The sequence below is a fragment of the Malania oleifera genome, chromosome 2 (genome assembly GCF_029873635.1).
Source record: "Malania oleifera isolate guangnan ecotype guangnan chromosome 2, ASM2987363v1, whole genome shotgun sequence".
Lineage (NCBI taxonomy): Eukaryota > Viridiplantae > Streptophyta > Magnoliopsida > Santalales > Ximeniaceae > Malania > Malania oleifera.
In genome coordinates this window covers 112,509,735-112,581,823 of record NC_080418.1, presented here as the reverse complement: position 1 = coordinate 112,581,823, position 72,089 = coordinate 112,509,735, and the positions used below count along the sequence as shown (strand labels likewise).

Below are 72,089 nucleotides of genomic sequence, written 5' to 3'. Positions count from 1 at the left end.
TAGACATCAAATAGAAAATATTGGAAGGACACTAACTCAGAAGCACCAAAGCACATCCCAGAGTTTTTATTGTGTATAAATTAATTGTAACAAGGGTTGTGTGAGTGAGTGCGTATTATAACTCTTGCGGTGTGTGTCTTGCATGATGTCTGAGTAAGAGTTGAGCCATTGCATAAGCATACTAGGACACATGAGCATATAGGATCTACACAAAAGTAACAAACTCACAATTCATAGTTTTCAAAGTAAAAACAAAGAGGTTGTCAAAATAATCCTATACTCAATTAAGTTTTCAAAATGGGACAAGTGTTAAGTAATATATGAGTTATAAACATTTTCAAAACTTAGTCCCAACTTTACAAAACTAGCTCTACGTCCTAAAGTCCTAAAAGTCAAGCATATTTTCAATAAAGGACATACTAAGCATATAAGATATCGAAATGAGTTTTCAAATATGTTTTCATAAAACAAGATATCTTATATTATGGGGAAACTCACTTGGACAAGTTTTAATCTTCATTGGACTCAATATATTTCATATACTTTTGTCCAAGAATGTTTTAAGTCATTAAAACGCTTTTTTACAAGGAAAAACAAAGCAATCGTCACCATCGTAGTGCAACCTTGAGTCTTGAACACCCTTCGGTATTTTGGGCATCACTTTTGATAGGAAGGTCCAAATGGGACGATCTTGGTGTCTTTAGAAAGCTAAGACAAAATGACACAACTTTCATGTTGGTTACTTTTTCTTATTCAAGGACCTCATCAATGAACACGGGGGATTCGTCGATGAGGCGCAGTGTATGGTTAGTCGACAAGTGGAGGGCCTAGTCGACGAATTCAAAGGGCAGAACCGCTCCAACGGGTGGGAAACGGCTAGTTTACTAAACAAAATAGTTTTTCTTCCCCCTGACGGCTAATTAACGGCTCCGTTAGCTCTTGGGCTATAAATACAAGTTATTAGACTTGTATTAACATGGTTTTGAAGGTCTTTGATAATTATTAGTAAAAAACATCATTTTATACAAAACCTAGCACATTGCATATTAGTTTTTCATTACATGTGCTCATTCTCTCTTGCTCACTTATTATATTTGATTCAATTCTTGAGAGAATAGTGTGAGGTTTGAGTTGTAAATCATATTTGCTCATTGTAAGGAGCATTCTTTGTAATCTTCCGTCTTCTTGTGAAAGGTTCTTTGTGAACCAAGTTGTAAGGTTCTTTGTTAACCGAATCGGTAAAGACTCTTTGTGAGCTGTAGGGATTTGTTCCTGAGTTTGTAAGGCCTGCTCCGCTGTGAAAGGAGCGATTATAGTGGATTGTAGAATCCTTGGATTGGTGTCAAGGCGTGGATGTAGGCTTGGTACCGAACCACGTAAAAATACCGGTGTTATTCTTTTTCTCCCTTACACTCTTTATTTTATATCTTGTGCATGATTTATATTTATATTGCGATATAATTTCTTGTATCTTGACAAGATTTTTTATTTTGTAGAAAAATACGTATTCCACGAAAAGAGTCTATTCACCCCCCCCTCTAGACTATATACTCCGGGCTGGGACTCCCAACAAGTGGTATCAGAGCGAGGCACTTGTATTTTTGGAGTAAAATCCAGAGTATAAAAGATCAAATGGAGTATTCGATGAGCACCTCTTCATATGGACGATCCATTTATCAACCACCAATGTTCAACGGTTCAAACTAGCACGTGTGGAAAAATCAAATGTCCGTATTCATTCAAGCATATGACTTGGATTTGTGGGAGATCATCTCCAAAGGAGACTTCTCAATCAAAAAGAAAAATGAGGATATTCCAAAGACTTTATTCGAACAATCACCAAGTGAAAAAAGGTTAGTTAAGCTAAATTTTAAAGCAAATCATATTATTTTTTGTGGTTTAAATGATGATGTACATAGTCTTATTTGTGAATGTCAAACCGCAAAAGAAATGTGGGATGTACTTGAAAACATCTATGGGAACACATCACAAAATGAACAATCAAAAATATGCATGCTAGTTAGAGAATATGAAATATTTAAATTAAATGATGATGAAGAAATTTCTTCCATGCTCACTTGGTTCACATGCCTTATAAATAACTTGAAAGCATTTGGTAGAATTTATTCATTAGAAGATTATATTCAAAAAAATCTCTAATCTTTACCAAAGTCATCTATGACCATTGAAGAAGTAAGAAATCTAGAAAAACCTAAGATAGAAAATGGTTTTGTCTTAGAATCATCTTGTACTAATCAACAAGAAATAATTGAAGATAATGATATTGCATTCTTCAAAAAAGAAGTTAAGAAACTTTTAAGTAAAAGAATGCAACAAAAAGAAAAAGAAGAGTCATGCATTATATGTTGCAATTGTATTAACTCTAGGCATGACATGATAAATTGCCCCCTAAATCAAAATGAAGAAAATTTTCTAAATGGGGATCATAATGCCATAAATAGTGCTACTTGGGATCAAATCGATGGATTAGCCACCGATGATGAAAATGAGAAAGAAGCATCCTTGCTTCATGACTAATGAATAAGAAGATGAAGTAAGTTCGGATGAGGAGGATTATGCACCTTCATATGATGAAATTGTGAATAGTTGTGTTAAATTGTTTGATGAATTACTTTTAGTAAAATGGAAGAATAAAAATATTGAGAAAGAGCTTGCTTTGTCGAAACAAATAGAATTTTTTTTTAAAAGAAAAAAATGAATCCCTTAAACGGAAAAATGAAGAATTTGTTTTAAATTCTCAAAAAGAGCATGAAATTTTGAAAGAAAAGATAGAAAATTTGGAAGGAAAATTTTCAAAATCCAAAGGCAAGAAACCTTGTCTTTGTTCTATCTTGAAAGAAGAAAATTTCTCTTTAAAAAGGAAAAATGAGGAGCATATGGAAAAAGCTAAAAAAGACCACGAAATTCTTCAAGGGGAAGTAGGAATTTTTAAAAATAAAATTGAAAATATTTTGAAAGAAAATACTCTCTTGAAAAACAAAGTTGAAAATCATGGTAAAATTATAAGAGGAAAAGAAAACATAAATAAATCTTTGGAAGTTAAGAAAAATAATGTTTCTACAAAGAATTCAAAATTCTCTTATAAATCACAAGGTTATGCCTCAACAAGCAAAAATAATGCAAATAAATCAAGACCCTCACATGAAAACAAGATTTGTCTATATTGTGAAAGAAATGGTCATGTTAGATATTTTTGCCCATTTAGAGGAGTTAGAGGTAAAGAGAGAAAAATGAAATGGGTTGTAAAGAAAAATCCATTGGGACCCAAGGAGGAATGAGTACCAAAAGGAAACACATAAGCTCTTTGAATTGTTTCCTTAGGACCTAGGATTAGGAATTAGGTTTAGGTAGATTTAAACCCCACCTAGGTAAAAGTATTTAATGAGCGAAAAATCCCAAATTTTGAATTGTTTAAATTTTTTTATTTTTTTTATTTTATTTTTATTTTTAAAGAAGGGCGGCACCTCCATTTATTTATTGATAACCCCTCACTTTTGGCGGAAGAATACCGTGATTACAAGACAATCAATGGGAGATAACAAAAGACAACATGTTAAAAATCTCCCAAAGAATAACATCAACATCCAGCCAAAAATCGGGATACAAGACCAAACAAAACAAAACAAAACAGGACCTACAAAACAAACCCCACGCAACAAAACAAAATAAAAGATAAACAACATAGAGCATAAGCTAAAACCAAAAGGAAAACAGTTAAACATACATCATATAAGTCGTACCCATCTTCTCCAATTTATACAAACCATTGCTAACTCTAAGAGTTGACTACTATTTGTAAACAAGCTATTCCTCCCCATAGCACCTTGTCGAGCCAAGGCATCTGCCACTTTGTTCCCTTCTCTATACCAATGATTTATCAAAAAATCTACTGCCTCCAATAAACCAATAAGCTACTCCCAAAAATCCCACAAATACCACAAGGAGCACTTCCTGGCTTTTATCCAATCAACTACAATATTCGAATCATATTCAATATCGATACAGGTATGTCCCAAATTTTTGCAAATCTTTATTCCCTCCAACGCAGCTCTCAATTCAGCTTCATTATTTGAACAAGTACCAAAATATTTTGAAAAACTAATCACAAAAGAACCTGTATGGTCTCTAAGGATGCCACCACCACCCGCCGGCCCTGGGTTCCCCAGGCTACTCCCATCCAAATTTAGTTTCAACCTCCCTTGCCTCCGTTTTAGCTATCTCACACTTTGCATAGTTTTAATTCTTTTATTCACAATTTGCACTTCCAAATTTTGTAATATCTGAAAATCCGCATCCTTTAACTTAACAATTTCTGTCATGTTTCTACTCAAAACCCCCACCCAATACTTAATGGAGAGCCACACATCACTACTACTCTCTAATTTTCCTCCCATTCTAGCCACACATCTCCTTCTCCACAGCCTCCAAACTACTAAACAATGAATCAAACCAATCAAAGAACCCAGTTGAGAGAACCTGGAAGCCCTATTAAACCACATTTGGACTCTTTCTTTGCAACTTTATTGCCAAAGGAAAGGAACATCTACCTCCACCGAAACCTTCCTCCAAACCTCAGAAGCAAGGTCTCCCTTATTTAACACATGCTCCAAATCTTCTGATTGCCTCATCTCACAACAATTACACACCAAAACAAGTAAAACCCTCACCCTTCTCACCTTTTCATCAACACTTAGGCACTCAAAAACAGCCTTCCACATACAAATAGAAATTTTCTTCGGTAACCATTTGTTCCAAACCCACTTAACCCAATCAAATTTTGGAGTTCTAACTTTGATAACATCCCATGTGGATTTTGTATTAAAACAACCATCCTTTTCCGGGAGCCATAACAGAATGTCCGAAGAATTTCTAAGATTTCCCACATTTTCCATCACTTCATTCGCTTTACTAAACCCCAGAATCCTCTGTAAATTTTTCATATCCCACGCATTATTAATAACCAAATCTTTTAATTTGATATGAGATTGTGCACCATTTGGACAATCTGCAAACAAAGGTCCCGAATGTAGAAACTTATCATACTACAATTTTACATCTCCTTCTCTAACCTTCCACTTAGATTTACTTAACAGATCAGGCATTCCCTGCAAAACTTTCCTCCAAAAGGAAGAATCTGATCCATGCGATCTACAAAGAGCAATATGTCCTCCTTTCACATATTTAGCTTTAAAAAATCTAACTCATAAAGAATTTTGCGTTAATAAATGCCAACCAAACTTCATGAACAAAGACCGTTACACTTCCAAAATGTTCCTTACTCCTATTCCCCCCTCCTCCACAAGAACAAACAATTTCTTATAAGCCCTCCATTTCATTTTTTTCTTTTCCATCCTTAAATCCCCAAAAAAAAAAGAAGCAAGCATACCTTGAATCTTTTTAATCACCAGTTTCGGTACATTTAGAACAGCTAATAGATGCAATGACATACTTGAAAGCACATGTCTCAACAAAACAAGACGACCTCCTTGAGACAACAGGCTACTTTTCCACCCCTCAACTCTCTTACTGATTTTTTGGATTAAAGGGTCAAAATGACAGCCTTTCAATTTACCATCCACTATTGGCACACCCAAATACGTAAAAGGAAATTTACCCTCAATAAAACCAGTCTCTTGAATAATTTCTCCTTTCCTCTGAACACCCAACTTATTTGAGAAAAAAATAACTGATTTATCTTTATTCACCCTTTGGCTAGTCCAGTTTTCATACTCTTTAATCACCTCCACTAACTGACTAACAAAATTTTTTCCAGCATTAGCAAAAATAACAACATCATCCACGTACATTAAATGTGATATAATAGGTGCACCACACGGGTGTGCAAAAGGTAAAATCCGCTTCTCAAACAACTTTTTTTGAATTAATTTAGAAAGAATTTATTCCATGATGATGAAAATATACGGCGATAACGGATCCCCTTGCTTCAAGCCCCTTTTAGACTTGAAGAAACCTCTATAAGTGCCACGCATCATGACAAAAAACCATGGAGTGGAAATACAATTCTGAATCAACTTACAAAACCAATCTGGAAAACCAAGAGCCTGAAAAATTTGATCTACCACCTGCCACTCCACTCGATCATACGCTTCGCTCATATCAAGCTTTAGCATTATATTACCTCCTCTCACCCGCCTATGTAATAATTTTGTCATCTCTTGAGTATGCTTTATATTTTCAAAAATACTCCTCCTTTTCACAAAAGTACTTTGTTCTAAAAATATTAAATCACCCATCACCAATGAAAGCTTACCAACAAGGATTTTGGAGAAAATTTTATAGATTATGTTACAAAGGCTTATCGGCCGAAATTTATCAAAAGACTGAGGATCCTTTACCTTAGGGATAAGCACTATGTAAGATGAACAAAAATACCGAGGCAACATATCACCTTTGAAGAATTCTCTTACAGCATCCATCACATCATTTTTAATAATCTTCCAACAGGTAATATAAAAAGAAGACCCAAACCCATCCGGTCCTAGGCTACTATTCACAGAAATAGACGAAACAGCTTCATAAACCTCCTCCTCAGTCGGTTCTTCCCTCAGCTGACCTATAGACTCTTTAGAAACTACCAAATAGATGATATCTTCCAGGTTTGATCTTTGCACTGAACTATTTTGCCTCAAGAATTGCTCAAAATACTTCACAGCCTCAAACTTTTGAAAAACATGCCAATATTGATGAGTTCAAATTATAAAACCAATGTAATGCTTTAATTGTATATGTCATTATCAAATGGTTCCTTTTTGAAAATGTTGGCTATTATTTATGAGATAAATAGCATGTGCTCTAAGTTTATTAAATGGAAATACCTTATTTTTCTCATATAAGTTTCTAAGGTTTTGAATTTAAGTTCATAGACATGCTATGATAGGTAAATCCATCTCTTATGGAAAAGAGATGTATTTCTTAGTCACATAATTCGTTTTGATGATATATGCTCTTGTTTGAATACATAGTAGAATATCTAAACATAACATTTATGAATTGAGTTTTAGTAAAAATAATCAAAACAACAAGTGGCATTCTAAAATGAAGCATTTATTTGTGATATCATATGTTTGAGGAATACCTTCCCATTAGTGGCAAATTAGGAGAACATGTCTCCTATTTTCTAAGAGCATTGTCAAATAAAACCAAGTTAATTGAAAAGGTATATTTTCCTCCTTCTACTTTATCTCATGCCATGATTCATGATTTACATCTTGTGTTAAATTTATTAACAAATCATGGGTTATATTTGCATGATATCTTATGAGATATCTTAAAAGAAATTTTTTTACTCATAAGATTCTTGTTAGGTTATGAGGGGTAATAATATTTTAAAAGCTTAAATAGTGTTTTGTGCTTAAAATTTTAAATTTTAGTATACATTATTATTATACTAAGAACCTTAGGAAAATCAAGCCAATATGAGAACTTTAGTGAAACATCCAATCTATTTCGCTTAATATATATATATCATTATGATTGGTTATTATATGATAGTATTGGTTATTGCATACTTAAGTAAACCCCCTAAATAGACAAAGGATCTTAACTAGTTAAATAATTTTTTAAATGCTATATACATATGTTTTTGTATGAATATCTTAAAATATAGTATATTTTGTCCATCATACAAAATTGAGCTTTTGCGAATTAATTATAGACTTTGCACATATAACCCTAAACTCATCTTGAAGCTTAAATGATTAATATATTAAAAAAGATCACAAAATTTTTGTGCTTGGGTTGTATAATTGAAGGGAAGTAGCAAATTTAAAGTTCATCCAATAAATACTTCAGTGTATTGTGCTTATTTTGGAAATATCTTTTTTTTTAATATATTGGATGCTTCATGTGAACTGAACGCTTACTATCTATTACTTTCTAAATGTTATATTATTTAATAGTTTATATTGATTGAATATACTGAACTGCATGCTTGATTTGAACATAATCTACTTAGTCGATGTAGATTTGTGCATTGCATGCTGGTAGTTAACTAGGGTCTGGCATGTTGAATTCATTGATCTATTTTAAACATACATGCTAGTTAGTCAACTGAAATTATGACTTCATAAGACTTATTTTTTAAATTATAAATACTTTTGAAAGTCTTATGCAGTATTAGTATGGTGACCAAGTTGAACTTAGTGTTTTAACCTTAAGTGGTCACTTAGACTGGTTCATGTACATTGTCATTAATGAATATTTATAAACGATGCATGATAAAAGGATTATTTGCATGAAGATTTATTGCTAATTATAAGTCTTTGCATGTTAAATGATCATGACTTGAAATTCATTGCATGTGGGTTGAACTTTATGAATTTTTTGTAATGCATGCTGAATAATTGAATAGGTAGTGGTACATGTTGAATCCTAAACATTGTATGCTATATTGAAAAACATGCAAATTTTTCAATAATCCTTTGAATTTTCCTTGAATGCTCTAAATTATACACATGCTCTTTACCAAGTTGTTTGGACACATTTACCATGCTTAAATTATAAGCATGAATATTTTGTGCTTATTTTGAAAATGTCCATTCTTGAATGATCATTGAATGATTGATCAACACATTTAATTGTTTTGTTTTGATGATAACAACCCATTAGTGGTTCTAAATAAGATTATCTTTACACAATAAGCCATAGTAATAATAAACACAAATGCAAAGATTAAGTAGATTCTTAATAGGCATCAAAAAGGGGGAGAATGTTAGCCCTGTCAGTTACACTATCTTGGTTTATATGTTTTGATGATATTAACCTATTTGTTGTTTTTAGTATTTTCCATCCTTGCAGATTTTATCTAGTATAGGTACAAAGTGTCAGATACACAGAGGTACCAAAGTAGAAGCAAATATCGAACCTAGTAGACATCAAATAGAAAAGATCAGAAGGACATTGACTTAGAAGTACCAAAGCACATCCCGGAGTTTTTATTGTGTATAAATTAATTGTAATAAGGGTTGTGTGAGTGAGTGCGTATTATAACTCTTGCGGTGTGTGTCTTGCATGATGTCTGAGTAAGAGTTAAGCCATTGCATAAGCATACTAAGACACATGAGCATATATGATCTGCACAAAAGTAACAAACTCACAATTCATAGTTTTCAAAGTAAAAACAAAGAGGTTGTCAAAATAATCCTATACTCAATTAAGTTTTCAAAGTGGGACAAGTGTTAAGTAATATACATGAGTTATAAACATTGTCAAAACTTGGTCCCGATTTTACAAAACTAGCTCTACGTTCTAAAGTCCTAAAAGTCAAGCATATTTTCAATAAAGGACATACTAAGCATATAAGATATTGAAACAAGTTTTCAAATATGTTTTCATAAAACAAGATATCTTATATTTATGGGGAAACCCACTTGGACAAGTTTTAATCTTCATTAGACTCAATATATTTCATATACTTTTATCCAAGAATGTTTTAAGTCATTAAAACGCTTTTTGACAAGGAAAAACAAAGCAATCGTCACTACTGTAGTGCAACCTTGAGTCCTGAACACTCTTTGGTATTTTGGGCATCACTTTTGATAGAAAAGTCCAAATGGGACGATCTTGGTGTCCTTGGAAAGCTAAGACAAAATGTCACAACTTTTATGTTGGTTACTTTTTCTGATTCAGGGACTTCGTTGACGAACACAGGGGATTCGTTAACGAGACGTAGTGTGTGGTTAGTCGACGAGTGCAGGGCCTAGTCGACGAATTCAAAGGATAAAACCGCTCCAACAGGCGGAAAATGGCTAGTTTACCAACTAAAATAGTTTTCTTCCCCCCAAAGGCTAGTTAACGGCTCCTTTGGCTCTTGGGCTATAAATACAAGCTATTAGACTTGTATTAACATGGTTTTGAAGGTCTTTGATCATTGTTAGTAAAAAACATCATTTTATACAAAACCTAACACATTGCATATTAGTTCTTCATTACATGTGCTCATTCTCTCTTGCTCACTTATTGTGTTTAATTCAATTCTTAAGAGAATAGTGTGAGGTTTGAGTTGTAAATCATATTTGCTCATTGTAAGGAGCATTCTTTGTAATCTTCCATCTTCTTGTGAAAGGTTCTTTGTGAACCAAGTTGTAAGGTTCTTTGTGAACCGAATCGGTAAATACTTTTTGTGAGAGGTAGGGATTTATTTCTAAGTTTGTAAGGCTTGCTCCGCTGCGGAAGGAGCTATTATAGTGGATTGTAGAATCCTTGGCCTGGTGCTAAGGCATGGACGTAGGCTTGGTGCCGAACCACGTAAAAATACCGGTGTTATTTTTTTTCTCCCTTACACTCTATATTTTATACCTTCTGCATGATTTATATTTATATTGCGATATAATTTCTTGTATCTTAACAAGATTTTTTATTTTGTAGAAAAATACGTATTCCACGAAAAGAGTCTATTCACCCCCCCCTCTAAACTATATACTCCGGGCTAGGACTCCCAATAGTTTAGATTTGGTATGTAATAATGTATTCATGCATGATGGGATTAAAAGCTCAAACATAAGACCATAGACTGACCTTAGGTCCCAAAACCTTTTATGAAAAACCCTTTAACTAAAGTGTCATACTCATACACATAGGGTTGAAAATTTTAAGGTCAATTTCAAGGCAAAACCTTAGGTCTTCACTAAGCTCAGTCGACTGAACCCTTCACGCTTTAACTAACTCAGTTGAACGACCATGTCTCGATGGCAAAATTGTAATTTTGTTCAAACTCAGTTGACCGACCAATATACGTTGTGAATGCCTTAGTTGACCGACCATAGCCCCTTGGCCAAAATACACTAGCTCGATCAACTAGCCAATTTGTCTCTTAAAATGCCTCAGTCGACCGAACCTACAAAGGTTTGGAAATTGCCTTTAGCACAGCCGATCAACCCCTTAGTCAGCCCCTTAGAAATTGCCTCCTCATAGCTTGTGATTCTTTGTGCATATTCATTGAAAGACTCAAAAGCTCGTTTTGTGCTTATTGCAGAAATATTTCTTGCCAGTTAATATCCAACATCTCCTTCACTTTATTTTTGACAAATATATTTGGAGATATTTGAAATACCCTTAGTGAATATTACATGTTTGAATCAAAGATCATTTACATTATCATCTCTCACATTATTTCATATATAGTATTTTTGAGAGAAAAATCATAAATACTCTATTGAGCTTAAACTCCCACCATACTAGAGTGCATTACTTTTATTGTTGTACATATCTGCTTATTGAAAAAGCACTATGTTTGTACAAATATAATTTTATATCTTTATATTCCTTGCTTGTGTTATCGTTGGAAGAGGAATACACCGTCCTGTAAGGTATACCAGTTTGGCTTTACTTCAGTTAGGTGAGCTGAGGAGACTCTGCCTCGTAAGGAGAAACCAGTTTGGCTCAGCCTGGTGAATTGAGTTGAGGAGATTCCGCCTCGTGAGGAGAAACGTTTTGGTTTCGCACGTAAGTGAGCTTAGGAGACTTCGCCTCGTAAGGAGTATTATAAACGACATCGCTCCGCCCGGTTAAGCGAGTATTTAGTAGAATCCTCTAGTCGGTTGGCTTGAGGCGGGACGTAGGCAGTATTGACTGAATCTCGATCAAAATAATTGTGTCATTCTCTTTCCCTCTACTCTTTACTTTATGCACCTGTATGCTTATGCTTAAATTGTTGTGAATGTTTTATTTGTTTTACATATCTGCATACATTAATATTTGTAGGAATTGATATTGTTTAGAAATACCTTAGGTTGCGTTATACTGATTGTAGATCTTAAAATAACGCACACCTGACCTAGGAATATTTTTTAAATGCTCAATTCATCCCCTTTTTGGGAATACACCATTCCTGTTAGTGATGTTTTTCTAACGCCTCATCTAGATAATTCTCTACTTAGTCACTAGAGTGATTAGACAATACATGATTTGTCTTACTTAGGCAAATGCCTTATGTCTTTACCTAGGTGATCTCTATTTATAATTTCTTTAGTTACTATCTTGAATGAACGATTATTATCACATTCATGTGGTGCACAAAGATGACACAATACTATTTAATAAAAGAAATCTCCATGTTTTAATTTGAAGATGAAATATCTGTATTTTTACATTGATATGCATAAGTTAGTATGGTTTTATTTTATTTTGAAGTGATTATCATTCTAATAAAATTGTTGCTTTGATCATGTGTATTTTTCTTAATAGATATGCCCATAAAATAAAATCTTCCCAATTTATTCTACTTCAATTTCATTATACTACATTGCTAATCTTCCATTTTGCAAATAATCTAAACTTGGTATTTTTTCTAAAAAATAATGACTCACTCTCCCATTTGAGCTCAAACAAGTGGATTAATGATTTTTTCTTAATTCTCCTCTTACACATGTAATTTTCTATACTCCGTATTTATCCCAAAATAATGATTCACTCATGCAATTGCATTCGAACTTGGATTTAGCTTTAATTAATTAAGTCGAGTTAACTCAAATCAACTTTTAAAAATATTTGATCAAGCCAAGTTTAAATGTAAATAGTATAGGGTAGATGGAGTTGGAAGTCAAGTTTAGCATCTCAGTTTCCCCATGCGTTCAAATTTTGTTGGTGGCTGCTAACTCAAGTTCCCTTGCTTTACGCCTATATAAGGTACTTAAAATTAACGAAGAAATTATAAATACTTTACAAATTTAAAAACATTTCAAAATTAAAATTAAAGCCTCTCCCATTTTCAGCTGCGCCGAAGCCCTCTGTGCAGGTGAGGATCTACAAGAAGAAAGTGCCTCGGAGGATTGAGCAGTCTCTGTCGATTGTGTTCTTGAAGAGTTGGGGCTTGAGGGTTTCAGCAGTGATCCAAGTGAATGGAAGATATACAGAGGAAACTAGCAGCCCTCAACTACCCAAGAGCCAATGCTCCTTCTCAGTCTCTGCTCTTCGCCGGCATGGAGCGTTACGCTCTCCTCGAGTGGCTTTTTTTCAAGTCTCTCTCTCTCTCTCTCTCTCTCTCTCTCTCTCTCTCTCTCTCTCTAAATCTGTATTTGATTTTTGCAAGCGGGAAAATTGATTTGATTTTATGCTTTATAACTAAGACAATTATTTCCAAAATTTTGACTGGGTAATTGATTTGGTTGCAGACTATTGGGGGACAAGTCGCCCTTCTCGCAGCAGAGTCTACAAGGGGACAATGCCATGAATCACGACGAGGAGACTGCTCGCATTCAATGTGAGTTTTTTAGACTCTTTTATTTTTATTTTAAAATTTTTTAGCCGCTTGTTGAAAATACATGAACAGTGAGAAAATGCTTTTGCTAGCCGCCATAATTCATGATTCCATTGATTTCATTCTAGGATGAAAATCTGATTTATATGCATTTGCTATTTATTCAAGCATGATTCATTTTTCAATGAACACGGGAAGACAATGACTTGTAACAAAGCATTGGTCCGAATAATTGGTTTTTTAACACAGGGTGATATGAGGACTCTGTCTGATGTATAATTAGTGTCTTTTTCATCTGGTTCTACTCTCTTGGAACCAACCAAGTTTCGTTCAGCTGTCAGCTTTAGATATTTGGACGAACCAAATTGAACCAGTTCACTGAACACATCAGAGCATGTTCAGCGCTGTTAGGATTAAAAGAAAGAAAAAAAATCTCTGGATCTGCTCTATTGATTAATCACAATCTCTAGTTTGTGGAATGCATTATGTGGATCTGAAAGCCCAATTTGTCTATTGGATGCCTTTGCTCAATAATTTAATAAACATTTAGAAATATGTTTTTCTTAGACCATGCGTTGTCTTCAGAATCTTGGGTAGTCGCAGACAGTACAATTCATAGCTTTTCTTATCCTAGCTTGTGCTATTATGAGATTCTGAATAATTTGAAACAGTGATAACTTCATTATTTGAAATTCTTTACATCTGTTCTCTCTTAGATGCTGCTACAGTTTCTCTGATTCTTTCTCCACTTTTTGGCAAATTTTCTCAGTACCAATATATGTGCCTTCCATTGTCAAGTGGTTAGATTGATCTTGTTGAATTGATCACTTCTTAGTCATTTTCTTAGTGCTATATCAAATTAATCTGTTATTTATTTAGCATTTCACAGATTTGGCAGAGATTGCGAAGTTTCTGGGGATTACGACTGCTGAAGATACACAAGCTATTCAAGTGAGTTGTTCAATTCCTATTATGCTTAACCATGTATTAATTCCCGTGACTACTTGATGCTAAATGATGTGTCCAATGTCCACTTCCTTGCACATATTCCATATGTTTTTCCTGTACTTATGTTTGAACACTCCTTGCTGGCTTGTAATTATGCCCTTTTCCATCAAAAGAAATAATTGAGTTACAAAAGCAGCAGTCATTGATGCACATTGTTAGATTACCAATTTCCATATCAAGCTTTAACACTCCTCTGCACTTGCAGCCTGATTGCGCATGTAGACATAAAGGAATAATAAATAATGCTCATTACAGGGAAAAAATTAATTTTTAGCAACCACGTATTCATGGGCAACAAGACTAGAACCTAGGACCTCCTGGCAACTATTGGATAACCACTTGACCTAAAATTTTAAGCTATTAGGTTGTGGGCTAGTAATGTGTATCAAGCTTTAACACACATAAATTCTTTACAATAGTTGCAGTCATTGGTTTGATACTAGATTTTCTTTTTTTCATTCTTGATTTTTGGATAGGTGTGTGATGCACATTTAGATGGTATAATCTGTTAGCCAAAAATATTCCAATTGAGCAATTCTAACAATTTAAACCATTGCTTTCCTTCAAGACGAAAAATATATTTAGAAAATATCTTTGAGAAGTGAAATTTATTTATTGAATATGAGATAAATAAATCAAAATATTACATGCACATCTTTAGATGCACTCCCTCAATTTGTGGGCATGATAATTTTTTGGGCTTTTCCATATAAACATGCTGATGTAAAATTTTAGCAACAAGTTCTGTTGGTTTAATATGTATAGGGAAGTGTAAATCATTTTTTTTTTAGAAAGTGGGCCAATGTTTTAGAACGATGAAGCTTGCTCAAAGCGACACATGTCTAAAATGCTTAGAGTCCCAATCTAAAATACCAAATCACAAGAAAGCCAATGCATTATGAATTGAGGTGTACACAATTGTACAAAAAGCACAGAGTTAGGCAGTTTGGTTTGTGCAAATCTCTGGTTACATTTGGCTACAAAATTTTGAGTACATGTTTATATGAAAGGAATGTTGTAGTATGAGTTGATTTCTAAAACTCTTGAAACTCAATCTTTCCAAAATAATTGAGAGTAGGATCTTATATCTTGAAAATAATTTGAATTTTGTAATTTTATAGTTATTGCTTGGCATGCTTACTTATTGAATTTGAAATAATATTTTTTCGAATGGCAAACAAGTAGTTTACAAATTATATTTAATTTTCTGTACACATTTTATTTGTAATTTTTTTTTTTTAAAATATATATAAGTAATTATCTACATACTTTTATTAAAAAGTAAAATTCTCAAAAGGCTTACACCTCATAAGGGTTAAAACACCTTATGCCTTTGCATTTGAAGACATTGAAGTGGACTAAGTAGAACCCTTTGAAGTTTGATCTCTTGGGGATGCACCTAGAGCACAACTAACAGTTAATGAATACTTAGCCTTTTAAATTTCAATTTAATTAATACATGAAAGAATAGTATGAGTTTCAATAGTCTGTGTAGCTAAAATTATATCCAGCAACAGTAATTAAGCTAGGATATAAGATTGTGTACAAAATAAGGACTTGGTTATTTTTCTGATGTGATTGAATTGAATTGATTTTAGGGAAAAGCTCAAGAGTTTGTGGTCATTGCATGCTACTAAATGTGGACATGGAAATCACTTTCATTAGTGCTTCTTCTGTCATTTCAAATCATTTCAAATCTCTTGAATTATGACATGCTTAAGATTCCTGGACAGCTAATGATTTTAGCATTCAAGTGTAGTACAGTACCATTGAATAATTTTGAGTTACAGTATTTATTTTTTAAATTTTTATTTATTGATATATTTTTGTGAATCAAAATTTCAAGAATATGTGATCTCCCACTATGTTTACACCCGGTAGATCATTTCTTCCAATTGACTGGCACTTTCCAATTGCCTTTTGGTTCTTAGATTATTAAGATATAGTTTTAGTTTGTTCATTTGAAATGTATTTTATTGAGACTTAAAGTATTTGGTAACCATAAACCAAATTATTGAAGATAATCTTAATAGTTTGGTATTTTGCCATATTTTATGGAGAGCAAATGGAATCTAGGTGGTTGATTTCCTCAATATTTTTTAATTAGTATGGATTAAATGGGTGGGATACTAATTTGAGATTTAGATGTTCTTCGGAGAGTCCATGGAAAGCTATCTGAGAGTCATTACCTCTTCATTCCCCATATTAAATTCTTGGTGGGTAAAGGTAGTAATATCCGGTTTTGGAAAGATCCTTGGTTGGGAAATGTAGTTTTGTCTACATCTTTTCCACCCTTTTTTAGCCTAAGCTCAGGGCAGAATGAGTCAATTTCTTCTTTTATTGTTGACTTTGGTGGTCCTTTGCCTTCTTGGGATTTCCACTTCTGCAGATCGTTAAATGATAAGGAGCTGGGAGAGTTATTCTCTTTGCTAATCTTGTTGAATAACTGTCATTTTTCTTTAGAGGAGGATAAACAGTCTTGGTCTCTGGGTCCTTTGGACGGTTTATTCATGTAAATCCTTTTGTGATTTTTTGAAAAGGTCGAATTTTTATTTTTCACTCTATAGTTCCACTTGGAAGGCCAAAGTCCCCCTTTAAAATTAAGGCTTTTATCTGGTTGGCTGTGCTTGATAGAATTAATACCAATAACTTGCTGCAGGTTAGGAGACCTTTGAAGGCTATATCTCTAGAGATATGTGTTCTCTACTTTCATGGTTCAGAATCATCATTGCGTCTGTTTATTCATTGTGACTATGCTTGGAGTGTTTGGAATAAGCTATTTGGTATTTTAGGCAAATGTTGGGTGAGTTCTAAGACAGTGGAGGATTTTTTGCAGTGACTTTTGCTGGATTGGGTAGGGAAAAGGAAAGGGCAGTGCTTTGGAAATGTGCTTTTTGTTCTTTAGCCTGTAGGTTGTTCCTTTATGTATTTTTTTTCCTGGATTTTCCAGACGTTTTTAAGGAGATATCTTATTCTCCTAGATGTATATTCTTATTCTGTTAATGAATTCTTATTTTATGATAAAAAAAAATTCTTGATTATAATAACTCTATATTTTTTACTGTTCTTAATTTGCATTATTGTGAAAGTCTGATAACTCTGTGGATGATTGATTGTTAGGGTCTGAGGGTGTTGGTCAACCTGAATTGTACAGGCAACCTTAATGTATAAAATGTCATCAATCATGAGGGTTTGAGGGGTTGCCAAAAATCTAAATTAAGACTGATGGGCACTGTTTAAGAGCCAGGGATGAGATCCCACTAGGTCAAGCTCAAAGCCTTGCTAGCCTTTTTTTTTTTTTTCTTAAAATAGTTTTTATCTTTTTGTAGGAAAGAAAATTTACTAAGACAAAGAGATGCAAAGAGGAGGAAAAGGCATCCTCCTAAAATGCCAAAAGGAAAAAATGAAGATAAGAAGAAAAAGGAAAGATAAACAAAAAGAACAAACCAGAACAAGAGAAATCAAACCAACAAATCCTGTTGAAAGTTTGTACAACAAATTCCTTTGAAACAAATCCAAGAAAAGGCCCAAAGAGATGCAAGAGAACTTTTGATATCCCACAACAATCTCATAGATTGAAAATGACCATTACAAATGCAAAGACTGCACAATTGCATAACATCCTAGCTTTCTTACCCCTTCGAAAACTTCTAACTAACAATTTGGTTTGGGGAATCTTTAAGGATTTTGGAGAATGTGATATTGGGAATGCCATATGGCGATATGTGGTTTTTCTTGAGAATCCTCTGTCCCTAGAATCCAATATCCTCAAAGAGTTGGAGAGAGTTGGGTTTGGTCAGGAAACAGCAGTGGATTTGTTTGCAGTTTCCTTTACAGGTTTTTCTAGAGGTACAAATGCCTTCGCCTTATGGGTGTAGTGTTTTATTGCTGTCTTGTGGAGTATTTGGGTGGAATTGGATCCTTCTATCTTTATGGGAAAGAAGATGATGTGTTCAGTGTTCTATGCTCTAGGACAGGATTCATTATTTGACTTTACCCTGGGCTGTTGGAGCTGTTTGTAAAGGGGTGTATTTTTCAGATATACGGCAGGACTGGTTGGCAGTTTTATTTGATGGTAATCTTTTCTTTTTTTTTCCTATTTTCTTCAAAGGAGGATTATTTATACTCCTTGTATATTCTTTCTCATTATATGAAAGCTCTTCTTTTTCAATTAAAAAAAAAAACTCAAAAAGCACGGGAATATGTAATGTCTCTTTATTTTTTTTGGTAATCTTGGATCTTCGTGGGTGTGGCGTCCTATTCCTTTGCATAGGATTCTAAGACATAAGATTCCTTGGCTCTGAACCAATTCCTTGGTAAATGATGCATGCAATTGCAAGAAAGTCTTAAGGAGCTGAAGACACTTTTTTGTTTTGATAGCAAAATAAGTTCTTTAATAGATTAAGAATATTCAGCAAACCTGGGATTGCTAAGAAGATTGATAACCTCATGAGGGATTTCTTGTGGTTCGGGGTCTAGGGTTTAAGGGATCATTTAGTAAGATGGGATGAGGTTTGTAGGTCTAAATTGGAGGGAGGGTTGGGTCTTGGAAATTTGGTGTCTAAAACATCTCCCTTTTAGCTAAGTGATATGGCGTTTTCCCTCAGAAGATCACTCCCTTTGGTGTAGTGTAGTCAGAAGCAAGCATGGGGTGGGTGAGAATGGGTGGGGTACCAATATTAGTTTGAGATGTTCACCGGGGAGACCTTGGAGATCTATTTCTCAAATTTATCCCTTGTTTACGCCTCACATTAAGTTTGTAGTGGGGATGGGTTCTTGAATTTGATTTTAGAAAAATCCGTGGTTGAGGAGTGATATTCTAGTTACATCTTTTCCACATCCCTTTTGTTTGAGCTCATAGTATGACTTCTTTCTTTGTGGTTGATTCGGGTAGCCCTTTGGTTTCTTGGAATTTCCATTTCAGAAGACCTTTTAATGATAGAGAATTGTTGGAACTTTCATCATTGTTATTGTTGTTGAACAACTGTTATCTTTCTTTAGCTAGGGATGCTTGGTCTTGGATTTTGGATCATTCGGGGGTATATTCTTGTATATCATTTTTTGAGTTTTTGATTAAGGGTTTATTTGGTATTGTTGTTATTTTTTGTTTTGTGTTTGCATTTCAGTACAATGACGAAACAAATATTTATGGATTTGTTTGTGTTGCTAGTTTTTTGTTTTTGTTGACGGTTTTCATTTGTTTGTGAAAAAAATTGAAAATCAAAATTTATGGTTTTCAATTGTTTTGACGACATGTTGCCAAAAATTTTAATATCCAAAAATATTTTTTTTTATAAAATGATTCATTTAGTACACACTTTTTAACTAAAATTAAAATAAAATGATTATATGAATTTAAATATAGTTAAAATGATCACATTAATTTAAATATAGTTAAAATAAAAATATGCATACTTTTAAAAAAAAAAAAATATTAAAATCCAATTACCGAATATTTCCTCTATTTTTCAATTGTCAAGTGTAAGGTGAATTTCAAGAATATAACGATTAAGTAAAATAATTATAATAATTGATAATTATAGTATTTTTAATTTGTATTATTTTGCACTTGTTTTATTTCAATAATATGTTTATAATTTATTTGGTTTAAAGATGAGAATGAGAATTTTTAGTTTATTTTTCAATTTATTTTAGCTTTACAATTATTAAGCAAACAGGTTGCTGGTTTCTGATTTTTAGTTTTCATTTCTGTTTTTTTTTTTCTCTTAATTTTTGATAGTGATACCAAATGCCCCCCAAGGCTTTCACATGGCTGATTGAGCTTAATAGAATCAAGACTAATAACCAGTTTCAGGTCAAGAGACCTTTGAAGGCCTTATCTCTAGACATATGCGTGTTATGCTATTTGAATTCTGAAATGACACCTCATTCATTTTTACACTGACTATGCTTGGAGAATTTGGAATAATTTATTTGGTGTGCTATGAGAATCTTGGGTCTGTCCAGCGTCCATGGAGGAATTGTTTTCCATTTATTTTTAGGGGTTTGGTAGAAGGAAGGAGAGGACGACACTAAAGTAGTGTGGTAACTTTGCAGTGTTGTGGGGATTATGGTTGGAGCCAAGGTCTTAAATTTCGATTTCGACTCAAATTTCGAAGCTCCAAAAGAACGGAAATTTCGACGGAAATTTCGATTTCGATGTCAATTTCAATTTCGATTTGAAAAAATAACGGAAACTAGTAGTAAAGCATGGAATTCTTTGTGAAACTTTAGAAATGGTTAACAAATATAATAATATAAGTTTTAAGACTAATATATTACAAATTAAATACATCTATGTTTTGTATAGGGTGGAAAAGTTGTAAAATAGTGTGTGTATCAAACATGTTAGTAAGATAATGTACATTAAATAGATTTAGTTAATGCAAATGAAATTCATAATTCATTTAAATATTATTTATTATACAAATATTGATAATTTAGACATGAATGGTTAAATAAAATATTACTATAAGTTTATTTTTTCATATAATTTCAAAAGCACTTGTGGTAACCTTTTGTTTCAATAAAATAAATTAAAAGAGAAATTTCACTTCACTCTTGAATCTCTTGTTTGAATTTCGACAAACTTTCATTGTATAGTTAAAATTTCGACAAATTTCGCTAAAATTTTGAGGTTTCGATAAATTTTGGATGATTTGTTGAGATTTCAACAGAAATTATGCAAGACAGAAATCGACTGCCATTTCGATTTCGAGGGTGATGGAAATCGGAAATTTAAGCGGAAATTTCGACAATTTCATGGAAATTTAAGACCATGGTTGGAGCATAGTGCACTTATTTTATCAGGGAGAAAATTGAGTTGGCAGCTGGTTTTGGAGAAGATTCATTGCCTCGCTTCTTTATGGTGTGTTGGGTTTGGTTGTTTTAAGGGAGTTAGTTTTCCTGATATTCAGTGAGATTGGAGGAATCTTTTTTTCTGAAATTTATGGCATGTGTTTTTTTTTTTTTGTTTTCTTGTTTTATTAGTTTATTTTTTCTGGATATTTCCAGAATTTTGACAAGAGAAGCCTTTTTCTCCTTTTTGTAAATTCTCCTTTTATCAATGAAACCTTCTTTTGTTATATACAAGAAAAAAGAATATTCAGCAAAGAGAATAAGACATCTCCTTAACAAAATCTGGGACATGTCAGATAGAAAATACAAAAAAAAAGAACAAGAAAGAAAAGTAAAACAAACAGAAAACTTCCAGTGCACAATATCAAACCAACAAATATTGCCAATCATGCTGAATATCTGAAAAGGTCACTCTTTAAAATTTCCAGCCAACAAAACAAAGTGATGCCATGTAATGAATCTTCTCCCCTGTATCCAAAAAGGTCACTCCTTTAGAATTCTTATAGCCAACACAACAAAGTGATGCCATGTAATGAATCTTGACCCAAAACCAGCAAAAAAGTCAACTTCTTCCCTGAAAAATGTGCGCATTATGTTCCAACCATAGCCCCACTCTACAGACCAATGCAAAGATCAAACAGCTTGTTCCACAAACTCCAGGCTACAGAGTACAGACCAATGTAAAAAGATCAGATAATACAATTATGCAACTCATTGCTATCAAAGCATATCAAACAAACATTGGGGGATTAACTTCATGTGGCTTTCAAATCTGCAGCAATTGTTGCTGTTATTTGTATTGAGAACTCTCAATCCGAAAAAAATACCTTAACTCAGAAGGAAACTTTAGCTTTCAAAGCTTCGATTAACTAGATAAAAACGAGTAAAAGAATGAGTTAAAGGTGAATAAATTGATGGTGAGATAGAGAGATCATCATGGAGAAGTGGGTGTACCTCAAAGCCCTATGCTTCTTTTAAGAAACGACTGAGATTCTGATTTTTTGATTTATTTGATTTAGTATTTTCCATTAGTAATTTAGGCAAGTGTGTTTCTTTTGAATTTAGGAAACTACTTCATCCTAATATATTCATTATAAACCCATTTAGAAGATGGTGTTGATTTTTTATTGAGCAAATAGAATTGTTTGATTTTGAATTAGGGCTGTATACGACGTGTGAGGGGTGTGTGTGCATCCTAGCATCAATTTGTATCTGGGTGCAGTGTATTGCTGCGACCACCCCATTTATTTCCACAATTGCTGAGCCTCAAACTCCACCATCACCTTTGTTTGTTATGTTACCACTAGTGCACCACCTTGTCAGCCAGTTGCGAAGACCCATTTGAGACAACCTCAATTGTGTGACTCCCAATTCCCAAGGTGTGACAACTTCGAGGTTTGTCCGAATTCCCTCATTATCATCAGCGTCATCGGATTTGCCTTCTTCCATCCATCCATCATCCTTCATCTACAAGAGGGAACCTCTGAACCTCTCCCACATAGATGGCATGGACCCACCTTCAACAGCCTTCCACAACCAGCTCCAAGCAGAGAATTTCCCTGTCATATCCATTGTCCACCATCCCTCCATTGCGAATGCTGGAGACCCCCCACGGTGTGTTGTTATTCCCTATTTACTTTGTAGAAACCAGCCTTTTGGGAATACATCAGAACACATACAAAGTAACTTTAAGTGAAGTGTGCACAGAATTGGACCTGGCCTCAACTATCTGTGTTACTTGAACTGGTTTGTGAGAATCAAACCAGTTCAGTGGGACTTTTTTTTGGAAAAAAAAAGAAAAGAGAAAGAGCCAAAATCCATGGTGACAAACAACTATCTTGAGCTAGTTTAATGAATTGTTTCAATATGAAAGATTGGAGAGATTGTGTTGAAGGCCGTGTAGTGCAGACCACGCAACTGCTCTATGCAGTTACTCAACAGTGCAATAGGACATCACGTACCTTTAGGGGAGTGTGGCAAACATCTGTTGTGATGTTGAAGAGCTCAATAGTGGACTATCAGTTCTGTTGTCCTGCCTTGATACATTGGCAAATGGGAAGGGAGTGGTAGATGCAAGTGGTGGCTCAAGCTTGACAACCTAGGAGCATGATTGTTAAACTCCCAATCTGGATTGTAGGGTCATATGATCCTACGATCCAAAAATTGGATTTTGATCCAGATGGTGAGGAGAATCGGGATCACTCAGGATCGCAGTAGGATTGTGTAGAATCGTGGACACGTAGTGGAATCATAGGAGTCGATTTTATGAGCTGAAATTGGGTTTTTAAGGGCTTGAGCTTCATAAATAAGGCCCAGTATTAATTTCTAAAGCAGCTGAATGGGTTTTTCTCCACTCTCTTGGCCCATTTGGCCCAAAGCTTTCACATTTAGGGCAAAAATTAGGGATTGTTTTGGGCAACATGCCAACAACAATCATGAGTCTCCTTCAGGTCCTTTAACACTCAGCAGTAGCCTTTCGCAGCAGCACCTGTTGCAGAGGGTAGAGCAAGAGCAGGAGTCTTTGGCAGCAGCACCTTTCCTTCGACAGCAGCAGGAGAGCCTTTGGAAGCTGCTTTGGGCTTCGACAGAGGCAGCAGCTGGAGTACCTGCTTTGACAGCAGGGGGGGTATCTCTTCTGCAAATAGGTCTGTTGCTTCTCTCTGCCTTTCTTCTTGTTTCGGAAGCAGCAGGGTACCATTTTGAAACTATTGCATTTTCTTCATGATACTTGAAATCTTCTGAAACTCTTATTTCTTCCTGTTGATAATTTTTTTTGTAAATAACATGAAAAGATATCATTAATAGAAAGAGATTTTTCAAGAGGGAGAATGAGAAATCTCCCGAGACAACCTCAGACACTCCAAGGCTAAACAAAAAACATAAAAAATACCCAAGGAAAAAATCATCCAGTCAACATTTTTCCCCAATCTCTTTGCAGCTCCTTAAAGCTTGCATTTTAAAAAAATCCATACCCAACACACCACAAAGGTGCCAAATACTTTATTTTTTTCCCAAGCCAACATCTGATTTAACTTTTTCCCAGAAAATATCCGAGTATTACGCTCCATCCATAAAGCCCATAATATTGAGAAAAGGCCACACTTCCATGAAGTTGCCCTATCCTTTCTTCTACCAAAGCCTGTGAAGGATAGTTCTAAAAATTCTTCCACCGAGAGCGGACAAACCCAGCTTTATCCCATAATGCCAAAAAGCTTATTCCAAATACTCCATGAAAATTCACATTGTAAAAGAAGGTAAGAAATTGTCTCAGAGTTCTTGTAATAGAGCACACATACATCAGGAGAGAGAGCCTTCCTACGTCTCCTAATTTGCAACAAGTTATTGGTTTTTATCTTATTAAGCAGAACCAACCAAGTGAAAGCCTTTATTTTAGGGGGAACCTTAGCCTTCCAAATAGTATAGTGAGAAAGAAGAGTTGGAATGAATCAAAAATAAAAAAAAAAATATTGCAAGAAAGTACACCTGACTGGTCCAAAGACCAAGAACGAATGCCCCTCCCCAAAGAAGGATTACTCTCACTCAATAAAGATAACAAAGATGACAATTCCACTGTCTCCCTATCGCTCAAAGGTCTCCTAAAATGAAGATTCCAGGAAACCAAAGGATTACTCAATTCACCAACAAAAAATGGTTTTATTTTGTAAATAGACGAGAAGAAGTAGAAAATGGTTCATTCCCAGCCAGGGGTCTTTCCAAAGACAAATATGAGAACCCCTCCCCGCCTCAAATATAGTGTGAGGGATGAAAAAAGGATAAATCTGAGAAATGGATCTCCACGGACTCCCTGAAGAACATCTTAAATTAGCATTGGTATCCCGCCTTTTCTTGTCCATCCCAAACTTACTTCTTATTACTTTATATCAGAGGGACGATTCTATGAGAGGGAAGCTCCATAACCATTTAGCTAGAAGAGCAATGTTTTTAGACACCAACTTGCCAAGACCCAAACCCCCCTCCTTTTTAGATCTACAAACCTCATTCCTACTCACTAAATGGTGCCTATGACTCCCCTTGTTGGATCACAAAAATTCTCTCATGATCCTCTCAAGCATGCTAGCAATCCTGATCGGAATCTTAAAGATACATCGGAAATATAATAGGATGCTAGCAAGACAAGCCTGAACCAAAGTAATTCTATCTTCTTGTTGAGAGTTGAAACTTCACATCGTCTTCTTCCTTTTGTTCTTGAGGTCTGAAACAATGAAAAAAAATTCTGAAATTCTGATTTTTTTTTTCTTTTTGATAATATGAAGATTGGAGATTGATGATTGGCCCTAAAATCTTCTAAAACTCTGATTTCAGTTTCAAATTTTCACCATGACTTTTGAGTTCTGAATTTTTGAATTCTGGTATTCTTTTGGCCTTGACAAAGCTATCTCTTATGTGAATAGGCCTCATGTAGTCACTGCAGTGCAATTCTTCACTTCTTAAGCATGTCTAGTGGTGTTGACGGATCACGGAAGAGCAAAAATAATAATTCAGAAGGTAATAGAACTGATGTTGTTTGTGAACATGATATAGAAGTGGATAATAATCCTAAGTAAGTGAAATGCCGATATTGTGGAGTAGTTCGACTTGGTGGTATATATAGGCTAAACCATCATCTTGCTGGAACTAGACAAAATGTTTAGCCTTGTAGTAGTGTTACAGAGGTTGTGAGAAAGCAATTTATTGGCATTTTGCAAGCCCAATCAGTAGAAGCTAGAAAGAAAAGAAAATCAATTCATAATCTAGATGATGAATCATGTGAAGAGGTGCAACCACTAAGAAGAAACTCAAGAAAGGGTAAATTGGATGTTTTTTCCTCCAAACCAAGAAATCAAACAACATCGAATCAAATTTTTAGAAAAGGAGATCAAGATAAAGTTTGTCAACAAATGCTAGATTTTTCTACACTAGTGCTATTTCATTCAATTTCTGCAAATGCTTGATATGGTTGGGAAATATGATCCTGGACTTAAATCACCTTCTTATCATGAAGTTAGGGTGAAGTTTCTCAAAAATAAAGTGACAAGGGTTATGGATTTGATTAAAGAGTGTGAGTTAGAAACTAGAAGAGAATAGTTTGCATTATTATGTTTGATGGATGAACTGATAAGAAAAGGTGACTTTTTAGCGAATAGCTTTGAATGGAATGGTCTTCTTGTTATCTACTGATACTTCTGAAATTTCAAATATTGCAGAAAAGTTTTTTGAAGTGTTAGATGAGGTTGTGGAAAGGTTGGAGAAGAGAATGTTGTTCAAATAGTGACAAATAATGCTTCAAACGACAAATTATCGAGAGACTTTGATGGAGAAAAGGAAAATAAAAAATGTTTTGGACACCTTGTGCAGCACATTGCATTGATTTGATGTTGTAAGACTTTGAGAAGAAGCTTCAAGTACATCACGCAACTATTGCATAGGGTAGAAGAATTACGACATTTATATACTCTAGGACCATGTTGATACTTGGTTGAAGGAGTTTACCGAAGGGAGGGATCTCATTAGACCAGCTGTAACACGCTTTGCCATTGCATCATTGCCTTAATGAGCATAAAAGAGCCTTGATTGCTATGTTATTCCTCAACAAATGGACTTTAGTTAGTTTGCAACCTCATAAAAGAAAAGAAGATTAAAAAAAATTGTGTTGGACGCTCGAGGTTTACGGCCACATATCACTCCTTGTCCACAAGATGCATTTCCACTAATCAAGGTATTGAGGATGGTAGATTCAAATGCAACACCGGCAATGGGGTTTAATTTACAAGCAAATGGATTGGGCAAAAGAAAAATACAATTGAACTTCAACAATGTTCAAAGGATTAACTCAAGTATCTTTTGGTTTGTTTTAAAATTGCTTTAATATACAGCTAGACTACTTTTAAAATATTAAGTCCTTTTATTTAGTTGTTCTTGTGTTATCTTTTGTTGTAGTTATCTACCAATTTGAGACATCATTGATGAGAGACGGGAGCTTAAACTCAATAGGCTCTTATATGCTGTTTTTTGAATCCCCACTATCATTATAGCCTAGATTTTAAGGTAGTTGTGGAAGTTATGATAGGCCTATACGATTGCCTCCAAAGAATGTTGTGTGATCCTGAAGAATGAGTCAAAACAAAATTTCTGAGTGCTGGTGGACTCTTGGCATTGAATCGACAATAATGACAAGAAACAAAAAATCTCCGAGTGATTGGTGGGAATCTTCTAGTGATGAGTGTCTGAGTTGAAAAGGTTTGCAATCCAAATATTATGCTTGACATGTAATTTGTTTGGAAGCCAAAGAAATTGGAGTTCATTGGACATGGTAAGAAAGACTAAATTTCTGAGTCTCTTTGCATTAAAGTTTATTATATTTAAGATTATAAAAAAATTTTGAATTATAAACTTGTGACTTATAATAGTATTGCGTGTTTGTATAGGTACACACATAGAGAAGAAATCATTTACACCAAGTGAGGATGAATGATTTGGTTTTTGTTATGTACAATTTGAAGCTAAAAGAAAGATAGGCAAGGAGGGATGCTGATTCTAAAGTTTCGAATTTATGTTTTGATAATATGCCATATGATGATAAATGGATAATAGAAATAGAAAGTCCTACTCTTTCACCCAATGGAAGGTGGTTGAATGTTCTTGATATGGCAGCCCATAAGCAAGCGTTGAATGGTGATGAAAGTGAGGAATCTTAGGATGATGGTGAATTCAGTATAGGGAATTTACATGAAGCATGTGAGTTTAGAAAACTTTACGTATATATGCATATGTATATATTAAATCTAAGGAAGTGCTCAGTGTCATGGGCCCTTGATGACATGGGCCCATGTGGTGGGTAGCAGTGTGGGACCCACAGTGCTGTACTAGTGAGACCCTGCCATTTGGGCCTGTGTCATCACGGTCTCATGACACATACCATGACTCTAAAGCTAAAGGTAAGGGTGGGAAATAGGTTGATGGGTCGGGTTTGGGTGGGTCACAAATGGGTGGAGGTTAAACGGGTTCGAGTTGGCCCGTTTATTAACGGGTGAATATTCTATAAACCCAAACCCACCCATTTAATAAACGGGTTCCTTTTAAGGACCCGTTTAAAACTATAATTTATTTATTTTAAATTTTTTTCTTTAACATTTCATCAAAATTGACTTAATTTTTTTATTTAAAAAAAAACATTTTTTTTTTTTTTTAAAATTTAAAACAGCCTCAAAGAGGACAGCCCAAAGGGCAAGGGGCCCAAAAGCCAAAAAAAAAAATATAAAAATAATAATAATAAAAATTGTAAACGTGTCACTCGACGGGTACTTGACCCAAATCGTCCAACCCGTTTATTAAACAGGTTGGGTTCAATTTGATCCGTTTATAAAAGGGTTGCCTCCTCCCAAACCCAAATCCGGTCTAAATGGGTGGGTGTCGAGTCGCATGTTGGGTTTTGACCTATTTTGCAACCCCTAGCTAAAGGTCATTAGATGTCAAAAAAAAATTATGAACTCATAAATTTGTTTTCCTTTGTTCATTGTCTTGAATAGTTGGTTCAAATATTGATGTTGGAATTGAAAGGGAAAATGAAATGCAAATTCGTGAAGTAGATGATGATGACAGTGAAGTTGATGAACCCCTGGTTGATTCTAGAAATGAAGCATTCAATACAATGGATGGTGATGAGGTCCACGATGATGATATTGATGATGAGCTAGCTGAAGACATTAATGATGACTCTCGACGCATATGACTTAGATTGTGATACCAATGTTGAGGATTTAGCTTGATATTTTTAGTTTTGTTTGTTGATTCTTGGTTGTTACTTGTTACTAAAACCTTTTAAGTTTGTATGATTATGACTCTTATTAGTCTTATGAATTGGATGGCTTGAGTAAGTTTTAACTTTTAATTGTGTTGTTTGGGAATTGGGAATTTCGTTTTATGGCAATGAATTGGTTGGTTTAAGTATTAGTTTGTTATGTGGTTATGAATTGACATGTGATCTTTAGCTTAGAATACTTGTATTATCTTTTTTTATAATAAATTGGTTTAATTGAGCTACATACCCAAATATAATAGGAATGCAAGGATTTGAACATTGATCTCCCGTTGTATGAGGGCTCTACCACTTGAACTACATTCCTAAAGTATGTTTTAAACTTGTTTTACTTAGCTTATTGTCTTAAAAATTGCCATAAACTTCCAAATATATTTATTTTTAAAAACGATATGATCCTAAGGACGCCCCTAACGATCCTATGTAGGATCCCAGACCTGACAACCTTGCTTAGGAGACACAGCCAAGTAATTTCTGTTATGATGTATGAAAGTGCTTGACTTTACTGGGGAATATATAACTTGTATGATTGATTTAACCAATAATAAAATCTCTATCTTTGAGGGGCTGGGAATGAGGATGAGGTAAATCTATGCATCACATGTCTTAAAGGTTATGCTAGCACTTGATGGGGAAATATTGAGTCACAGTGCAGGAATCACTTGGATGGACTCCTAACTGGATGGAACCAAATGAAAGAGATTATGATCCAGAAATTTTTGCTGGTCTTCTGCACTAAAGAGGTTTACTCTAGACTTTTTGTTCTCTCATCCTGCATGGCAAGGACATTGACATGTGTGCCAGAGAATTTCATAAATTCGCTGTGAGATGTTTTGATGGGGATTAGCAGGCCTTACCCCTTTCCTTCGCCGACATGGTCACACATGGACGGCCTCTAGATGTACTGTTTTGCAGGAATCCATGAATTGATGTGCAAATTTCTCTATCAAAACCTTCCCATCTTCAAATGGGTTGAACACAAAAGTTGTGGGAAATTTTGTTAGCTTTCTTTTGATACCAAGATCGCCTTATTTGGAGTTTTCTAGTAGAAGTTATGCCCCAAATACTGGATGGTGTTCGTGGCTGAAATTATCCATCAGCAGTTCATAGATTTTCTTGAGAGTCGCGACCAGGGCGCGACCAGGACACCATGAGGTGCGACCAGGTTGTCTGCACTCCGAAAAAATTCCCGAGAACTTCGATCAGGAGTGTGACCAGGAGCCTCGGGGGTGCAACCTAGTCGAAAATACTGTCACTTGAACAGCAAAACAGGCGAGCTCGAGTCCCAGATGGCCCCACACGGATTAAGCTTCTTTTTTACTTTATTTAACGTGTAATATTGCAACCAAGCTTGCAAGTATATGTGTAAGAGTCTAGTAAGTTGTGTGAGTTAATGTGTTTGTAGGTTGTGAGCGTTTAAGTCTTGTGTCTCCCATGCTTGTATGGGAAGTGCAAGTGAGTTTAGTGTCTTGTCTCTTTATACTAAGTTTATATATCTCCATTGTAAGAGCTGGAACAGCAGCTAAGAACTTGATATTGAATGTAGAAAAGGAATTTCCTTTGCTGAAGCTACTAAGCTTTGTCCCAATCCTTGAGATTGAGTGGAGAGAGGCTGCGATGTTCTCCTCGGAGATCAGGTGGTGTGAGGCCACTAGTTATCCAGCACTTCTTCACCATCTCTTACCTTCTCACGCCATTTCATACACATGCAGCAGCAACACTTCCATTATTCAAAGTTATTGCAAGGATTTCTCTGTTATGATTTGGATTCGTGGTGAACAATGGTAAGTTATCTAGTGATTTTCCCACAGTAAGATTGTTCTTAACCAACCCTTAAATTGCTTGAGAACCTTGCTTAAAGTTCCCTAAATCTTGGTTGATAAGTTTCTTTGAATCCCAGAATATTTCTTCAAACCCATAAAAGAACAGGCAACTGACCTTTAATACCAATCGACTAAAGTCACCCAGAACTTTAAATTTTCAGCATTTATACACTTATTTGCTTGTCAATTGTGGGAATATTGTTGTGATAACATAGACCTATATTTTTGAATGATTGAATAGCATCTTCATAGCATATTACTTGTTTCCTTGTGAAAGAACCTTTGAGATTGGATTACGAATTAAATTATATACCTTTTCAAAATCCTTGGACACGTGAATTATAGAATGATTTATTTTGTTTAAGTTTGGTTGGTTCAATTCTTTGTTTAAAGTGTTTCTTATGTATGTGTTGATTGAGGGTTGAAATCATAGGACTAGGCCACCTTATCCCGTCCTACATCATGTTTGTTTGGTGAGGGTGAGCAGCAGCCACAGGTTATCCAATACCTGGGTGAACTGTGTTATGGCATTTGGTTATGATGAAGTGCTCTATCGACCATGTTGTGTCCTACACAAGATCTATAAAATGATCTTGCTTAGATGAAGGACTGTTTGAAGAAGTGAGCAGATCGTATGGAGCTGATGGCTGCAGTTAGTCCCTTCTTGCCAAAACTGATGGAGTCTGGGGGACTGAATAGACCCTAGTTCTGGTTGGAATGTTATGTGTGGTGAGAAGGGCCATATATCTCTTCAATGGCCCAAAAAAAAGCCTTCACATGTGGTGGAAGAGAAGATGGAACAGAAGGAGACTGGTTAAGTGTATGAACCGTTGGAAGCTGCTAACAGTGAAAAGGAGGTTTCAGATAGTGAGCTGTCATCGCCAGTGCAAGTCTACACTATTTTTCACTAGGGAGCAAGGAAGCCTGTCTGAGACCATCATTGAAATCCGAACAAGCTCTTTTGGCATGTTGGAGTGGTTATCCATGATGGAGTTGAGCAGATTGTGCATGCCCTTGTAGACACTCAGTCCAAATTCAATTTTATATCGGCTTGGGTTGTTCGACAATTGGACTTAGAAACATTATGGGGTCTGCATGATCATATATCTGGGTATCGGGTATGGTTCATGGATAGCATGTCTTCTTGTGTGGATGTGGAGTTGGGACTATGTGATTTGCATGCTTTTGACATGTTATTCTGGAGAGACTACTTCAGTTTGAATATCACATGATCTATGATGGCTAGTGGAATGTTATGAGCATCAAGGTTAGCTCAGTGTTGGATATGATTTATGTTCTCAACCACTTTTCTATATGCCAACGTTGCTTGAGGGAATTAGGTTATCATGGACCTGTTTCGGTTCCTTGAACTGACTGTGGGTTAATTGGCTTTCAAGGTCTAACTTTCAGAGGCAGGAGAGAATGATATCAAGAGAAAGAGAGTGCTCATTGTGGAGAAGTGGGCCTGCTTGAAAGCCATATGCTTTATTTAGGAAACAATAGATTAATACTTGTAAGCTTTTTTAACACTGGCATTGATTTTTTTGGAAAGAATAGAACTATTTGGCTTGGGAATTAAGGCTATTTTGCTTTGTGTATCTGTGAGTGGTGCATGTGTGCTTCCTAGCATAAAATATTTGTAAGAAAAGATGAGAACTCTATGTTTATTCTTTGATTGTACCTCACAGTTATTGGAGTTTGCACTCTTCAAAATCTCTTGAAAGAATTGCTAATTTGTTTCTCAAAATGAAAGACCTTTGCAATTTTATTAATTTATTTATTCAATTATTTTTCGTATCCTTAGGCCCTATTTTTTAAAGCAATTGCACCAGTTGCTTGATTTTATTTTGCACCTTGTTACATGTATGAAGTGTGATGTCTGCCATCATTTTCATTTGGTCAGTCTTAGCATATATTGGGATCCACTAATACTTCCAGGGGACTTCTACCTAGAGCAGTGCTATCCCTTATTCCTTTGCCATTTTTCTTTAGATTGTTTTGATAATATGTGAACTAGAAATATAGGTCTTTTTTTTTGTTTTCATTTTTTGTTGATGCATTTGAGGTCTTGAACCTGAGTCCTAAGCCAAATCCCTCACCAAGTTGCCAGTCTACCATGAGGCAAAGGCCTTGATGGCCAATATAAATCATTCCTTTGATTAAATGCATCATGTCAGTTTCCTGGACCATTTACCTTGCATACCTTGTTTTCAGGCGAGTACGTAAGCTTTAGTGAATGCCATTCCTTTGGGCTGCAGGGACGAGGAAGCTATGAAGATCGCACAGAAATGCTGCGTCTTATTGTAGATCTTGTTGAAGCAAGCATCCATGCTGATAACGCAGAATGGAGGTTGGTATGATTCTTAATTTTTTAGTACATATCTGGTTGACAACTTGTTATTCATGCTTGGTAAGGAAATGTTTATATTTCAAATACTAATGCCGCACTCCTATATTGAAACTCGTGTTTATTTTTTCCCTGTTTCTCAAATTTAATTTTTATCTAATATTTCCTTTGCATGTTTAATGTAGTGTTGATGAGCAGGTAACAAAGGACATACAGCTAATCGATGCTATTGCAGAGAAACAAGCTCAAATTTTCTCTGAAGAGTGCAAATTGTTCCCTGCAGATGTGCAGATCCAATCTGTGTACCCATTGTGAGAATATCTTTCCTACTCTGTTTCTGTCAAGGAGTCAGTTGGCAACTTATTATGACATCAACAGATATTCAATTTCATATGAAAAAATGACACATATATAAAGCCATACATGTTATAAGACCTAAGATTTAGAATTTGGTATATGGGCTTTCTGGAATTCCCTTAGTAGCAATGGTACACGGAGACTTCATTTTGTGATATTTAAGGCATATCATATTTTTTAAGAAACCCAAGAACAATGAAAATTTCTTGTCGTCACCATTTCTTTTGTGTAAATAAATGCTATACTTAAAAAAAAAAAAAAAAAAACTCATCCTTTGTTGCAAACCAAAGGCCTTCTTGGCTTACTTAAGTTGTTTTGAAGTCATAGAGGACAGTTGTCGATTAAGACTGCTGTTTGAAACTATATTCAGAGAGAGATAGATTCTGGTTACATTCTTTGAGTTTTGGTGGGATATTGCTCTAGTCCCAAGAAAGAAGGTGGGAGATTACTCAAGTTAAGGGTTAAATTGCAGCTTTCCCAAGAATTAAGGGAGACTTTTGTCAAAAAGCTCAATTAGAAAGGAAAAAAAATAAGGACAAAATGCTGTGTCTGGCTAGGTTGTTTTCTGTCTGTGATGGATGATTCTAACTAGTTCATGCCATAATCTTGAAGCATTCTGGAACTTATTCTGGTTTAAAAATTTAAATTTGATTCCATGTTTTTGATTGTCTGCCTCTCTCTGACAAGAGTCAGATGCCGCAGATTGGTGGCTATTGGGTATTAAGAGTCAATCCTTTGATTTTGTCCTGGAATGTGGGGGGAGGACTACCGATTACCTGTGATCCTCAGGAAGTGGAAAAAAAGTAACAGGTTTTCTACATATTTGGATGTGGATAACCACAGTGAGCTTGTGGAGACTCAGGGGGACTTCTGGGCAAATGGGGGTCCAATTTGTCGAGTTTGAAAGTTTGAGGAACTGGGGTTGCATGCTATTTGTGTTGAAACATTAAGAGGTATGGGAGGATGCTGCTAATGTCAGAAATCAGGGGTGAAAGTGAGATTTATTATCTTCCTGGAGGGTACAGTGGGATTTGGGGAAGGGTGGTGGATGACTTTCATTTGCATCAAAGGAACAGCTGGAGCTGTTTCTAGCTGCCTCGTTTGAGCAATAAAGGAGCTTCAGGGATAGAGCCCCCATTTGGAATGTCTTAAAAAATAAGTAATTATTGTGAAAAGTAGTTAAACTAAGTACTTGTACTTATTTCAAAAAGTACTTTTCCATATTGCTTTTCTTTTTGTGGAAAATAAGTACTTTCTGAGAAGTATTTGGGATTACTTATCACAAGTACGTTTTTCAAATAAGTACTTTATCATTTAAGTAATTTTTCAGATAAATGCTTTTTCTAGAAGTACTTTTCTATAAGTGGTTCCAAACGATACCGATGCCGTTCAGGTTGTTAATTGGACATTTTGAGGAGGGGCTTAAAGCAGAAACAAGGGGAAGTGGTGCAGGGTGGTCTATTGCTGCTGTGATCTTGCTCCAACTGTTGCTGCTGTGGTCTTGCAGTTGTACAGTCTCTTTGAACATATTCAAAGGAACAGGTAGAGTAAGAGGCAGGCATTTGGAGAAAAGGGACCTATCTATCATCGAAGCAAGAAAGTAAACAGGGAACCAAAGAAGTTGTAGTTCTTAGTTCATTATGATAGGAGTGAATATTGGAAGTTCAGAAGGAAAATCAGGTTGGGGGGGGGGGGGTCTTCTTGGGTTAATGAAGACGTGGAAAGATTATTTCTTGGAGTTTATGGGGGATTGTATGGCAAATGGAAAAAAGTTGCAGTACATAATTTTTTTAGATATTGGGCAGGGATCTTTTTTGATTACAGGACATCAAATAGGAGAATGCATGCCTACATTTGGTTAGAAGTGGCTGGGAGTTAGAGGTGACAATTAGAAGCAGGCATCATTTGAGCCAGGTAGTGATGTTCTTTCTATTGTGGGAATGCTACAGGATGTTGACATATGGTTGGAGGATTTTATGGTTAATTGGTTGGTTAAATCTCTGAAAGATGTATTTGTGTGGCTCTTTATTTTTCCTACTTTGTATGGCCATGGGAAGGCTGGGTTAGGAAATTTTCGCTGACTGAACTTTCCATGGTGAGAGAAAGATGGATTACACTGGGTGAAGCTGTTCATACTCACTAAAATTCTCAGCTAATTCCCTGGTTTTCTTAGGCTATGTAGCGTCTTGTGAGGGATGAAGATGGATTTGGAGAAATGGAAGCAATTCTTGGCTGGTTATTCCCTCAATCGGTTGGTGACAATTGAAGCTTTCTTTATCAGAACTTTCAGTACCATATTGTGCCAAACACTGAATGGTTACAAGGAGGCAGTTTGAAGTGGAAAAATGAAGCAGCTAAAAATTTAAAGCTCATCAGACAGAGGCAACTATTGCACCTATTCTTCCCCTTTCTGATTTCAACAATTTTTGAGGTTGAATATAATGCGTCTAACTTGTGAATGGTGTTTTTCTTATTCAAGAAGGAAAACTAATTGCTATCTATGGTGAAAAATTAAGTGATTATTATAGCAAGTATTTCTGCTTGTGATGAGGAGTTTTTTTTTCATTGTTTGAGCTTTGAATCATTGGAGTCAATATTTATTTTCTATCCTTTTGTTCTCTATTCTTACAAAGCATTGAATTTCTCCTTAACAAACGGAAGTTGGATAGTCCATGCTTCCTGGTTGAATATCTTCAAAATTTTAGTTCTGTGCTGATGCTTTGAGCCGCAGGCATTCTTCTCTAACTACTATGCAGGAAAAAAAATTGCTGGTTTTGAAATCTTGAGAGATGTGTATAAGCATGACGGTGATTTCAGCCAGATCTGGTCAGAATGCACAAATGTACCTGGAAGAAATTTCCTGCAGAATACAGGTTTCTTTTCAAGAAAAATCACTTGTGTATTCCTCTAGGTTCCTCAAGAGAGGCCATTTTTGAAGCTTATAGTGGCAGGCTTTCAGCACATGTTGGATGAAGCAAAATTCTTGCTCTTGTTCAAAAGAATTTTATTGGCCAAATATGGAGAGAGATATGAGGTTCATTTAGCATTCTAGGTCTTGCCATATTGCAAAGTGCCATGGGTTCATATACTCCATTGCCAGTAGCTCAAACTCCTTGGGATGATGTGAGCATGTATTTTGTTCTTGATTTGCATAGAACTCGGAGGCACCATGATTCTATTGCAGTTGTTGACCGATGGTATCTCTGAAGTGGCCCACTTTATTTTGTGCAACGAGAGTCTAGAAGCCAAGTTGTTGTGGATCTATATAATTCATGAGATGTTTATACTTCATGGAATTCCAAAAATTATCATTTCAGATTGAGATTCCAAGTTCATGAAGCACGTTCAGTACTCACTTCAGAGAAAACATGGAAGTCATCTTCAATTCACTAAAATCTGCCATCCTCAAATGGGTGGCCAAACTGAAGTAAATAGGAGTTTGGGGAGTCATTTGAGGAGTGTTGTTGGAATCAATATTTGTCATTGGGGTTTTTTTTTTTTTTTTTTTTTGGATCAAGCAGAATTTGCATACAACTAGTCTGCTTGCCAAAGTACTGGTTGCAGTGCTTTTGGACCATGTTTGGCCAGAGTCCATTGAATGTAATTTCACTCCCAACTCTTCAAATAGGAGTTTGGACAATCATTTGAGGAGTATGTGGGAAAGAATATTTGTGATTTGGATCTTTTTTTGGCCTCAGGCAGAATTTGCATATGTTATTCTGCTTGCCAGAGTACTGGTTGTAGTGCTTTGGACATTTGCATGGCCAGAATCCATTGAGTCCATTTAATGTAGTTCCACATCCAACTACTCAAATATTCAGTGCTGAAGATGAAGAAGAGTATCGCTGTTAGAGAAGTTGGATGAGAAAATTTGAGATAAGATTGCAAGACAGAATGATAGATATCGAGATCAAGCTAATAAGCATCATGAGTTCACTGTTTGAAGGTGGTCTCTTTTGGGTTCACCTTCAAAAGAATAGATTTACGCAAGATGGCTTTACCCAAGCTTCCAGGAGTTGATGGTCCATTTAAGGTTCTCAAGTGGATAGGTGAAAGGGTAAAAGATATTGACCTCTCTTGAGGTTTGGAAAAAAGATTTGAACCTCTAAAAAATTCCAGGAACCTCTCATGAGGTTTAAAAAATTCCACAAACCTCTTATATTTTGCAAAAGACAAGCCTTTTTTAGGGGTATAAATGTCCCAAAAATGAAATGTCAGGGGAGGTTTGTGGGATTTTTGAAACCTTAGGGAAGGTCCATGAGATTCTTGAAATTTTGGGGAGGCCTTGTCTTTTTACCAAACCTTTGGGAGGTCAATGTCTTTTGCCCTGGGTGAAAATGCTTACAAGATTGAAGTTCCAAGTGATTATGATGCTTCCAACTCTTTTAATTCTTCTGATCTTCCTCTTTATCACAGTGATGTAGTACATATGATAGGTAAAGAAGTTAGATAAGCAAATTTGAAGCAGAATGATAGGTATCGACTAATGGGTTCAGGCTAATAAGCGTCATAAATTTGCTGAATGAAGATGAGCTTGTGTGGGTTCATCTTTGAAAGGATAGATTTCCACCAGGTTGCTTTTACCAAGCTTCCAAGAGTTGATGGTCCATTCGAGGCTCTCAAGCAGATTGGTGAAAATGCTTAGAAGATTGAACTTCCAGGTGATTATGATGTTTCCAACACTTCTAATTCTGCTGATCTTTCTCTTTATCCTGGTGATGACAGCAGATATGACTTGAGGGAAAGTTTTCTTCAACTGGGGATTATTACATGTGTGTATTCTGATCATTTTAGTTTGGATATTTGCAGTTTCTTTTAATGAGACGAAGTAATGAAGTTCATGAAGCCATTATCCGGCACAATGATGGGCCTTCTATGAATGCAAATTTGTACTAATCTGGAAGAAATTGTGTCCATCAGATGTGATTATGAAGTTCAGAAAATCTACTTTTTAATGGTTCAGCTCAATGAACTATGCATTTTTTATAGGGTTTTAGAGGAAGACATTGCTATCATGTTTGGTTTGCGGAATGGAAGGGGGGAATGGAATGGAATGAAAATTTGAACAGAGAATGTGACAAATCAAGTGATAATTTGAATGAGTTTTCCTTTTTTTTTTTTTGGTTGTGAACTTTCTTTCGGTCAAAGCAAGTTATTTTGTTCTAGAAAAGATCATTTTAGTGCTAACCTATGCTTGGATGGTTGTTCCAAGTTTATATTGCTCAGCCTGTGTTTTTTCTTTCAAATTACTTATTGATTGAATTTTAGATTTCCAGCTTTGGCTATTCAGTTTTGCATCTCTCAGGTACAAACCTTTGACTGGAAAACTAAGTCCTCTTATTTTTGTATCCCTAAGGTGGTGATTCAGTATCAGTAGCATGGTCAGATTTCCTTGTCAAGAGGGGTGAAAATTTTTATCACTAGGGTAGTGAGATGATTTATCCCTTTTAGTATGTGAGTGATTGGTTCTGGTTTTATCCCTTTTCTGTCAACCCACTATCACTTCGGTTGGAAGTCAGTTTGGAAAACAAAATTTCCAACCAAGGTTGGTTTCTTTATCTGGGTAGCTACTTGGGAAAGAATCCTAATGATTGACAGTTTCATATAGAGAAATGCTTATATAGTTAATTGATGTTCTTTATGCATGGAAGAAAATGAAGTAAGCCATCTTCTCTTGTACCATAAATGGGTGAGACTACTATCATGCTTGGTCTATGTGCTAGTTTAGGAATACACTGGTGGTGTCAAACCGTGGTTTGGGGTTGCAGGCTTGGATGGGTTTGATATGCAGGAAAAGGGATAAAAACCTGTGGGATGTCATTTCCCTTGATCTGTTTTCTATCATATTAAGGGAAAGGAATGCTAGAGCTTTTGGAGGAAAGGAAAATTCATTGAGAAGGCTGAATAGAAAGTGGCTAGATACACTTTTTTTTTTGGCTCAATAGTTCTTAGTATAACAATGATCCTTTACTTTTTTCATTGGTGATTTTTTCCCCTGTTGAATAGCTTTTTGTACCTGGTAGACTCTTCTTTTATTAATATACACACGTTTGTTTATAGAAAAAACTATTAAAGACCATTTTTTGTTGTATCTTTTGTTGAGAAGTTATTAACATGGTTTACGTTTCTGTTCTTGGATCCTTTTCTGGAGTTACCAGAGTATCACAAGCAAGGCCATATCAAACCTAATCTCCCATCAAGTATGTCACCATTGCTACCAATTGCAGCTGGCATCACTACAGCTTGCACCATGTACTAGCCACCATTTCCTCGTTAGCAGTTGCAGCTACCCTAAGCATTGCTGTTGTCCTACTGTTTCCTTTTGCATCTTGAAAATGGTAGTAGTTGCCCATGGTATTGCTAGGCCGGACATTTGGTAGGATATGTTGCATTTTAGTAGTTCTTGTATTTTAAATTTGTATTATCTAATTCATTATTATTCAAGGAGAAATTTGTCAGAATCTGGTGAAGGGATCCCAAAAAATCAGATTGACTGTCAGTGTAGATTAAATCTTTTCACCCATTACCTTATCTCAATGAAATATTAATAATGAAATATATTCTATGAGCACTTTATATTAGTCCCTCGTTGTACGAGACGCGACTTTGCTGTATGAGACGCGACTTTGCTTTTACACTAGGTCTTGCTACAACAGTTTTCTCTCCATTGCTCATAGAGAACAAATATAGTTATCTAATTTTCATTTCACTGGTAATGAGGCAGATGCCGTGTTTCTATGTTAGAAGAAAACATGATTGTTAGACTTTAACCAAATGATGTGATTCTTTCTTACTTTAATCAAAAGTTCATTTGCAGGCCAGATGTTTCTGAGCTGGAGACAAAGCTTACAGAACAGTCAAAATTACTTATGAATCTTCAACAGAAGGTTGATGATTTAGCATCAAAGGTTATTGTGTTTCCTTAGCCCATCGCTTGCTTGACCTTCTCAATTATTATTTGAGCATTTTTTAAACGTTCTATGAGTTTGAGTCTGGGAATCAGCCTCTGCAGAAGTGGTTATGGGAAACTACCCTCCCTTACCCTCCTATCAGCTCGAGCTTTGTGCTCTGTTTGTGATCCACATTTTTTTTAAAGACAAGTTGGCAGGTTGATAACTACCACCTGGTTATGTCTCTGTACTGAACATCTGTGGATGGAAAAGATACATTCATTCGAATTTTTATTCCTTAGTAATGCTTGATCCACATTATGCACTTCCTAGGTCTCAATTTGAACGCTTAAATATGTGCTTGAGTATGATCTGTTCACATAATAGCTTGAATGTGCACTTGTCTGTATCTGTTTCATCTGTTTAAAATCTTCTCCCTTTGCCCATATTTAGCCTGAATGAGTATTTTAAGGGTTCTTTTCTGTCATTTCGGTTTTGAATGAAGGGATTTACCTTCCTCTTCTGCTTTACGAGGGCAAAACCTTGCCTTTAGAAGGAATACTCACCTACATGGTTTTAAGTGGCAGTTGTGACTGTTATGTAATACCATTGCTAATGGATTTTTGAAGTTCTGATACCATTGCACTGCTGAAGCATTGGGCGTAAAAATCACTGTCATAGTGGCTGTTACATAGCTGCTGTTGCAGACCTCCACAGAACTGTTACAAAAAAAAAAAATTATTTCTTTGTTTTTGTGCTGTTTCTTCTCATTTTCTTTCAACTTTTCTTTCGTTCTCCATTGACTATGTGAAGAGGAGGGGGAGAAGATGGGGATATATTGATACATAACTATTTATTTTTTTAATATTCACAAAAGATTCATTAGCAATTTGATATGAATGATGTTTTGCTAAAAAATTATTATTTTGCTAATATTAGTAATTTGATATTTCTTTTCCATATTGTTCAACTTCAACCTTCTTTTCTTTTCTAGTTTTCATCTTGTTCAGGTTGTTAATACTTTTTTTTAATTATAAATTTTTATGATTAAAATATTGTAAGTTTAAAGCTTAGATTTGTCTAAATTTTCTTGATTTTTTTTATTACTTGAAATGATAAAACAATAGAACTTTAATCTATTGCTTGTTTTATGTGCATAATAGTTTAATGAAGTATATCATATTACAAGATAATGTATGTTTTTCTGATAATTTATTTACCACTCATATTAATGAAAAGTATATAAATTGGCAGAAAAGAATTCATGTAGCCGACTCACCTAGTGGGCTTTAGGCTTGGTTTGGTTTGTTGTACATATTAGTGAAAAGTGAAAAATATAATTTTTCTTTTTTTTGCCAATTGTAGGTTAAAACTAATGTAAAACTTATTACCATTATTACTAAACAAGCTAGCAAATTGAACTTAAGGACCCAAAAATACATTAAAAATCTTTTAAGAAGAGTTAAGGGCTTATGCAAATATACCAATATTGGTAAGGTTGTGTGGGCTTGAAAAAATTCATGGCTATTACAGTTACTATCTTTGGAAAACATTTGCTACTCCAATTCTCCTACACCTGTCATTGTTACACTATTATTGCTATTTAAAACCACGCTCAGCTATTGCCAGATGGCCCAAAATTTCACGACAGATTATTGTATGTTACATGACACCAATAATTTAACAATATTTTTTACTTAATCCAAATTATACTTCACTAGATTCATTATGAATATGTGGGCTTATATTATATTTTACCATTCTATAATTTTTATATTGTTGATATAAGAAATAATTCTGAAATTGTTACAAAAGATGTAGAAAATAAATAGGAACATAAATAAATAGAGACCAAACATAAATTTACGTGGTTCGGCTATGCCTACTCTACGGGCGGATGGGATCAAAACTTCACTATCACGGGAGGAATTACAATATGATATGGAACCTGCCTTGTACAAGATATCTCTATCTTTTCTCTATCTCTCATCTTCTTTCTATATACCTTCAAGCATGCGAGTGAGTATTCAAGCATGTGAAGATATATGTTACAAATGTGAGGGGTAGGGTGCCCTTTTATAGGGCAATATGGATAACATTACATTTATTGGGGTTGAAACTAAAGTGGTGGAAGATGGGGTGACATCCACTTTTCCCATAATCCTTTTTTTCATAACACTCCCCTCTGAATGTTGCCCATATATTAACTACTTTTGCTAAGATCTTTAAGGTGTCTCATTCCAATGAGATGAACCAATTTCTTGAATGTTGTAGTAGGCAAAGGTTTGGTGAACAAATCTGCTAGATTATCACTTGATCGAATATGTTGAACATCTATATCACTATTCTTTTAGAGTTCGTGTGTATAGAAGAATTTTGGAGAGATATGCTTTGTTCTGTCACCTTTTATATATCCTCCTCTTAGTTGAGCTATACATGCAGCGTTGTCTTTATATAAAACTGTTGGAATATTCTTGATTGATTGAAGACCACAATTTGCTTGGATATGAGAAATCATTGATCTAAGCCACACGCATTCTCTACTAGCTTCATGGATAGTTAGTATTTCAGAATGATTGGAGGATGTTGCTGTAATTGTAGAGCCCTGACCCGACATGTGGGCCTAGGGTTCTACTTTAGTGACGTCTGTGTACCTGATACCATCTCAATATACAAGATATGTAGCGGAAAAATGAAACAATCTCAACATACTATTACCAGAGTATCTAATAAGTCCACAAACTTGGTCCACATGACCATAAAAACAAGCCCGAAGACATACTATAATAAGTACTCACAACTGAGTTCTTGAAGACACTCACAAAAAGTAACTAAACTAGTCTCCACCCCCTGGATCCCACTAAACTCGATCTCTGGGATTCCCTAAAAAGATATGTTGTACAATGGGGTGAGACACCTCTCAGTAAGGAAGATTAAGTTAATGACAGTGTGTGGTAGCATGCTTTTCAGTGTATACTAGAATCATACTTCTCTCTTATACTGAACATAGTATGCCTACTCATTTCTCATTTCTTAGAACATAAATCAATGCTAGAAAACATTTACTTCATTACATAAATATACAGATATGCATAAAAGATACACCCTGGAACTACTCGCCATTTATAAACCCTCGTGGTTAGGATTGTGCGGCCCGAAGGCTGGACAAAAACTCGGGGGATCAACCCAAGCCAAGTCAACTCCTTGCTATATATGTCAGCAGGCTTCTGCAAGCTCGCTTACGGTCTGATTGCATCTCGGCCAATCGGCTAGGACAACCCAACATCACACACTCGTAGATGTGGGCGCACGTGGTCAACTGGTGAAACTCTCTCTAGCAACGGTACCGCGCTCGCAACACTAGGTTCACAGGTTTCCTAAAGCATATCGTGCAATTTAAGTAAATAAAATTGTACTTTAAAACTCATTTCATAATACCCGGCCTTGGCTGTTTAATACGATCTTGGGCCTCGGCCCTCTTTGCTACAACTCGACTTTCAGCCTCCGGATACAATTATGTTTTTTTATAAATCACGACCTCGGATATTTTAATACACACTTGGGCCTCGGCCCCCTTTTGTTACAAATTCGGGCGACGCCCTCTCATAAATTCCTTGCATTTCTCGAAATAGTTCTAGTATATTTCGCAATCAGTTCAGTATTACACAAACATACCCATTCTGGTATTTCCAAAATTCTCAAAATAATATTCACCCGCCTCATAGTTTTCCATCTTAAAAACATAGCCCGTAGGTAACCATGAAAACATTGTATAAATGGTTTGTAGAAACAAACCGATCTTTCCACCGTTCATTTCTACCCAAAATATCATATAATATATCCTAGGCTTGAAAACGAGCCTTTTGAACTGTTGGTTTTTTAGAAATCTCAACTGAAAACATAACATACTCACCCTACAAACAATTTCTATCGGTTCAAATCATTAAAACACTGCATTAAATATAATCCCCGTACCTGATTTCGAAACAGAAATTGAAACGCTCGAAAACCAAATCCCGACCCTTTTCACCAAATCGAAAATCTAATCCGCTAGAATTGTAGATCCTAGCTCCCTAATCCTCGCAATAACTTTCGATCGTTGAAACGGGCAACAAACGTCGAAGAACTGTAGAGAGAGAGAGAGAGTGAACTCGCCAGTTCTAGAGAGAGAGAGAGAGAGAGAGAGAGAGAGAGAGAGAGAGAGAGAGAGAGTTTTTGGGATTTCTTAGCCCTTAAGTAATGAAAAATGATATCTATAGTCCTTTTGATCCGGTCAAATTCGTCGACTAATTGGTCCCTCGTTGACGAGCCATAGGAGGCTGTTCGTCGTTGAACCTCCTCCCTCGTTAACAAACCCATATCCTGATATTTTTCCTGTCGGTCGGGATCTCTTTGTCGACGAGACTTTGAATTTCGGCGACCAAGCATTGAAGGGCATTTGTCAACGAGAACATTGGCTTCGTTGATGAAGCCTACAAAATTCCCTTTTTATCCTTTTCTTATTTTTACGAGTTCGGGTCTCTACAGTAACCGTCTGCTTTATAGATTTCCAAGATATAGCAGTTTTTTTGTAAAGAAATACATATCCAGTTTGAGATTTAGCATTGTGAGGATTAGATAGATATCCAGCATTTGCATATCCTACTAATTGAGATTTGGAATCAAATGAGTAGAATAGACTCAAATCAAATGTACCTCTCAAATAGCGTAGAATGTGGTTAATTCCATTCCAGTGTCGCTGAGTAGGAGCAGAGCTGTATCTTGCTAGTAGATTTACAGAAAATGCAATGTCGGGTCTTGTACAATTGGCCAGACACATTAGAGAGCCGATAGCACTTAAATATAGTACTTCAGGACCAAGTAATTCCTCCCCCTCATCATGAGGTCGAAATTGATTCTTCTTAACATCAAGTGATCACACCATCATTGGAAATCCCAAAGGATGAACTTTGTCCATATCGAACTGCCTTAATACTTTCTCGGTATATTTAGATTGATGAACGAAAATTTCGCCATTTACATGTTCAATCTGTAGGCGAAGAAAATATTTTCTCTCCTAAATCTTTCATTTCAAATTTCGTCATTAAATAATTAGCAGTTTTAGTGAGTTCTTTAGGAGTCCCAACTAAATTTAAATCATCAACATAAACAACAATTATACCAAATCCGGATTTTGATCTTTTAATAAAAACGTATGGACAAATTGGATTATTTATGAAACCTTCTTTCACAAGGTACTCACTTAATCGATTGTACCGCATGTGTTCAGATTGCTTTAATCCATATAAAGAACATTAGAGTTTAATTGAATATAAATTTATGGGTTTTTCTTCAGGCAATTTAAATCCTTCAGGGATTTTCATATAAATTTCATTATCCAACGATCCATATAAGTATGTTGTTACTACGTCCATAAGACGCATGCTCAGTCGTTCAGCGGCTACTAGCCCAATTAAGAATCTGAATGTGATTCCATCCATTACGGGAGAATATGTCTCCTCATAATCAATTCCAGGTCTCTGCAAGAAACCTTGTGCCACAAGCCTTGCTTTATACTGAGTAATTTCATTATTTTCATTTCGCTTGCGCACAAATACCCATTTGTATTCAACAGGTTGGACATCTTCTGGTGCCTGGATTATAGGTCCAAAAACTTCTCTTTTTGATAGAGAGTTTAATTCTGATGTGATAGCCTTTTTCCATTTTGGCCAATCACTTCTATATCGACATTCATTAAAAGATTTAGGTTCAAGATCCTCATTACTTTTGGTAATGTCAGTAGCTACTGCATATGCAAATGTGTTGTTGATAACAATTTTATTTCTATCCCACATTTCTCTTGTGTAATGAATTGAGATCTCATTATTATTTCCAATTACTTGTCCCTTTTCAAGGAATGTGCCTTTAGGAGTTTTCTCTTCAGGAGATTCCTCTTCAGGAGGTTGCTTTTTAAGAGGTTTTATAGTAGGGATTTCATTTTCAGGAGAAATGAGTTTGTAAATGTCGAATGGATTATCCACCCTTGTAACCTCTTCTGGAGTGTTTACAAATTTCAATCTTCTCCTTTTGGGAGTTTTATCTTTTGCACCAATAGGCCTTCCACGCTTAACTTATGGTTTAGGTTCATTAGTCGGTTGTTGTCCTTCAGGGACATCAATACGTGCTGGAATATTTATAGCAGACATATGAGATTTTAGTATGACCTTAGTATCTACAAAAGAATCTGGTAATTGATTTGCAATCCCTTGTAAATGGATAATCTTCTGAACTTCAAGTTCACTTTGATTTGTGAGAGAATCTAAATGAGATAAACTCATGGCATTCCATGTAATTTCATGTTGTGCTTCAGGCACTGATTTAGCTCCCCCTAATGTAGGGAATACTGCTTTATCAAAATGACAATCTTGAAACTGTGCTTTAAACAAATCACCTGTTAAAGGTTCAAGATATCTAATAATAGAAGGGGAATCAAAATCAATATAGATACCAAGCCTACGTTGAGGACCCATTTTAGTTATTTGAGGAAGGGCAATAGGAACATAATTGCACAACCCAAAGTTCTTAAATAAGAAATATCAGGTTGTTGCCTAGAAACTAATTGCATGGGTAAAAGATTATTGTAAGCAGTTGGCCTTATACGAACTAAACATGCAGCATGAAGAATACCATGTCCCCAAACAGATAAAGGCAGTTTAGTTCTCATAATCATTAGTTGAGCAATGTGTTGAAGTCTCTTAATAAAAGATTCAGCTAAACCATTTTGTGTATGGGTATAAGCAATGGGATGTTCAACATCTATTCCAAGTGACATGCAATAATTATCAAAAGTTTAGGATGTAAATTCACCAGCATTATCCAAACGAATTGATTTAATTGGATAATCGGGAAAATGAGCTCTTAATCTAATCAGTTGATAAAGAAGTCTAGCAAATGCAATATTACAAGTAGAAAGTAGAGAAACGTGTGGCCATCTAGTAGATGCATCAATTAAGACCATAAAATATCTGAATGGTCCAGATGATGAATGTATTGGTCCGCATATTTCACCATGAATTCTCTGTAAGAAACTGGGTGATTCAAGACTTACTTTTGAAGCAGATGGTTTGACAATTAATTTCCCTTGAGAACAAGCAATACACATGAAATCATTTGATAAAAGAATCTTCTGGTTCTTTAGTGGATGACCATGTGGATTCTCAATGATTCTTTGCATCATTACATCTCTAGGATGTCCAAGACGATCATGCCAAAGTGTAAATAACTTTGAGTTATTGCACTTCTGGTTCAAGACATTATGTGATTCAATTGCTTTAATTTTTGTATATATAATTCAGAAGATAAAGTTGACAACTTTTCTAAAATTTGTTTCTTCCTAGAAACAATAGAAGTATTATATAGGAATTCTTTACTGCCTTCATTTGTAGTTTCAATGTGATATCCATTAAGTCTTAAATCTTCAGAACTTAACATATTTCTTCTGGATCTGTTAGAATATAAAACTTCACCAATTTGTAATAAAGTACCATCGGCTAACTTTATATTAGCTCTTCTGGAACCCTCAATCAAATTTGCAGAACCAGATATTGTATTAACATTTGTTAAATATATATTCAAGTAATGGAAATATTTCTTATCTCGAAGAATTGTGTGTTGTAGCACTGTTAGCTAAAAAAACTTATTCCAAAGACATCTTAGAATCGATCAAAGCTTTAAGACAATTCACGTTACAACAAATATTTTAAAAACTCATTGCTATAATTGATCATAGTAGCAATTTATTAAAAAACAATATTACTTACCATATATCCTAAAATATTACATCATTATTTTCATCTGGATTTACAAGGAAATTAGCAACATCAAGATAAACAGAATTTGATGGTCCAGCATCTATTGGAATAACATTATTAGCAAAATTTGTTTCAACCTCTTTAGTCTTTTCCTTTTTTTTTTTTTTTTTTTATAGATGCTTGGTATAGATGTACCAAGTGCCTGGGCATACGACAAATACGCGGCCAATGAACTTTTCCCCCGTATCTGTAACATTCAGTTTCATGCTGCCTGGGTCGCTGATTTTGATCATTTAGCCGCTTTTGGGGGCCATCCCTCTTCTGGAGGTTATCCCTCGTTTGAGGGATTGTAGCCTCACGTTGATGCCAGTGATTATTTCGACCACGGCCACGACCATGCCTGTGGCCTCGTTCTCGACCACGAGATGTATTCATATTCACTTCAGGGAATGGGGTTGAATCGGTTGGACGAGTTTGGTGATTTTTCATCGAAAGCTCATTATTTTGTTCAGTGACAGGAAGACATGATATAAGTTCAGAAAATTTAGTAAATTTCCTTTCCCTATTTTGTTGCTGCAGGAGCACATTAGTGGGATGGAAAGTAGTAAAAGTTTTTTTAGCATGTATTCATCAGTAATATTTTCACTACATAATTTTAGTTTCGAGCTAATCTTATTCAGAGCTGAGTTATACTCACTGACTGTTTTAAAGTCTTGCAATCTCAGGTGCAACCATTCATATCGAGCTTTTGGTAAAATCATAATTTTTTAGTGGTCAAATCTATCCTTTAAATTTTTTCCATAGGATAAGTGAGTCTTTAACAGTGAGGTATTCAGTCTTTAATTCTTCATCTAAATGATGACGGAGGATGATCATAACTTTTTTCGTGATCCTGCAGGGATGCGGTATTTCCATCTAAAATAGTATTTCCCAAGTTCATTGCATTTAGATGGATATCAACATCAAGAATCCATGATAAAGAATTGTTGCCTTTGATATCAAGGGGAACAAATTCAATTTTTCTTAGGTTCGACATCTGAATAAATTAACAATAATAAAGCAGTTTAGAAAACAAAATATAAAAAATAAAATAAAACTGAGACAATAATATAATAATATTTCCATCCTTTTGGGGTACTTAAATATGTTTCTTCAGGAACATTTTCTTTTTCTCAATTTGTACTCTTCAGGAGTATGATTCCAATTTACAATATTAAATTGAGTAATGATTTAACACTTCTTCCGGAGGTTAAATATTAGTTTCATATGGAGAATAAATGTTTCACCTCTTGAGGAGGTCGAATTTAACATCTCTTTGAGAGGTTAAAATTATAGATGGGAAATTTAAATATATTGCCTCTTCAGGAGGACTATTTCTTCGGGAGATTTAAATATGTAAATGAGAAATTTAAATATATTGCCTTTTCAGGAGGACTCTCTCTTCAGGAGATATATATATGGAAGATTTAAATATATAGCTTCTTCTGGAGGACTATTATACAATTTTACTATAGATTGATAATATATATATGTATATATATAGGCGGTATAGAAATAAAACCGACCGTTAAGGCGGTATAAATAGAAATAAAACCGTCCATTAAGATAGTATAAATATATAGAAATATATTAGTCGGTTAGAGTCTCGTGAATTAAATAAGAACTAAAGAAATATGTTAGTTGGCTTGTGCTGATAACGTGTTATAAAAGATGCAGAAAATAAATAGAAAAATAAATAAATAGAGATGAGACAGAAATTTACGTGGTTCGGCTCTGCCTACTCCATGGGCAGATGGGATCTTCACTATCATGGGTGGAATTATAATATGATATGGAACCTGCCTTGTACAAGATATCTATATCTTCTCTTTATCTCCCTCTTCTTTCTATATACCTTACTTACTTCAAGCATGCAAGCGAATATTTAAGCATGTAATGATATATGTTACAAATGTGAGGGGTAGGGTGCCCTTTTATAGGGCAATATGGATAACATTTCATTTATTGGGGTGGAAACCAAAGTGGTGGAAGATGGGGTGACATCCACTTTTCCCATAATCCTATTTTTCATAATAGAAATTGTATATTTCAAAGTATTCATTATAGAAGAATGACAGAATATCATTTCTTGCAATTAATTTTTTCTACATGAAGTTTCATTGTTTTATGTTTTGTATTTTTTTTTTCCAATATGCACAGAATTCTAATTTTGTTGTGGTGGGGGAATGATTCTAGTATTCTGAATCTCTTACCATGGCCCTATATGTTGGTGTTTTTCCAATTTACTTTTAGTTGTTTTCCCCTTTTGTTTAGCTAAAACTTATTGTTGTGCCTTTTGCATATAGCATGCTTACAACCCAGATGAGGAGTATGCACAGGTGGAATCCCAGCTGCGGGGACATTTGGAATCTTTTCTAGAAACTGCAAGACTGTTCAATATGATTTACACAAAGGTAGTTTTCTTTTTTCTCTGGCTTTATTTTTTTTATTCTCAAGAGACAATTTTATATTCTTTTGCTACTTTAATGCTGACAATTTAGTGATATTGCTGCCTGTATGGCCAATATTTCTGAGCATGCTCGTATCATGTTGAATTGGGATGATTTTGTTGGGATGCCTTGCTTTATTCCTTGGCCTAATTGTTGCACACAAATGTTTTTCTCTGATGTAACTCCATCTTGCATTGAAATTTGCTAAGACAAAATAACTATTTAAAGATCTGCATCTTCGTTGGAGATTTTGACACCTGTTGTTTGCTTAAGAATCTTCAGGTAGTTTTTTTTATTTATTTTTTATGGTATGTCTAATTCTGTGTTTGGGCCTACACTTGATATGTTTTTCCCCCTGTACATTTCACTCTCTTGTAGCAGCTTTGTATTTTGCTGACATGTTTTAAGATAAATTATTAAGAGTTTCTGCTTCCTGGAGAATTTTAACATATGCTTTCATTTCTAAGAATCTTTGAAATTTGTCATCAAACATGCATATTTTGTTATGTGTGTGTGTGTGTATACATATATGTATGTATGTATATGTATGTGTGTGTGTACATGTATTTTGGTAAGAAAATAACAACTATATTAAGAAATAAGACAAATTTAAAATAAAGAAGACAAGAAGTCCACCAATAATGAGCAAAAGCTTCAAAAAAAAGTAATTCAATGAAATGAAGCAAAACTGAAATAAAAGTCGGCTTGTTTGACTATGTCATGCTAACTTTTGAATTTGTGCCGTTAGAAGGGAATTCGCTGGACTCTTGTGTGTTGAACTTCCTATTTGTGTTTTTTGATTTTTGTACTGATCATAATTGAATATCGTGATTTTTGCAGGAAATTCGTCCCTGGACTCATTTGATGGAGGTACCGCAGCTTCATGGATTTGGGCCAGCTGCCAATCGCTTGTTGGAGGCATACAAGATGCTTCTCAAGGTAGCTTTGGCGGCTAAATATTTTTTATGAATTTCATTCCTGAAAAGCCATAATGCAGACTTCATATATTCTTATTTATCCCTGGACTCGTGCATTTATATATTCTTTTGGATAATTTTTACTAACATTTTAGGAACCCTTGGGAGACTTCCAGGGAACATTCTGTATTGAGGCCTTCTGGGGGTCCTGGGAAACTTGTGAAGTACATGTTTCCCATCTCTCTCTCTCTCTCTCTCTCTCACACACACACACACACACACACACACACGTGCACATTTTTCAAGAAATAGCTCATAGTAAAGGATATATATTTGTTTAAATCAAGGTATTAAATTTCGATTTCAACTTGAAAATATAATGGAATTCAGTAGTAACTCATGAAATTCTTTTATTAAATTTTAGAAATGGTTAATAGACGTAATAACATAAGTTTTAGAACTAATATATTTCAAGTTAAATACATCTATATTATATATGCGGTGAAAAAGTTGTAATATAATTTGTGTAGGATAATGTGCATTAAAAATATTCAGTTAATACAAATGAAATTCCTAAATCATTTAAATATTATTTATCATACATATTATGATAATTTAGACATGAATGCTTAGATAAAAAATGTTGTTGTAAATTTATTTTTTCATATAATTTCAAAATCCCTTGTGATAATCTTTTTGTTTCAATAAAAAAAATAAAATAAATTAAGTGGGAAATTTCACACTGCTCCTAAATCTCTCACTTGAATTCTGAGGAAATTTCGTTCTATAGTTAAATTTTCGACAAGTTTAACTAAAATTTTTGAGATTTCTATAAATTTCGAATGATTTGTTGAAATTTCGATGGAAATTATGTAAAACAGAAATCGACTGCCATTTCATATTTGAGGGTGACAGAAATCAGAAATTTCAACGGAAATTTTGACAATTTCTTGGAAATTTAAGACCATGGTTTAAATGCATCATTTTTTGAGGCCTATATTTTGGTTTCCCGTGCATCCTTCCTAGAATTCATGTTTTTTTTTTTTTTTTATTCCTATTTTGGAAACTTTACAAATTTATGCTTTCTTAGATTTGGCATTTGCTCACACTTTTATTTATTTATTTATTTTTTTTGGGTTCTTGAAGCATTTCCCAAATATAGTCACTCTTCAACTGCAGATTCATATGCACTTTGAATTGTGAGAATCTTCAAAATTATTTGAGAATTGATTGTCATAATTTTATAGTTTGGGGTTGCTTTTTTTTTTGCATAGAAAAATGAACAAAGAGGAATGTAGAAAGCTAAATACCAAGTCAAGCTAACAAGGCCCTCCGGTCCTACTGAAGAGTGGAGAATGGCTAATTCCGCTAAAACAGTAAGAAAATGTGTGTAAAGGGTGAAGAGAACAATTCTCTTCCAAATCAGATGCACTAGCTAAAGCCATTGTTAATGTTTATGTTGCTCAGAGATTGGATAAAGTTGATTTAGAGATTATTTTTTGTGGGTAGGGATGGGGAAGGGTCCTAGGGACCCATTTGGTTAGTTGGGACAGGACACGCAAGCTGAAGTGTGATGGTGGTTTCAGGTTGGATACACAGTTTCTAAGAACATTGTCTTTCTAGGTAGATGGTTATGGCCTTTCCCTTTCGAGTCTGGATACCTATAGCATAAGGTAATTCAAAGCATATTTGGACTCCTACAGAATGGGTGGGATCAATGAGAATTGGGATGCCAGTGTTACTATTACCAGTGTTACTATTACTTTTAATTCTATTCGTAGGACTCTCTGAAAATTTATTTCTTAGATTTTGCATTTCTTCCTTAGGTTAGATTCAGTGCTTAATGGTGACAAAGTTATTTTAGGATAATTTGTGGATTGAGACAGAACCTTTCTGTAGTGCATTTCCTTATCTTTATCATCTCTCAAATCATCATAACACCCCAATATCTAATTTTTAGGCCTTGAGGAGGCTATTGTGCTGTGTAATTTTTCTTTTTGTTAGGAATTTGAATAAAAGGGAAACTGTGATCAGGTTGGCCCAAGTCTTGGGGTGATGGATTCTTTTATTCCTTCTTCTTGTTCTGATTGTAGACCTTTGGCTTTTGGATGGGTCAGGGTGGTTTTCCTGTAAACCTCTTTCTGATCTGTTAACTTGTGATTCTAATGGTTCTTGTTCTCCTTTATACATCTTGATTTGAAACGCTAAAACTAAATCCATCTAAAGTTAGGGCCTTTATTTGGTCTATGTTCTTGTTTGGAGCAGGCCTTTTGCTGTCTGGGGAAAATTATGTGTACCTTTCTCTGGAAAGTTTTTTTCCTTCTAAGATACAATGGATTTGTGTTTGTAAGAAAGCAAAGATTCATTGGACATGTGCTAAATTTTGATCTTGTGTGGACTATTTGGTTGGTATATTAGGGGTGTTTGGTAAAATTAAGTTTTAAGTGCTAAATATTGAATTCAAATAGGATTTTGTAAATGAGTTATGAATTTTAACTTTAACTAGTCATTGAGGCTGCATTGAGGATTAGCTTCCTCTCCAAAAAAGCATTTTGGAATGGTTCCCAACACGTCATCGGCCACTTTTTTCAACTTCCTTACCAGGATTTTTAACGTGAACTGATAAATGCAGTCCATCAAATTATTGTATCGAAAGTCCTTTGTGCAAGTTGCTCAACTCTTCCTCAGAAAATCAAAGTCACAAAGGGGTTATTCATGCTGTTCAAAGAATCATCCTTATGAAAATTCACAAACAACTTGAGCAAATCATCCTTTACCACAATCATTGGTGCCTGGTGCCTTATGCCCCTTGCAATCTTTTTGAGGCGCTCACTTTCTCTTCATCGACGGGTCTCTCCAACCAAAAGACTGTATCACCCTTATTTTTATTAGATCTATGCCTCCAACCAAAGCTCTTCGGTTCATCAGTTTTGTGCAATGCTTCTAATAGAAGTTGCATATTGCATCTCGAAAAGAGATCCCCTTTATGGTCTCCTTACTATCTTAAGTAGATTCTCCATCCTGTTATTCAAATCTACAAAAACCTCCTGATTCCTTCAGTCCCCTCAATTTTGAATTCATTACCCACCTATCATGTGTTTCCATCCTCATTCCTCACCTTGGTTTTAAATAATGGCTGTTACGTAAAGGAATTTCAAGGCCGCCCGATATGGGCCGCTATAGTGGTGAGGAAAAAAATCATGTCCATAATGGGCATTATGTTCCCTGCTGGCAGCCCTATATACTGAAAAATACCTCATTGCCTGATTATGAGTTTTGCTGCAATTCTCTCTCCAAGGTCGTTCTACTTGGATCTAGTGATCTATGGCTGCTGAAATAGAAATTTGTGTTTGAAATCGCTATATGAAGGTGATCTACTGCATCCCCTTCCCTTTGAAATTTTATCCATTTGGGAAGAAATTTGTTGCTGTTTGGAAGCGATTTGGGTAGATTTGAGTAAGAAATCAAGCTAGAAAATTGGGATTTGGGAATACTCGCCACTTTTCACCAATTCCTTAATCCCATCCACCTTAAGCCTCATTTTAAAATTGGGATGGTCTTCAACAATTGAGCCTTTCTTCAAGTCCTCCATCTTTAGCATGATAGGGTGATTCGTCAACACCATCCTGGGAAGTTCTTCACAACATTGGAGCAAAGATCCTCCTACTCAATTGAAACTGAGACCCTATCAATATTGGGCAAAGTGGGGTTCCCCTCAAATTAGACCCAAGTAAACAACCAACTTGACAAGGGTAAGTCTAGCAATGAGTTCGTATCAACACACTCATAAAAGCATCTTAAATCAGTGGTATCCCTTCTATCCCCACTTCTTTCACGAGGGTAAAGGAATGTAAATTCTCCTTCCAAAACCCAAGCACAATCTCAATCATTCTTCACCAAGAGCAATTCATTCAACAAGATACCCTTCCAATCTTTATCATATGGTCGCGAATATCCAAACAACACATCATTTGCTCTCCTTGAGCATGCATCATGAAAATATCCCTCCAAAAGAAGTCCTACAAGTCAACAATAGAGGTCTTCTGCATGGCACAAACACCATGAGCCAAGCCATTAGCCTTTAAATACAAACACTTGCATTCCTTAACACCCAAAATGCCTCTCAAATATGCATCAGTAGTAGAGTTCGATTTGATTTTCTATTGTCACACAACATTCATTCTCAAAGATCTTAAACTATTTCTTTTACTAATGCCCTTTTTTCAAGTCATTTATATTCCCCTAATATTCCACAAAATATTCTACTTCAACATATTGTCGGAAAGGACCTCTCCTTATACCCTTGCCCCTTTAGCCCTTTGGTTTTATTCCCACTTTCTAAATAATTAGTAAAAAATTCTAGTTTCTGAACCTCTCTTTTTTCTATTGTTGTTATTTGTATCTTTGGAGGGGGTTTTGGAGAAGGGCGGAGAGCTTTGTTGTGCACAAGCAATGGATTTGGAGAGGTCCAAGATAGGAGAGCCATTGAGCTAGGCAATTCCTGAGAAACTCAAGCATGGATTGTGGCCAGTGAAGATATTTTGATGGGTGTAGGGATTCCCTAAACGAGAGAGAGACCTTATTGCCCTTTTACAAGGATGTATCCGATAGTCGTGAGATAGACAATTTGCCACTGCTAAGAAAGAAACTTTCATCCACTAAATCTCCCTATTTTATAGTAGAAGAAAGTAAAAGAGAGAGAAGTGTATTTTGCTTACAACTTTGGGATGTATATATATAGCTATACAAGAGAGTGAGGTTATCCTAACATTCCGATGTGGGACTAAAACTATACACTATGTTCAATACTCCCCCTCAAGCTGAAACGAAGATGTTGACAAGTCGAAGCTTGGAGATAGTAGTCTGTAATAAACTTGGGCCAAGAGACTTGGTGAAGACATCAGCAATTTGGCCTTTGGAGGAGATAAAGTGGGGAGAGATAATCCTAGAATGAACTTTTTCCCTGATGAAGTGAATATCCACCTTAATATGCTTGGTCCTCTCATGTAGAACTGAATCAGAAGAGAGAGAGATAGTAGACTTGTTGTCAAAAAACAACAAAGAAGAGTCTGTCACAGGTAAGCCAATCTAAGATAGGAGAGAGCGTAGCCACAGGATCTCATAGGTACCTTGTGTCATAGCCTGATACTCAGTCTCAGCAGAAGAACATGAAATCACCGCCTGCTTTTTACTCTTCCAAGAAAGAAGATGATCACCCTTGAAAGTACAAATTCCTGAGGTAGATCGTCTGTCAGTCTTGGACCCAGCATAGTTAGCATCAGTAAATACAGAAAGACCTGGTTATATTCTAGATGAATAGAACAATCCCAGTCTAGGTGAGGTCTTCACATACAGTAAGATGTGATAAGCAACATCAAGATGTGAAGTCCGGGGAGAATGCATGAACTGACTTACTAGGCTCATTGCATAGGCCAAATCAGGCCGAGTGTTGGTCAAACAGATGAGGCGATCAACAAGTCTCTGATACACTGAAGGGTCTGTCAATAGATCACCAGACTCTGCAGAAAGGGAGATATTCAGATCTAGGGGTGTAGAAGCAGGCCGACATCCCAACATACCAGTGTCCATAAGGAGATCTAGGGAATATTTCCGCTGAGAGGGAAATGCCCTTGCAGGAGTGTGCTATTTCAAAGGTGTCTCCCAATTCCTTTCTAATCTGAGCAATTCCAGACAAGTCAACATGTAACAATAATATCATCCACATAGACAGAGATAATGGTGCAAGGATCATAGGAGAGACGCTTAATAAAGCAAGTGTGGTCTGATTGGAATTGAATAAATCCCATAGAGAGAACCACATCACTGAATCTTTTAAACCATGCATGAGGTGATTGCTTAAGCCCATATAAGGAATTGCACAATTTACACACCTTGCCAGAATACTCCCCCTGAGTGGAAAAATCGGGAGGGGGATCCATGTAAATAGTATCAGTAAGATCACCATTCAAGAGTGCATTATTGACATCAAGTTGACATAAAGGCCAAGTGAAAGAAGCCGCCAAAGAGATCAGGAGGCAAATAGTAGTGAGCTTTGCCATAGGAGCAAATGTAGCAAGAAAATCCTGACCTAGAATCTGCGTAAAACCCTTAGCCAGCAAGCGGGCTTTATACCTATCAACAATACCATCTGCAAGGTACTTAACTGTGAACACCCATTTACAGCCCACCGTGCGTGCACCGGAAGGAAGGGGAACAAGATCTCAAGTATGCTGCTGATGTAGAGCTTCCATCTTAGTACGCATGACAGCAACCCATTTGGGGTCTTAGAGGGCTTCATGAATTGAGCGAGGTATGAGAATAGCATCAACCTGTCCCACAAAGGCTTGATAACTCGAGGAAATATCCTGATAGGAAAGATACTGGGAGATAGGGTGGTCAGTAGAATAGGCTAAAAAAAATGAGGAGCTCGATAGGTTTGAGAAGGATACTGTGAGGAGGGAGCAGACGGGTCAAGGACTATAGGAGACATACCTGAGCTTGGTGAAGATGCTGGTAGAGGCTCTAAAGGGCGCGATCGGCGAGTGTAAACTTGTGGAATGAGAGAGATATGGTCCTGCCCAGTCGGGACAGAGGTAGGAGGCTCAGAAGATGAAGACGACACCGGAGAAGAGGGCACTTGTACAGATGAGAGAAAGATAAGCTTGGGTCGAGGGAGTGGAGATGGCAATGTAGAATAGGGTAGACTCATGGAATGTGACATAGAGAGAGTGATAAGTGTGCCGACCAACAAGATCATAACAATGATATCCCTTAGACATAAAGGAATACCCTAGAAAAATGCACTGGCTGGCTTTATTATCAAGCTTGGTCCGAGAAGGACTCTAGTCATGAACAAAGCAGGTGCATACAAACACTCTAGGAAGAAGGGAGAAAAGGGACTTGTGAGGATGCAAAAGATGAAGTGGAGCAGAATTCTGCAATGCACGACTTGGGGTACGATTGAGAAGATAGGCTGCAGTGAGAACGGCGTGAGGCCAATAAGACTTGGGGACATGCATCCTCGAAGAAGACAACGGACAATAGACATGATGTGGTGATTTTTGCGTTCAGCCACACCATTCTGTTCAGGAGTGTAGGGACATGTTAGCTGTTGGAGAATACTCTGTTGACACAACTCAACATGAAACTCATTACTGAGGTACTTATGGCCATTGTCAGACCTCAAGATACGAACCACGGTATTGTATTGAGTCTTAATCATCTGCAGGAAAGCCTGAAAATGAGTGAAAACTTTGGATTTATTTTTCATGAGGTAGACCTAGTTACAATGGGAGTAATCGTCAATAAAGGTGACATAATATCAATGTTGAGTGAGTGAGGAGACAGGGGAGGGACCCCAGACATCACTATGAACAATATCAAAAGCTGCAAGAGAACAGTGCATACGAGACGGATAAGATGAACGAACATGCTTAGATAATTTGAAAGTAGCACACCGAAAATTAAAATTGTTGCTAGCTTTATTAAATTCTGGAAACAGCCAACACAAATATTTAAAATTTGCATGTACCAAATGGGCATGCCACAAATCCAAGGTTTTTAAAGAGAAAATAGTGGAAACATCAGAAGGAAAAATAGATGTTTGAAAGCCAGAAGAGGATACAGGACACGAAGGCGGATTGCCAAAGTAGTAGAGTCCATCCCTTTCAAAGCCCCTGCCAAAAATCTTCCTCGAACTCAGGTCCTGCAAGTAACAAGAGTCGAGAAAGAAAACCACAACACAGTTATATTGTTTGGCAATCCGGTTAACAAATAACAAGTTATAGGAAAATTGTGGAACATAATAAATAGGGAATAAAGATAGAGTTGAGGATAAACAGGCAGTGCCTTGGGTATGAATGGAACAAAAATACCCATCAGGAATGCGGACATTATGAACCAACAAAGGGATAGGGGATGTAATGAGAGATGCCTCATTAGTCAAATGGTTGTTTGCCCCTGAGTCTAGTATCCAAACGGGTGTGACACCGGGTGTGCCAGACTTACTTAAAAGGGCAGTAGGGTTATTTGCAGCAAAGGTGGTTGTAGAGGAGGATGCAGTCAGTGTAGCAAAGGCAAGGAGGCTAATATGAGACTGAAATTGAGTAAGTTGAGCCTGGAGCTAAGAGAAAGTTGGAGCAGCAGTAGGTGCAAGAGTAAGAGAAGCCGGAGGTGCAGGAAGAGATTCTGCAACAACTCCAATATAGAAGGTCCCCGACCTTTGCCACAACCACGACTACGACCATGAGAGGCTTGTTTGGAGTAACGCTCCTGCAGCTCTGGGTGGAGAATGAAGCAGTGCACAATGGTGTGATTATTCTGTTGGCAGTATTGGCAGAATCAAGTCTTGCGGTCAATAGACCTAGCACCAGTAGGGGCTACAAGGGCAACCTGCTCGGGCACACTAGAAGAAGTAAATCCAAGGAGAAGACATCATCACCGATCATCACCATCAATCATTGCAAATGCCTTGTACAAAGAGGGCATCGGGGACGTGTTCAAAATTTGAGTCTGAAGTGATTCGAACTCAGGTTTTAAACCCATCAAGAACTGAAAAGTATGTCGACGATCTTGGCGCTTTGCCTCAATAGCTACTGCCTCGGTAGTAAACTCAGAAAGAGGCTCATACTGGGAGCTCCTCCCACCGAGACTGGGGATAGCCGAAGAAGTCCGTCACAGATAAACCCAATGAAGCCTAGGTCACTTGGTGGAGCTCTCGATAAAGCTAAAAAATACGAACCTCACACCTTGTGTGGGCAAACATTTTGGTCAAGGCAGACCAAAATCTATGAATAGTATCGTGAAACATGAACATCCTGTAGAGGCTTTCTTCCATTGAAGCAAATATCCAACCTAGGATGACACAGTTGTCAATGGACTACTGTTGGTAAGCTGGATCTGTATTAGCAGGGTGAAACTCCATTCCTAACAACTAGTTAGCCTTGCCACGGCCCCCAAGATATAAGTGAAGGGACTGTGACTAGGCATGAAAGTTGCTGCCATTCAGAAGAATGCTGGTGACCTTCTAAACAGGAGCAGTCTGAGTAATAAATAAGTCAGGGCGTGGAAGGTTCAGAGACGAAGAGGTGGATGTACTATCCTTGGTAGGCATAATCATCATCCTTAGTAGCCATTGTAAAGAAGAGAAATAGGCTCCAAAAGTATCAACGCAGCAAAGCAAAGCAAGCCGTTGGAAAATCAGCCGAAAAGTTAACGGAAAAGTTGTCGAAAAGCTGCCGGAAAAGCCGCCGGTCGTTGGGAAAGTCGCCGGAAAAGGTATGAAAAGTAGCCGAAAGCTAATGAAAAGTCGTTGGAAAGTTGCCAAAAAAGTCACAGTTGCCGGAAAAGTCGCAGGTCAACGGGAAAGTCGCTGGGAAAATGCCGTAAAGTTGCCGTAAAAGTCGCCGGTTGACGGGAAAGTCACCCAGAAGTTTCCGAAAAGACACCAGAAAGTCGCCCGAAAAGCCGCTGGAAGGTACTGGAAAAATAGTAGACTGAGTTTTCTGATGTACAAGATCCACTAAAAGTGGCAAGTACAGAGCATACGACTCAACCTACTATCAATAAAGCTTTCTGATGCACAAGCTCCACATACGTGGCGAGTGCAGGGCATATAGCTCAATTTAGAACCCGAACCTTAAACAAGGAATCCAACCTTGCTCTGATACCAAGAAGAAAGTAAAAGAGAGAGAACTATATAAGAGAAAGTGAATATTTCTTGGTGTATTTTGCTTACAACTTTGAGATTATGTATATAGCTATACAAGAGAGTGAGGTTATCCTAACATTCCGATGTGGGACTAAAACTATACACTATGTTCAATAATAGTCATTATAGTAGTTAAGTCAGTCGCATGGATGCCTAGCCTAAGACAAGGAGGTTGGCTTGATTTCATAACTTCCATAGCTTGTTGGGTTTCATGTTATGTCTTCCCTGATGTACCTTTTTATTTATTTTTTTCTACTACACATGCTTTTCCTTTTTTTTCTTATTTTTACCACATTTTGGGTGGTTTACACCCAACAATATAATTGAGAGCTCATTATTTTTTAAACATTTGTTTTGATGCATCATGAATATTTTAAAGAAATTACAATTAGATGTGATTCTTCCCTTATGCATATGTAGTCTAAATTATTCTCCCTTTTGATTTCGATACTTGCTAAAAAATAAATATGCAAAACATTACACATGAAGCTTCTTTATGTATTGCAAGTTGATCAGAGAAGTTATAGCATTTGTTCTTGGGTTAATCAACTTATAATACGTATTGTTATATACTCATGAACTATGTAAGGTCCTTTCCACTTGGGAGCAAATTTTTGTGCAAGGGAGTTCATGGTTGCTCGCAAAACCAAATCTCCTTCAAATGATCTTCCTCTTACTAGCTTGTATTGGGCAATGCTTAAGTCTCCATTGATAAGTGGCTAGATTTTGCTAGGATGTAATCCTCCTCCCTTCTAAGACTCTTTTTTTTTTAAATAGAATCCTCTATTCTAGGACTTCTAAATCAATTAAAATCAAAGAGTCATAATCCATATTAGCTTCCAGTGATAATTGTGCTGAAGGAACCAACACTTATGTAGAAAGAATAGTTTCAGCTTCGTATAGTAATAAATTGGATCATGCATCTCTTTTGGGTCTTCATGTACCATCTCCCTACTCAAATGTAACATCTATCTTCAATAAGATCTGAAATGGATTAGAAATTTCAGCTCAGGCCAAGATGAATCTCCTTATGTATAACACTTCACCAATGGAGCTCCTGAGCTGTTTCTAATTAGTTGGAGGTGGCACTTCTTGAATCGTCTATACTTTAGAGAGGTCAAGATCAATGCCCTTTTGATGAACTACAAAACCCAAAAATTTTTTAGATGGGACTTTGAATGCACAGTTGACAAGGTTCATCTGTAGTTTGAAATGTCGACTTTTATCAAATACCCTCTTCATATGCACTAAGTGATCCTTTTTCTTGTTGGACTTCACATCAATATCATCCACATAGTCTTCTATAATGTCACGCATCATATCATGGAATAAGCTAGTCATGGCTAATTGATATGCTGCCTTTGCATTCTTCAATCTGAACAACATGATTGTGTAGTAAAAGTTCTTAACTGGAGTTATGAATGCAGTTTTCTCTACATCCTCTAGAGTCATTTTGATTTGATAATATCCACTAAAACCATCTATGAAAGAGAACATCTAATGTCCCACTAGCATCTACCAAAGCATTCAATACAAGGGAGAGGGAACTCATCCTTGGAACAAGCCCTATTGATGTTTTTAAAACCCACACATTCTCAAGTTTGATCGTTCTTCTTTATGACATGTACTATGCTTGGTTTCCAAAAGGGATGTTGGATTGATTGGATAAATCCAACTTTGAGAAGCTTTTGGATCTTTAACTTAATTTGAATATCTACCTCAGTTTGAAAAATCTGTTGGACTACTTTACTGCTCTGCTCCCTTGAGTAACTTCCCATCTGTGCATCCCTAGCTTCTTGTCCAGGTTGGACATCCCATTATAAGTCTTGGCAAAGATTTCCCGATACTCCTTAAGGAGTTCAATAAGCTTGAAACGATGTTCCTTTGAAAGTTATTTGCTTATGAAAAGAGGCTTTTATGACTTATATTATCCCGTGCTACATTTATTTCCTCCAGCTCCTCAACTTGAGGTTTTGGTTGATCTTGGAAAAATTTTGGGCCAAGAATTGGGTTTTGGATTAGAGGCATGCAAGGAGGAATGAATTCTTTTCTAGAGCCGCTAATGCATTCGACGGATAGAGACCCAAAGAGAAGTCCTCCCTAGGTCCTCCACTCCATAATTGGTACACCTTTTTACCATTTGAATGGGTGTACAATTCTATTTTTACTTCAGTCTTTTCATTTCCTTGAAGGTTATCATTTCCCCTCTCTCTCTTTGCGCTTCTCTTCCTATTCATGTTTTTCTATGATATTCCTTGATTTCATCCCAAGAAGGAAGAGGAACACCAATAGGACAAGCAATGGTTGTCTTGCCATTTTATCAAACTCATTAAAGAAAGTAGACTCAGCTAGGTAAGGTTCTTGATGTTCAAAAGGTGCTTTTTCTGCAAGAGTGAATGCATCCTTGTCATTCCACTTCCCCTTGGTGCATTGGTGGAGAGTGGAGGGGACTAAGTTGTGCTCATGCAACCATTTCTTCCAATGAGTGAGTGGTAACCTACAAGAGCATCAATTACATGAAATTGGGTAGAACCTTGATTTGGCCGCATTCAGAAATCCACTTTCACATGTCCTGGAGTCTTGATTGATGATTTGTTGAATCCATGAATTGCTATAGGTTGCTTCACCAAATAGTGTTTTTGAGCGTTTGCAGCCTGAAAAGTGGAAAGAGGCATGATATTCATGGATGACCCATTGTCCACAAAAGTGTGTTGGACTTGGTGATCATTCATTATGCTCTCCATATGTAAAGGGCGGGTGTGGTTAGTGTATCTAACATGCATATCTATTTTTGTGATGACAATGACATTCTCGTAATTCTTTGTCATCTTTCCCATTGGATGAGTTACTGTACTATGTTCTACATACTGAATAAGAGCCACAACTGTAGCTCTCTTGGAGTCCTCCAAAAATCCCATACTATCAAAGAAATTTTTGAAACTTGTAGTCTTCATGAAAGCATGTACAACTGGATCATCCTTTGTTATTTTTGCTTGTGCCTTGATGGGGATTAGCATGCCCTACTTATGTCATTTTCAGATGTTGTGACACGTGGACGGCCTCCTGATGCCCACATTTCTTTTGCTAACATGATGACACGTAGACGACCTCCTATTGTCTACAATCGGTTCATAATTGTTTGTAGATTTTGAATGGATTATTTGAAGACTTTTTAGTGTTAGAAAGATTCGAGTAGAGATGCCGAAGCAAGCCCGAGTTCAAGACCCATGTGGGCCTCACACGATCTTGTAGGCCCCACACATGGCTCTATTGGCCCCATATGGATTGGGCCTCCCTTTGACTTTTCTTTATATTTAATTTGTAAACATGCAAGACAACTTGCTTGCATGTGTATGTTAGGAAATTGTGTGAGTATGTCTAGTGAGTTGGAGTGTTAGTAAGTTGTGCTTAGTATTTATTGTGTCTAGAAAGTTGGAGCATTTATTTCGTTAGTAACTTGTAAGAGCAATTAATGTGTCTAGTAAGTTGGTGTCTTTATTATTTGTGTCTCCCATGTTTGTGTGGGAATTGTTAGTTGTTTAATGTCTTTGTCCCCCGATGCTAGATATATATAAACCCCTTCATTGTCAGAACTGTGTAGAGAAAAAAAGTATTGATATTGAAAGGAAACTCTTTTGTTGAAGCTTGTTAAGCTTTGTCCAATCCTTGTGATTGTGTAGTGAGAGACTACGTCGTTCTCCTCGGAGATCAGGTGGTGAGAGACCACTATTCTATCCAGCGACTCCATCCCTATCCCACCTTCACGACTTCCCTCCATCACCCACACGGCTATCAACATGTTACACCCCAAGGCCGCCAATCCATCATTTCATTTGCTGCATACATATCCATATTTCAAAGTGTGCACGAAGAACTTCAGACGAGTTCTAACTATCCTCCATCGCATTCACACGGCCACACCAAAATACCCCCCCACATGGCCACTTCCCCTCCATTACATTGCTATGTTCGTGTCGGTGTTTCAAAGCTTGTTCCAAGGAATTTTCTGGCATGGTCTAAGACTTGTGTTGAACAACGTCAAGTCATCCAAATAATTTTCTTGGTAATCTCAGTACGTACTTATTTGAACCCTTATTTTATATTGTAAGCCTTTGCTGGAAATTTGAAATTCCATATTTGATAAGCCCTTTGAATTTATAGATTGCAATATTGATACTTGCTAGTTTAAAATCAATTGTGAGAATATTGCTTGCTAACAATAGAACTTAAATTCTTGAAATTTTGAATAACATATTTGTTGCATATAACTTGATTCCCTTGTGAAAGAACTCTTGGGACTTATTTATGAACATCATACAGTTTAAAAATTCAACATGTGAAATGAAGCTTCATTTATTGTGTTTATGTTTAGTTAATTGAGTTCTTAAATCAAAGTGTCTTGAGTGTATGTGCTTATGTGAGGGTTGAAACCGTAGGACTAGGCCACCCTTACCCGTCCTATATCATGCCCTTAGTGAGTTGGACATCCCTTCTGCAGGGATGAAAGTATTGTTGGGAGTTTCAATTGGAATTTCAACCAAAGCATTGACATGAGTATTCCGATTATCATGACGAGGTAAAGGATTGTTTCAAATGTCCTCCCCCTCAACCAAGAGCTTACCATCTGCAATTTTCTTCTGAAAAATCTTTCTTAATGTCCTATAATCATTTGTAGGATGACTAACAACTTCATGAAATCGACAATACTTTGGATGAGCCTTATCTTCATTTGTTGGTTGATGTTGAGTATTAGGAAGTTGTACAATTCTATCCTTGATCCATTCGTTGAGAAGTGTGTACCTTATTCATGTCTTAAGGGAAAGCTGGTGGAATATCTGGTCTCCTAGTATGTCTATTATTGAGAGTTTTTTATTCATCTTATCTTCCCTACTTTGGATGATATTTACATTGGTACCTCTCTTCCCAAAATGGGCATTGTCTTTCCTCTGTCTTTGAATGGAGTTATTAGTCCTTCGAGTACCTTCCACTAGGGTAGCAAAGGATGACAAAGCTAAGCTCTTCAACTGCACGCTATATTCAATTAACATTCCCTAGATACAGATTTTCAAAATATATTGTTTCTTGATATTGTATTGGATGTCTAACACACGCTCTTGAATGCATTACCCTTAGTCCTAGTCTTCTATAGACTTCTAGTCTTCTATGGACTTCTAATGTTGCCTTCCTCGATCCACCAAAGCCACCTCCTGAGTGGGAAAAAAGTTTTCACAAAAAGAAGGCACCTTTGTTGCCAGGTTTCCACCAACCATGGTTTGAGGTTAACATACCACGTTTATGCCTTTTTCAGTGAAGGATTTGGAGATCTCCTTTAACTTAAGGTCATCATCCAACCCATAGATGTCACATATCTTAATAAATTTCATTAGTTGCTCCTAGGTGTTACTAGACTTTCCATTGAAGAGTTTTAAATTAGGACTGGTGTAGTCCTTAGGATAGGGATTTGAGATTATTTGATCTGTATAAGGGAGACTAAAGTTCATCCCTATGACAAGAGACTTCTCCTGATTCTTCTCTAAAATGTTTTCCAGATGCTCCTTAGTGATATAGTGGATGGAGTTGGACATGATGGGTGGTAAAGGAGGAGTAAGGGTTGGTGGGACATGTGAAGTGGATCCTACGTGCTGAACTTGTGGAAGGGGTGTTGTAGTTACAAATGGTACGATAGAGATTGTTCCCCTAACAGGTGGTGTTTGAGAAACTATTGTAAGGTTTGAGGTAGAAGGATCTCTTTGAGTTGATGGCGTGCTTTTATCTTGTCCTAGAACAAGGAGGATCTGTGTAGTCATCGTTCCCACTCAGAAGTGAATTAGCAGAATGGTTCATGGCAGTCCTTGAGGTTGTGATCCTGGAGTGGATGCAGAAGTCATTTGACTAATCAAGGCAACTGCTTGATTTAGCATTTTAGTGTTCTCTTGACGAAAATCAAACACTTATTCTTAGGAGATTTGAAACATCTTTCATCATTTGAGTCATGTCGGGGGCGAAGTCTAGGAATTCTTCACGCTCAACAAGATCACCGAAATTTGCCCCATTCTCAGTGTCTTCAGTGAGTTGGGTATTAGAAGCCTTTGGTTGAGTGCCTAACTTTCTCTTAGCTATAACTTTGCACAACCAAGCTCTCCTTAGCGGAGTCGCCAAAATGTGGAGAGGGTTGTTGAGAAGGGAGGAAAGATTTGTTGTGCCTAAGTAATGGATGTTCTAGAGAGGGCCCAGAGAGGAGGGCCAAGAAATTCTCGAGAAGATGTGAAGTGTCATCTTTGTCATATTCCAATAATAGATTGATACATCACATCCCAATTAATGAAAATGATGATATATTATTTGAACGAATCCGACAATGACACATCATTCCAAGAAGAAAAAGGAAAAGAAACACATGTCATTATTTATAGATGGATGCTTGAGCAACTTAATAAAAGGCTGAGGGGCAGAAACCCACTTAGAGAACCCTGACTCGAGCCCACAAAGTCTAAACTCTCTAGAACATCCCAAGATCAGGATTGGTAAAGACCCCGCCACGTGTCTCTATGGTGAATTTTGATACACGCCGTCAATGTTGACCTCCAATGCAAACATGATATAATTAACACTTAATTTAATTACTATATACATGCACGTTTGACATTAATCAATCCAACGATATAAGGCAAAGTGGTAATTTTATTATGCATTTACAGTGTCATTTTCAAACACCTTATCCTTTCTTTTCTTCTCAGTTTTCAATGCCTTCAAGGAGCCTGCAAGTGCAAGCTTTATTTTCAAGCCCATCAAATGACTACTCTTAAGATTTACTAACTGCCTTCAGTTTCTTGAAACCCAACTGGAGGCCAACTTCTTATAATGGAAATCCCCACTCTCAAGAAAGGCATTGCAGCCAACAGTGTGACCTGCGATTCACAATCTTCCCCCTCTTGAGAAAGGCGTTTGTAGCCGACACAGCATCCTGCAGTTCACGACCAATCACATCTAAAAGCAATTTTAGCTGGACTAGGCTCCAGCTCTCTAGGAAAATGGCAAGGCAGCCATCCCCTTGCTTATTAAAGTCTGACCACTGACTCCTCATCCTCATCTTTTGATTCAGGCATCGAGTCCTCTCTGTTTCCTTTATTCAGTGAGTCCACATGTCCGACTTGGCAGCCACCTCCTAACCTCACAGGATCCTTGTCGTCTTCTTTGTGCCTCACAGAATCCTTCTTTGAAGCATTTGCAGGAATTTTTTCTTGATCCTCCATTCTCACCATTATGTGCTTTCCTCAGAATGACAGATCTTTGTCGATGGAGATGGACCAGCTTCCTTCCAGATGTCACCTGGTGGGCGTTGCATGTACAGCCTATTTCAGCCTCAACAGAATTAGAGGGCTCTTTGTCCTTCTCTTGTCAGCTGATGCTCCTGATGCTCCACAATTCTTACTGAATACTTCAAATGTGTTTTTTTAACCTGAGTAGGAGACCCAATAAGACGGTCCCTTTTTCTGTTCTCATCATAAATTGAACTTGAATGGGAGTACCAATGCAAAACACAATAAGTATGAATTATAGCAAACATAACACTCAAATACATGACCTCGTGAAACTAGAGCTCTGGTACCATGTTAAAGCTGTTAGGAATTGATTCAACAATGTAGATGAAGCTATCCAACAATCTGAGCTTGGTTCGCCTAGCTGTTTTCTTGCAATCAAGCACCTAACATTCAAAAACTTCCTGTATAATTTATGTTGCTTTGTTCTTCTTAGGTGGGTTGATCGAAGTTTATGTCCTTCAATTATAAGGTGGGTATAAAAAATGTTCTTAATGGTGTATTAAAGAATCTCTTCATCTTCTTCTGTGTGCATGCATTCCTCTTTTGTTTTTTTTTGAATTGAATGAAGTTGCCCAAAAGCATGAACGAAAATGTAGGAAAGAATAATATGCTTCCATCAGGAGTAAAATCAGTAAGTTACATGACAACCCTTGGATTGCTGCTTTTTCAAATGCTTTTTAAAGCAACATACCTTTAAGCCTTGAGCAATAGAACAATTAAAATAGGTGCTGCTCTGTTATTGATTGTCTGATGCAGCTGTTCCCGCAAGGGTGGGTGCAAGGGTGCAGACACGGGTGTCCAGATGTGTGCATTGGCAGAAAAGTTAAAAGTTAAATAGAAAACAGAAAGAAAGGATATGAAGTTAATTCATGAAAAAAAAAAAAAAAACAGTAAGTATTGTACAAGAATAGATAATACAGATCTCATGACAATGATTTTTAGCATAACCGTTAAGTTCTATTCTTATTTACCTAACTGTTTGTTTGTCAGCATTGTCTGTAACAATAATAGCAGAGGTGTGGTCTGCGTTTGTTGACAGTTTTTAGGGAACTTGAGGAACCTTCGAGATGCGCATGCAGCAGTGGCTGCAGGGTCATCTGAAACGGTAGCTGGTGTGCCTTCTTCTGTTGCAAGAATAATCTCAGAGTGCGAGTCTGCATTAACATTCTTGAACCGGGATCTTGGAATCCTATCAGCTTCTATTGCTCGTGAGAAAGGGGAGGAGTTAGCTCCACAGTGAACTTGAACTGTAGAGAAGAACTGAGTATAATTGTTGTCATCTTTTGGAACTTCCTATGAAATTTCTTGCCTCACTCGAATTTTTCAAAGATCATTTTTCGAACTTTTTTTTTTATGGCTTAATGTTACTCATTTGAATATCTTTTACCATATGATCTGTGGGTCTAACCATATTGGTTTGGAGAAATGGTAGATCATAGTATCATAAGGTCATCCTCAAACATATGACTTGTTTTTATTTTTTTGTTTATTGCATCTAGGGTTGTTCATGGATTGGGCTGGGTTGAGTTGAGCTCAAATTTTTAAATCAAATTAATTAGGTCAGTTTGAGTTTTTCTCAAACCAAATTCGAACTATTTTGGTTGCGATTTAGATCAATTTGATATTCATGTGGATTGAACTGGGTTGATAGTTTAACTAGTTTTACATTTTAAAAAGTATATAATATAGAAAAAGAATAAGTGAAGTTGAAATTTTATATGACATGTGTGAGTGACTTAAGTCGCTGATCACTCGAAACGTAGAGATTGAACTACAACAGATTGAATTGCAAATAATTTTGCCAGAGTTTCTATAAAGAATTTTAACCTTGAATAACACAATATATAATGTTTAGCTTTCTTCCCTTTTAGTTCTGTTAATTTTTTGTTAGAAGGCAACATTACTTATTTCAAACATGAATTGGTCTTAATTTATTATCTCGTTGCATCATATAAATGAAAAAAAATAGGAGATAATTAAACTACCCAAATTGAGAACTTTGGTATAACTAAAGCAAATTACAGGAGAAAAGAAGGAACATAATCTAAAAATAGAGTTGACAGACTATTGAATTAACATTGTCAAAGTTAAAGCAAATGGATCATTGAAAAATATGATTAGAATAACGAAAATTTAAAATGATATAAATTAGAAAATATTACACATAATAATAAAAATAATTGAGGTTATTTTATCATTATATATATAAACTCGCTTTTAAGTGTTTCAAGAACAATTTGATCATTCAGAAAGGTTGAAAATTAGTTACTTTTAAGACGTAAAATTTAGGATTTTATAAACATTATTTTATTTTATTATTTTTCTTTATCAAGGCAATTTATTTAAATTTAAATTTAAATTTTTTGAGTAAAATAGTTTAATCAACTAATGAATTTTTATATTAAAGTATTGCAATAATACGTTAGTCACAACAATTTAGGAATCATAAAATCTAATTTTCCATTTTCTATTAAAGTATAGTAATTAAATGAGATAGAGAGAGAAACACTGATATTTGTTATCGAGGTTCGGCTAAACCACGCTACGTCCCCACCTTGGGCATACCCTCCAAGGATTTCACTATCTCTGATCATTTACAGGTGGAGCAGAAATCATTTACAATCACCTCTCCTTATGGGGCGAGGAATACCCCAACTACACTGACCGGGCGGAACCATAACCCAACAACATTTTATGGACGGTGTCAAAACCCAACTCAATTACCAAACTAAGTTCAATTAGTCTCCTTTACGGGGCGGAGGTTTCCCAATTTAATTTACGGGCTGAATCCAACCAGTACAATAAAAACATTTTTGTACAAAATACATGCTTCTAAATACAAGTAAAAAAGTACAACAATTAAACTCTAATGCACTTTCTAATGATATGAAATTGGCTCAGCAGAGTAAGGGTGCTTTTCTCAAGATATTTAAACAATCTTTGAAAAAGATGTATATAATAAAGTACTCCAAAGATTTGGACTCCAATAAAAATATTCCCCCAAAAATATTTTTCAATACGAAGTAGGAGAATCTAGGGTTTTTATTTTTCAAATGATTTTTGCAACATAAAAGTTTGTCTATGAAAGCGTGGATACAAAAATAAATGCCCTAAAATACAAATGCTTTCTTTCAAAATTTGTTCAAATGAACAAAAGGAAAGAGAGTAGGAGAGTAAAAATTTTGCCACAATGAAAATATTTTGTAATAAAAAGTTGTTTGGAGGAACTTTCATTAAAAAATATTTGAAAGAATTTTAAAGCTAATCAAAGTTCCTAATCAGACTTATGGAAGGGGTATTTATAGATTTTCAAGAATTTTGACCGTTGAGGGACACGCTTGGTATTTTTAGATTTGTTTAATTAAAAAATTAAACTTGTTTAGTGTTTAAAAATAAGTCAACCTGAGAGGTCCGGTTGACCTAGGCACATATCCGTCGACTGAACGAAGGGTGACATGAAACCCTTCGTAGGTTCGGTCGACCAAGGCAAAAGGCCGGTCGGCCACTCATAAGGTTCAATCGACCA

The 72,089-nt window shown here is 36.0% G+C and overlaps 1 protein-coding gene across 3 annotated transcripts; it reads left to right on the top strand.

The window, feature by feature from the left end:
* The first annotated feature begins 12,536 nt into the window (after positions 1-12,536).
* Positions 12,537-70,158, top strand: LOC131147868 (AUGMIN subunit 7). 3 transcript variants are annotated; one of them, XM_058097495.1, is made up of 10 exons: positions 12,537-12,666; positions 12,753-12,997; positions 13,152-13,240; positions 14,127-14,188; positions 33,001-33,092; positions 33,275-33,400; positions 40,264-40,354; positions 50,472-50,579; positions 51,456-51,554; positions 69,603-70,158. In XM_058097495.1, the coding sequence occupies exons 2-10, from the start codon at positions 12,879-12,881 to the stop codon at positions 69,801-69,803; spliced, it is 987 nt and encodes a 328-aa protein (XP_057953478.1). In that variant the 5' UTR covers positions 12,537-12,666; positions 12,753-12,878; the 3' UTR covers positions 69,804-70,158. The 3 variants fall into 3 exon arrangements, with proteins under 3 accessions (XP_057953478.1, XP_057953479.1, XP_057953480.1); XM_058097496.1 differs by lacking the exon at positions 12,537-12,666 and having other exon boundaries at positions 12,691-12,997; XM_058097497.1 differs by lacking the exons at positions 12,537-12,666; positions 69,603-70,158 and adding an exon at positions 69,320-69,437 and having other exon boundaries at positions 12,717-12,997.
* The last annotated feature ends 1,931 nt before the right edge of the window (positions 70,159-72,089 follow it).

Bases quoted from the DNA above. Each gene is read 5' to 3' on its own strand.
- LOC131147868 (XM_058097495.1), top strand. From the start codon at position 12,879: ATGGAAGATATACAGAGGAAACTAGCAGCCCTCAACTACCCAAGAGCC. The intron at 50,580-51,455 runs GTAGTTTTCTTT...TGATTTTTGCAG, and splicing joins TCAATATGATTTACACAAAG to GAAATTCGTCCCTGGACTCA. The intron at 51,555-69,602 runs GTAGCTTTGGCG...GTTTGTTGACAG, and splicing joins CATACAAGATGCTTCTCAAG to TTTTTAGGGAACTTGAGGAA.